Source organism: Anas platyrhynchos, chromosome 7, assembly GCF_047663525.1.
Source record: "Anas platyrhynchos isolate ZD024472 breed Pekin duck chromosome 7, IASCAAS_PekinDuck_T2T, whole genome shotgun sequence".
Classification (NCBI taxonomy): Eukaryota; Metazoa; Chordata; class Aves; order Anseriformes; family Anatidae; genus Anas; species Anas platyrhynchos.
The window spans coordinates 24,777,445-24,835,878 of record NC_092593.1 but is presented as its reverse complement, the minus strand read 5'-3'; the positions used below and the strand labels follow the sequence as shown (position 1 = coordinate 24,835,878).

Sequence of the window (58,434 nt, the reverse complement as noted above, 5' to 3'; positions counted from 1 at the left end):
AATTAAGTCCTAGTTACAAAGGTATGCCTCTGCACTAAGTGGGCAAAGACAGCATAGAAGAGAATAAAGGGGATTTGTCTGAATTTATTTTTTACATTTTTTTTTGTCTGTAAGTGTGGACCTTGTTTTTTTTATTTTCTTTTTCCATTTCCAGCTTGGATTTCTTGAATGCTTCTCACGTTCAGCTATGGGGGATAAGCAAAACACAGCTACTGAAAAGCATATTTGCACTAAGATTTAGGATTTGTCTCTCCTGTCTTAAGTTGAGGTTCATAACCACCTATTTTAGGTTTAGTGCCTTTAGGTTCTCATCCTCAGGCATATATCTTAGGAGTGCATGGCATAGGTCTGATGCATGCCACTGTACCAGTGCCTTATTTCTCTCTGATAAATATAGACTCTAAAAGTCTCTGTAGATGTTTAAAATGAAGTTGCCGTTTACAAAGAGGGGTTTATATCGACTTGATTGCAATTAAGACTACGGCTGGTCCATTTGCACCTGCCTCCAACTGGACATCTAGCTTATAGATAGCTCTTTTTTTTTAATTTCAAGGAAAAATGGATGGGTAATTAGATGATAGTATCGAGGCAGTACTATTCCACATACCTACAGGCAACTTGGGAACTTGGGTTTTTTAAGGTTTCTGTCATGTGACCATGGATAACACATGGGCCCGAGTCCTCCAGGGCCCGAGTCCTCCAGGGCCCGAGTCCTCCAGGGCCCGAGTCCTCCAGGGCCCGAGTCCTCCAGGGCCCGAGTCCTCCAGGGCCCGAGTCCTCCAGGGCCCGAGTCCTCCAGGGCCCGAGTCCTCCAGGGCCCGAGTCCTCCAGGGCCCGAGTCCTCCAGGGCCCGAGTCCTCCAGGGCCCGAGTCCTCCAGGGCCCGAGTCCTCCAGGGCCCGAGTCCTCCAGGGCCCGAGTCCTCCAGGGCCCGAGTCCTCCAGGGCCCGAGTCCTCCAGGGCCCGAGTCCTCCAGGGCCCGAGTCCTCCAGGGCCCGAGTCCTCCAGGGCCCGAGTCCTCCAGGGCCCGAGTCCTCCAGGGCCCGAGTCCTCCAGGGCCCGAGTCCTCCAGGGCCCGAGTCCTCCAGGGCCCGAGTCCTCCAGGGCCCGAGTCCTCCAGGGCCCGAGTCCTCCAGGGCCCGAGTCCTCCAGGGCCCGAGTCCTCCAGGGCCCGAGTCCTCCAGGGCCCGAGTCCTCCAGGGCCCGAGTCCTCCAGGGCCCGAGTCCTCCAGGGCCCGAGTCCTCCAGGGCCCGAGTCCTCCAGGGCCCGAGTCCTCCAGGGCCCGAGTCCTCCAGGGCCCGAGTCCTCCAGGGCCCGAGTCCTCCAGGGCCCGAGTCCTCCAGGGCCCGAGTCCTCCAGGGCCCGAGTCCTCCAGGGCCCGAGTCCTCCAGGGCCCGAGTCCTCCAGGGCCCGAGTCCTCCAGGGCCCGAGTCCTCCAGGGCCCGAGTCCTCCAGGGCCCGAGTCCTCCAGGGCCCGAGTCCTCCAGGGCCCGAGTCCTCCAGGGCCCGAGTCCTCCAGGGCCCGAGTCCTCCAGGGCCCGAGTCCTCCAGGGCCCGAGTCCTCCAGGGCCCGAGTCCTCCAGGGCCCGAGTCCTCCAGGGCCCGAGTCCTCCAGGGCCCGAGTCCTCCAGGGCCCGAGTCCTCCAGGGCCCGAGTCCTCCAGGGCCCGAGTCCTCCAGGGCCCGAGTCCTCCAGGGCCCGAGTCCTCCAGGGCCCGAGTCCTCCAGGGCCCGAGTCCTCCAGGGCCCGAGTCCTCCAGGGCCCGAGTCCTCCAGGGCCCGAGTCCTCCAGGGCCCGAGTCCTCCAGGGCCCGAGTCCTCCAGGGCCCGAGTCCTCCAGGGCCCGAGTCCTCCAGGGCCCGAGTCCTCCAGGGCCCGAGTCCTCCAGGGCCCGAGTCCTCCAGGGCCCGAGTCCTCCAGGGCCCGAGTCCTCCAGGGCCCGAGTCCTCCAGGGCCCGAGTCCTCCAGGGCCCGAGTCCTCCAGGGCCCGAGTCCTCCAGGGCCCGAGTCCTCCAGGGCCCGAGTCCTCCAGGGCCCGAGTCCTCCAGGGCCCGAGTCCTCCAGGGCCCGAGTCCTCCAGGGCCCGAGTCCTCCAGGGCCCGAGTCCTCCAGGGCCCGAGTCCTCCAGGGCCCGAGTCCTCCAGGGCCCGAGTCCTCCAGGGCCCGAGTCCTCCAGGGCCCGAGTCCTCCAGGGCCCGAGTCCTCCAGGGCCCGAGTCCTCCAGGGCCCGAGTCCTCCAGGGCCCGAGTCCTCCAGGGCCCGAGTCCTCCAGGGCCCGAGTCCTCCAGGGCCCGAGTCCTCCAGGGCCCGAGTCCTCCAGGGCCCGAGTCCTCCAGGGCCCGAGTCCTCCAGGGCCCGAGTCCTCCAGGGCCCGAGTCCTCCAGGGCCCGAGTCCTCCAGGGCCCGAGTCCTCCAGGGCCCGAGTCCTCCAGGGCCCGAGTCCTCCAGGGCCCGAGTCCTCCAGGGCCCGAGTCCTCCAGGGCCCGAGTCCTCCAGGGCCCGAGTCCTCCAGGGCCCGAGTCCTCCAGGGCCCGAGTCCTCCAGGGCCCGAGTCCTCCAGGGCCCGAGTCCTCCAGGGCCCGAGTCCTCCAGGGCCCGAGTCCTCCAGGGCCCGAGTCCTCCAGGGCCCGAGTCCTCCAGGGCCCGAGTCCTCCAGGGCCCGAGTCCTCCAGGGCCCGAGTCCTCCAGGGCCCGAGTCCTCCAGGGCCCGAGTCCTCCAGGGCCCGAGTCCTCCAGGGCCCGAGTCCTCCAGGGCCCGAGTCCTCCAGGGCCCGAGTCCTCCAGGGCCCGAGTCCTCCAGGGCCCGAGTCCTCCAGGGCCCGAGTCCTCCAGGGCCCGAGTCCTCCAGGGCCCGAGTCCTCCAGGGCCCGAGTCCTCCAGGGCCCGAGTCCTCCAGGGCCCGAGTCCTCCAGGGCCCGAGTCCTCCAGGGCCCGAGTCCTCCAGGGCCCGAGTCCTCCAGGGCCCGAGTCCTCCAGGGCCCGAGTCCTCCAGGGCCCGAGTCCTCCAGGGCCCGAGTCCTCCAGGGCCCGAGTCCTCCAGGGCCCGAGTCCTCCAGGGCCCGAGTCCTCCAGGGCCCGAGTCCTCCAGGGCCCGAGTCCTCCAGGGCCCGAGTCCTCCAGGGCCCGAGTCCTCCAGGGCCCGAGTCCTCCAGGGCCCGAGTCCTCCAGGGCCCGAGTCCTCCAGGGCCCGAGTCCTCCAGGGCCCGAGTCCTCCAGGGCCCGAGTCCTCCAGGGCCCGAGTCCTCCAGGGCCCGAGTCCTCCAGGGCCCGAGTCCTCCAGGGCCCGAGTCCTCCAGGGCCCGAGTCCTCCAGGGCCCGAGTCCTCCAGGGCCCGAGTCCTCCAGGGCCCGAGTCCTCCAGGGCCCGAGTCCTCCAGGGCCCGAGTCCTCCAGGGCCCGAGTCCTCCAGGGCCCGAGTCCTCCAGGGCCCGAGTCCTCCAGGGCCCGAGTCCTCCAGGGCCCGAGTCCTCCAGGGCCCGAGTCCTCCAGGGCCCGAGTCCTCCAGGGCCCGAGTCCTCCAGGGCCCGAGTCCTCCAGGGCCCGAGTCCTCCAGGGCCCGAGTCCTCCAGGGCCCGAGTCCTCCAGGGCCCGAGTCCTCCAGGGCCCGAGTCCTCCAGGGCCCGAGTCCTCCAGGGCCCGAGTCCTCCAGGGCCCGAGTCCTCCAGGGCCCGAGTCCTCCAGGGCCCGAGTCCTCCAGGGCCCGAGTCCTCCAGGGCCCGAGTCCTCCAGGGCCCGAGTCCTCCAGGGCCCGAGTCCTCCAGGGCCCGAGTCCTCCAGGGCCCGAGTCCTCCAGGGCCCGAGTCCTCCAGGGCCCGAGTCCTCCAGGGCCCGAGTCCTCCAGGGCCCGAGTCCTCCAGGGCCCGAGTCCTCCAGGGCCCGAGTCCTCCAGGGCCCGAGTCCTCCAGGGCCCGAGTCCTCCAGGGCCCGAGTCCTCCAGGGCCCGAGTCCTCCAGGGCCCGAGTCCTCCAGGGCCCGAGTCCTCCAGGGCCCGAGTCCTCCAGGGCCCGAGTCCTCCAGGGCCCGAGTCCTCCAGGGCCCGAGTCCTCCAGGGCCCGAGTCCTCCAGGGCCCGAGTCCTCCAGGGCCCGAGTCCTCCAGGGCCCGAGTCCTCCAGGGCCCGAGTCCTCCAGGGCCCGAGTCCTCCAGGGCCCGAGTCCTCCAGGGCCCGAGTCCTCCAGGGCCCGAGTCCTCCAGGGCCCGAGTCCTCCAGGGCCCGAGTCCTCCAGGGCCCGAGTCCTCCAGGGCCCGAGTCCTCCAGGGCCCGAGTCCTCCAGGGCCCGAGTCCTCCAGGGCCCGAGTCCTCCAGGGCCCGAGTCCTCCAGGGCCCGAGTCCTCCAGGGCCCGAGTCCTCCAGGGCCCGAGTCCTCCAGGGCCCGAGTCCTCCAGGGCCCGAGTCCTCCAGGGCCCGAGTCCTCCAGGGCCCGAGTCCTCCAGGGCCCGAGTCCTCCAGGGCCCGAGTCCTCCAGGGCCCGAGTCCTCCAGGGCCCGAGTCCTCCAGGGCCCGAGTCCTCCAGGGCCCGAGTCCTCCAGGGCCCGAGTCCTCCAGGGCCCGAGTCCTCCAGGGCCCGAGTCCTCCAGGGCCCGAGTCCTCCAGGGCCCGAGTCCTCCAGGGCCCGAGTCCTCCAGGGCCCGAGTCCTCCAGGGCCCGAGTCCTCCAGGGCCCGAGTCCTCCAGGGCCCGAGTCCTCCAGGGCCCGAGTCCTCCAGGGCCCGAGTCCTCCAGGGCCCGAGTCCTCCAGGGCCCGAGTCCTCCAGGGCCCGAGTCCTCCAGGGCCCGAGTCCTCCAGGGCCCGAGTCCTCCAGGGCCCGAGTCCTCCAGGGCCCGAGTCCTCCAGGGCCCGAGTCCTCCAGGGCCCGAGTCCTCCAGGGCCCGAGTCCTCCAGGGCCCGAGTCCTCCAGGGCCCGAGTCCTCCAGGGCCCGAGTCCTCCAGGGCCCGAGTCCTCCAGGGCCCGAGTCCTCCAGGGCCCGAGTCCTCCAGGGCCCGAGTCCTCCAGGGCCCGAGTCCTCCAGGGCCCGAGTCCTCCAGGGCCCGAGTCCTCCAGGGCCCGAGTCCTCCAGGGCCCGAGTCCTCCAGGGCCCGAGTCCTCCAGGGCCCGAGTCCTCCAGGGCCCGAGTCCTCCAGGGCCCGAGTCCTCCAGGGCCCGAGTCCTCCAGGGCCCGAGTCCTCCAGGGCCCGAGTCCTCCAGGGCCCGAGTCCTCCAGGGCCCGAGTCCTCCAGGGCCCGAGTCCTCCAGGGCCCGAGTCCTCCAGGGCCCGAGTCCTCCAGGGCCCGAGTCCTCCAGGGCCCGAGTCCTCCAGGGCCCGAGTCCTCCAGGGCCCGAGTCCTCCAGGGCCCGAGTCCTCCAGGGCCCGAGTCCTCCAGGGCCCGAGTCCTCCAGGGCCCGAGTCCTCCAGGGCCCGAGTCCTCCAGGGCCCGAGTCCTCCAGGGCCCGAGTCCTCCAGGGCCCGAGTCCTCCAGGGCCCGAGTCCTCCAGGGCCCGAGTCCTCCAGGGCCCGAGTCCTCCAGGGCCCGAGTCCTCCAGGGCCCGAGTCCTCCAGGGCCCGAGTCCTCCAGGGCCCGAGTCCTCCAGGGCCCGAGTCCTCCAGGGCCCGAGTCCTCCAGGGCCCGAGTCCTCCAGGGCCCGAGTCCTCCAGGGCCCGAGTCCTCCAGGGCCCGAGTCCTCCAGGGCCCGAGTCCTCCAGGGCCCGAGTCCTCCAGGGCCCGAGTCCTCCAGGGCCCGAGTCCTCCAGGGCCCGAGTCCTCCAGGGCCCGAGTCCTCCAGGGCCCGAGTCCTCCAGGGCCCGAGTCCTCCAGGGCCCGAGTCCTCCAGGGCCCGAGTCCTCCAGGGCCCGAGTCCTCCAGGGCCCGAGTCCTCCAGGGCCCGAGTCCTCCAGGGCCCGAGTCCTCCAGGGCCCGAGTCCTCCAGGGCCCGAGTCCTCCAGGGCCCGAGTCCTCCAGGGCCCGAGTCCTCCAGGGCCCGAGTCCTCCAGGGCCCGAGTCCTCCAGGGCCCGAGTCCTCCAGGGCCCGAGTCCTCCAGGGCCCGAGTCCTCCAGGGCCCGAGTCCTCCAGGGCCCGAGTCCTCCAGGGCCCGAGTCCTCCAGGGCCCGAGTCCTCCAGGGCCCGAGTCCTCCAGGGCCCGAGTCCTCCAGGGCCCGAGTCCTCCAGGGCCCGAGTCCTCCAGGGCCCGAGTCCTCCAGGGCCCGAGTCCTCCAGGGCCCGAGTCCTCCAGGGCCCGAGTCCTCCAGGGCCCGAGTCCTCCAGGGCCCGAGTCCTCCAGGGCCCGAGTCCTCCAGGGCCCGAGTCCTCCAGGGCCCGAGTCCTCCAGGGCCCGAGTCCTCCAGGGCCCGAGTCCTCCAGGGCCCGAGTCCTCCAGGGCCCGAGTCCTCCAGGGCCCGAGTCCTCCAGGGCCCGAGTCCTCCAGGGCCCGAGTCCTCCAGGGCCCGAGTCCTCCAGGGCCCGAGTCCTCCAGGGCCCGAGTCCTCCAGGGCCCGAGTCCTCCAGGGCCCGAGTCCTCCAGGGCCCGAGTCCTCCAGGGCCCGAGTCCTCCAGGGCCCGAGTCCTCCAGGGCCCGAGTCCTCCAGGGCCCGAGTCCTCCAGGGCCCGAGTCCTCCAGGGCCCGAGTCCTCCAGGGCCCGAGTCCTCCAGGGCCCGAGTCCTCCAGGGCCCGAGTCCTCCAGGGCCCGAGTCCTCCAGGGCCCGAGTCCTCCAGGGCCCGAGTCCTCCAGGGCCCGAGTCCTCCAGGGCCCGAGTCCTCCAGGGCCCGAGTCCTCCAGGGCCCGAGTCCTCCAGGGCCCGAGTCCTCCAGGGCCCGAGTCCTCCAGGGCCCGAGTCCTCCAGGGCCCGAGTCCTCCAGGGCCCGAGTCCTCCAGGGCCCGAGTCCTCCAGGGCCCGAGTCCTCCAGGGCCCGAGTCCTCCAGGGCCCGAGTCCTCCAGGGCCCGAGTCCTCCAGGGCCCGAGTCCTCCAGGGCCCGAGTCCTCCAGGGCCCGAGTCCTCCAGGGCCCGAGTCCTCCAGGGCCCGAGTCCTCCAGGGCCCGAGTCCTCCAGGGCCCGAGTCCTCCAGGGCCCGAGTCCTCCAGGGCCCGAGTCCTCCAGGGCCCGAGTCCTCCAGGGCCCGAGTCCTCCAGGGCCCGAGTCCTCCAGGGCCCGAGTCCTCCAGGGCCCGAGTCCTCCAGGGCCCGAGTCCTCCAGGGCCCGAGTCCTCCAGGGCCCGAGTCCTCCAGGGCCCGAGTCCTCCAGGGCCCGAGTCCTCCAGGGCCCGAGTCCTCCAGGGCCCGAGTCCTCCAGGGCCCGAGTCCTCCAGGGCCCGAGTCCTCCAGGGCCCGAGTCCTCCAGGGCCCGAGTCCTCCAGGGCCCGAGTCCTCCAGGGCCCGAGTCCTCCAGGGCCCGAGTCCTCCAGGGCCCGAGTCCTCCAGGGCCCGAGTCCTCCAGGGCCCGAGTCCTCCAGGGCCCGAGTCCTCCAGGGCCCGAGTCCTCCAGGGCCCGAGTCCTCCAGGGCCCGAGTCCTCCAGGGCCCGAGTCCTCCAGGGCCCGAGTCCTCCAGGGCCCGAGTCCTCCAGGGCCCGAGTCCTCCAGGGCCCGAGTCCTCCAGGGCCCGAGTCCTCCAGGGCCCGAGTCCTCCAGGGCCCGAGTCCTCCAGGGCCCGAGTCCTCCAGGGCCCGAGTCCTCCAGGGCCCGAGTCCTCCAGGGCCCGAGTCCTCCAGGGCCCGAGTCCTCCAGGGCCCGAGTCCTCCAGGGCCCGAGTCCTCCAGGGCCCGAGTCCTCCAGGGCCCGAGTCCTCCAGGGCCCGAGTCCTCCAGGGCCCGAGTCCTCCAGGGCCCGAGTCCTCCAGGGCCCGAGTCCTCCAGGGCCCGAGTCCTCCAGGGCCCGAGTCCTCCAGGGCCCGAGTCCTCCAGGGCCCGAGTCCTCCAGGGCCCGAGTCCTCCAGGGCCCGAGTCCTCCAGGGCCCGAGTCCTCCAGGGCCCGAGTCCTCCAGGGCCCGAGTCCTCCAGGGCCCGAGTCCTCCAGGGCCCGAGTCCTCCAGGGCCCGAGTCCTCCAGGGCCCGAGTCCTCCAGGGCCCGAGTCCTCCAGGGCCCGAGTCCTCCAGGGCCCGAGTCCTCCAGGGCCCGAGTCCTCCAGGGCCCGAGTCCTCCAGGGCCCGAGTCCTCCAGGGCCCGAGTCCTCCAGGGCCCGAGTCCTCCAGGGCCCGAGTCCTCCAGGGCCCGAGTCCTCCAGGGCCCGAGTCCTCCAGGGCCCGAGTCCTCCAGGGCCCGAGTCCTCCAGGGCCCGAGTCCTCCAGGGCCCGAGTCCTCCAGGGCCCGAGTCCTCCAGGGCCCGAGTCCTCCAGGGCCCGAGTCCTCCAGGGCCCGAGTCCTCCAGGGCCCGAGTCCTCCAGGGCCCGAGTCCTCCAGGGCCCGAGTCCTCCAGGGCCCGAGTCCTCCAGGGCCCGAGTCCTCCAGGGCCCGAGTCCTCCAGGGCCCGAGTCCTCCAGGGCCCGAGTCCTCCAGGGCCCGAGTCCTCCAGGGCCCGAGTCCTCCAGGGCCCGAGTCCTCCAGGGCCCGAGTCCTCCAGGGCCCGAGTCCTCCAGGGCCCGAGTCCTCCAGGGCCCGAGTCCTCCAGGGCCCGAGTCCTCCAGGGCCCGAGTCCTCCAGGGCCCGAGTCCTCCAGGGCCCGAGTCCTCCAGGGCCCGAGTCCTCCAGGGCCCGAGTCCTCCAGGGCCCGAGTCCTCCAGGGCCCGAGTCCTCCAGGGCCCGAGTCCTCCAGGGCCCGAGTCCTCCAGGGCCCGAGTCCTCCAGGGCCCGAGTCCTCCAGGGCCCGAGTCCTCCAGGGCCCGAGTCCTCCAGGGCCCGAGTCCTCCAGGGCCCGAGTCCTCCAGGGCCCGAGTCCTCCAGGGCCCGAGTCCTCCAGGGCCCGAGTCCTCCAGGGCCCGAGTCCTCCAGGGCCCGAGTCCTCCAGGGCCCGAGTCCTCCAGGGCCCGAGTCCTCCAGGGCCCGAGTCCTCCAGGGCCCGAGTCCTCCAGGGCCCGAGTCCTCCAGGGCCCGAGTCCTCCAGGGCCCGAGTCCTCCAGGGCCCGAGTCCTCCAGGGCCCGAGTCCTCCAGGGCCCGAGTCCTCCAGGGCCCGAGTCCTCCAGGGCCCGAGTCCTCCAGGGCCCGAGTCCTCCAGGGCCCGAGTCCTCCAGGGCCCGAGTCCTCCAGGGCCCGAGTCCTCCAGGGCCCGAGTCCTCCAGGGCCCGAGTCCTCCAGGGCCCGAGTCCTCCAGGGCCCGAGTCCTCCAGGGCCCGAGTCCTCCAGGGCCCGAGTCCTCCAGGGCCCGAGTCCTCCAGGGCCCGAGTCCTCCAGGGCCCGAGTCCTCCAGGGCCCGAGTCCTCCAGGGCCCGAGTCCTCCAGGGCCCGAGTCCTCCAGGGCCCGAGTCCTCCAGGGCCCGAGTCCTCCAGGGCCCGAGTCCTCCAGGGCCCGAGTCCTCCAGGGCCCGAGTCCTCCAGGGCCCGAGTCCTCCAGGGCCCGAGTCCTCCAGGGCCCGAGTCCTCCAGGGCCCGAGTCCTCCAGGGCCCGAGTCCTCCAGGGCCCGAGTCCTCCAGGGCCCGAGTCCTCCAGGGCCCGAGTCCTCCAGGGCCCGAGTCCTCCAGGGCCCGAGTCCTCCAGGGCCCGAGTCCTCCAGGGCCCGAGTCCTCCAGGGCCCGAGTCCTCCAGGGCCCGAGTCCTCCAGGGCCCGAGTCCTCCAGGGCCCGAGTCCTCCAGGGCCCGAGTCCTCCAGGGCCCGAGTCCTCCAGGGCCCGAGTCCTCCAGGGCCCGAGTCCTCCAGGGCCCGAGTCCTCCAGGGCCCGAGTCCTCCAGGGCCCGAGTCCTCCAGGGCCCGAGTCCTCCAGGGCCCGAGTCCTCCAGGGCCCGAGTCCTCCAGGGCCCGAGTCCTCCAGGGCCCGAGTCCTCCAGGGCCCGAGTCCTCCAGGGCCCGAGTCCTCCAGGGCCCGAGTCCTCCAGGGCCCGAGTCCTCCAGGGCCCGAGTCCTCCAGGGCCCGAGTCCTCCAGGGCCCGAGTCCTCCAGGGCCCGAGTCCTCCAGGGCCCGAGTCCTCCAGGGCCCGAGTCCTCCAGGGCCCGAGTCCTCCAGGGCCCGAGTCCTCCAGGGCCCGAGTCCTCCAGGGCCCGAGTCCTCCAGGGCCCGAGTCCTCCAGGGCCCGAGTCCTCCAGGGCCCGAGTCCTCCAGGGCCCGAGTCCTCCAGGGCCCGAGTCCTCCAGGGCCCGAGTCCTCCAGGGCCCGAGTCCTCCAGGGCCCGAGTCCTCCAGGGCCCGAGTCCTCCAGGGCCCGAGTCCTCCAGGGCCCGAGTCCTCCAGGGCCCGAGTCCTCCAGGGCCCGAGTCCTCCAGGGCCCGAGTCCTCCAGGGCCCGAGTCCTCCAGGGCCCGAGTCCTCCAGGGCCCGAGTCCTCCAGGGCCCGAGTCCTCCAGGGCCCGAGTCCTCCAGGGCCCGAGTCCTCCAGGGCCCGAGTCCTCCAGGGCCCGAGTCCTCCAGGGCCCGAGTCCTCCAGGGCCCGAGTCCTCCAGGGCCCGAGTCCTCCAGGGCCCGAGTCCTCCAGGGCCCGAGTCCTCCAGGGCCCGAGTCCTCCAGGGCCCGAGTCCTCCAGGGCCCGAGTCCTCCAGGGCCCGAGTCCTCCAGGGCCCGAGTCCTCCAGGGCCCGAGTCCTCCAGGGCCCGAGTCCTCCAGGGCCCGAGTCCTCCAGGGCCCGAGTCCTCCAGGGCCCGAGTCCTCCAGGGCCCGAGTCCTCCAGGGCCCGAGTCCTCCAGGGCCCGAGTCCTCCAGGGCCCGAGTCCTCCAGGGCCCGAGTCCTCCAGGGCCCGAGTCCTCCAGGGCCCGAGTCCTCCAGGGCCCGAGTCCTCCAGGGCCCGAGTCCTCCAGGGCCCGAGTCCTCCAGGGCCCGAGTCCTCCAGGGCCCGAGTCCTCCAGGGCCCGAGTCCTCCAGGGCCCGAGTCCTCCAGGGCCCGAGTCCTCCAGGGCCCGAGTCCTCCAGGGCCCGAGTCCTCCAGGGCCCGAGTCCTCCAGGGCCCGAGTCCTCCAGGGCCCGAGTCCTCCAGGGCCCGAGTCCTCCAGGGCCCGAGTCCTCCAGGGCCCGAGTCCTCCAGGGCCCGAGTCCTCCAGGGCCCGAGTCCTCCAGGGCCCGAGTCCTCCAGGGCCCGAGTCCTCCAGGGCCCGAGTCCTCCAGGGCCCGAGTCCTCCAGGGCCCGAGTCCTCCAGGGCCCGAGTCCTCCAGGGCCCGAGTCCTCCAGGGCCCGAGTCCTCCAGGGCCCGAGTCCTCCAGGGCCCGAGTCCTCCAGGGCCCGAGTCCTCCAGGGCCCGAGTCCTCCAGGGCCCGAGTCCTCCAGGGCCCGAGTCCTCCAGGGCCCGAGTCCTCCAGGGCCCGAGTCCTCCAGGGCCCGAGTCCTCCAGGGCCCGAGTCCTCCAGGGCCCGAGTCCTCCAGGGCCCGAGTCCTCCAGGGCCCGAGTCCTCCAGGGCCCGAGTCCTCCAGGGCCCGAGTCCTCCAGGGCCCGAGTCCTCCAGGGCCCGAGTCCTCCAGGGCCCGAGTCCTCCAGGGCCCGAGTCCTCCAGGGCCCGAGTCCTCCAGGGCCCGAGTCCTCCAGGGCCCGAGTCCTCCAGGGCCCGAGTCCTCCAGGGCCCGAGTCCTCCAGGGCCCGAGTCCTCCAGGGCCCGAGTCCTCCAGGGCCCGAGTCCTCCAGGGCCCGAGTCCTCCAGGGCCCGAGTCCTCCAGGGCCCGAGTCCTCCAGGGCCCGAGTCCTCCAGGGCCCGAGTCCTCCAGGGCCCGAGTCCTCCAGGGCCCGAGTCCTCCAGGGCCCGAGTCCTCCAGGGCCCGAGTCCTCCAGGGCCCGAGTCCTCCAGGGCCCGAGTCCTCCAGGGCCCGAGTCCTCCAGGGCCCGAGTCCTCCAGGGCCCGAGTCCTCCAGGGCCCGAGTCCTCCAGGGCCCGAGTCCTCCAGGGCCCGAGTCCTCCAGGGCCCGAGTCCTCCAGGGCCCGAGTCCTCCAGGGCCCGAGTCCTCCAGGGCCCGAGTCCTCCAGGGCCCGAGTCCTCCAGGGCCCGAGTCCTCCAGGGCCCGAGTCCTCCAGGGCCCGAGTCCTCCAGGGCCCGAGTCCTCCAGGGCCCGAGTCCTCCAGGGCCCGAGTCCTCCAGGGCCCGAGTCCTCCAGGGCCCGAGTCCTCCAGGGCCCGAGTCCTCCAGGGCCCGAGTCCTCCAGGGCCCGAGTCCTCCAGGGCCCGAGTCCTCCAGGGCCCGAGTCCTCCAGGGCCCGAGTCCTCCAGGGCCCGAGTCCTCCAGGGCCCGAGTCCTCCAGGGCCCGAGTCCTCCAGGGCCCGAGTCCTCCAGGGCCCGAGTCCTCCAGGGCCCGAGTCCTCCAGGGCCCGAGTCCTCCAGGGCCCGAGTCCTCCAGGGCCCGAGTCCTCCAGGGCCCGAGTCCTCCAGGGCCCGAGTCCTCCAGGGCCCGAGTCCTCCAGGGCCCGAGTCCTCCAGGGCCCGAGTCCTCCAGGGCCCGAGTCCTCCAGGGCCCGAGTCCTCCAGGGCCCGAGTCCTCCAGGGCCCGAGTCCTCCAGGGCCCGAGTCCTCCAGGGCCCGAGTCCTCCAGGGCCCGAGTCCTCCAGGGCCCGAGTCCTCCAGGGCCCGAGTCCTCCAGGGCCCGAGTCCTCCAGGGCCCGAGTCCTCCAGGGCCCGAGTCCTCCAGGGCCCGAGTCCTCCAGGGCCCGAGTCCTCCAGGGCCCGAGTCCTCCAGGGCCCGAGTCCTCCAGGGCCCGAGTCCTCCAGGGCCCGAGTCCTCCAGGGCCCGAGTCCTCCAGGGCCCGAGTCCTCCAGGGCCCGAGTCCTCCAGGGCCCGAGTCCTCCAGGGCCCGAGTCCTCCAGGGCCCGAGTCCTCCAGGGCCCGAGTCCTCCAGGGCCCGAGTCCTCCAGGGCCCGAGTCCTCCAGGGCCCGAGTCCTCCAGGGCCCGAGTCCTCCAGGGCCCGAGTCCTCCAGGGCCCGAGTCCTCCAGGGCCCGAGTCCTCCAGGGCCCGAGTCCTCCAGGGCCCGAGTCCTCCAGGGCCCGAGTCCTCCAGGGCCCGAGTCCTCCAGGGCCCGAGTCCTCCAGGGCCCGAGTCCTCCAGGGCCCGAGTCCTCCAGGGCCCGAGTCCTCCAGGGCCCGAGTCCTCCAGGGCCCGAGTCCTCCAGGGCCCGAGTCCTCCAGGGCCCGAGTCCTCCAGGGCCCGAGTCCTCCAGGGCCCGAGTCCTCCAGGGCCCGAGTCCTCCAGGGCCCGAGTCCTCCAGGGCCCGAGTCCTCCAGGGCCCGAGTCCTCCAGGGCCCGAGTCCTCCAGGGCCCGAGTCCTCCAGGGCCCGAGTCCTCCAGGGCCCGAGTCCTCCAGGGCCCGAGTCCTCCAGGGCCCGAGTCCTCCAGGGCCCGAGTCCTCCAGGGCCCGAGTCCTCCAGGGCCCGAGTCCTCCAGGGCCCGAGTCCTCCAGGGCCCGAGTCCTCCAGGGCCCGAGTCCTCCAGGGCCCGAGTCCTCCAGGGCCCGAGTCCTCCAGGGCCCGAGTCCTCCAGGGCCCGAGTCCTCCAGGGCCCGAGTCCTCCAGGGCCCGAGTCCTCCAGGGCCCGAGTCCTCCAGGGCCCGAGTCCTCCAGGGCCCGAGTCCTCCAGGGCCCGAGTCCTCCAGGGCCCGAGTCCTCCAGGGCCCGAGTCCTCCAGGGCCCGAGTCCTCCAGGGCCCGAGTCCTCCAGGGCCCGAGTCCTCCAGGGCCCGAGTCCTCCAGGGCCCGAGTCCTCCAGGGCCCGAGTCCTCCAGGGCCCGAGTCCTCCAGGGCCCGAGTCCTCCAGGGCCCGAGTCCTCCAGGGCCCGAGTCCTCCAGGGCCCGAGTCCTCCAGGGCCCGAGTCCTCCAGGGCCCGAGTCCTCCAGGGCCCGAGTCCTCCAGGGCCCGAGTCCTCCAGGGCCCGAGTCCTCCAGGGCCCGAGTCCTCCAGGGCCCGAGTCCTCCAGGGCCCGAGTCCTCCAGGGCCCGAGTCCTCCAGGGCCCGAGTCCTCCAGGGCCCGAGTCCTCCAGGGCCCGAGTCCTCCAGGGCCCGAGTCCTCCAGGGCCCGAGTCCTCCAGGGCCCGAGTCCTCCAGGGCCCGAGTCCTCCAGGGCCCGAGTCCTCCAGGGCCCGAGTCCTCCAGGGCCCGAGTCCTCCAGGGCCCGAGTCCTCCAGGGCCCGAGTCCTCCAGGGCCCGAGTCCTCCAGGGCCCGAGTCCTCCAGGGCCCGAGTCCTCCAGGGCCCGAGTCCTCCAGGGCCCGAGTCCTCCAGGGCCCGAGTCCTCCAGGGCCCGAGTCCTCCAGGGCCCGAGTCCTCCAGGGCCCGAGTCCTCCAGGGCCCGAGTCCTCCAGGGCCCGAGTCCTCCAGGGCCCGAGTCCTCCAGGGCCCGAGTCCTCCAGGGCCCGAGTCCTCCAGGGCCCGAGTCCTCCAGGGCCCGAGTCCTCCAGGGCCCGAGTCCTCCAGGGCCCGAGTCCTCCAGGGCCCGAGTCCTCCAGGGCCCGAGTCCTCCAGGGCCCGAGTCCTCCAGGGCCCGAGTCCTCCAGGGCCCGAGTCCTCCAGGGCCCGAGTCCTCCAGGGCCCGAGTCCTCCAGGGCCCGAGTCCTCCAGGGCCCGAGTCCTCCAGGGCCCGAGTCCTCCAGGGCCCGAGTCCTCCAGGGCCCGAGTCCTCCAGGGCCCGAGTCCTCCAGGGCCCGAGTCCTCCAGGGCCCGAGTCCTCCAGGGCCCGAGTCCTCCAGGGCCCGAGTCCTCCAGGGCCCGAGTCCTCCAGGGCCCGAGTCCTCCAGGGCCCGAGTCCTCCAGGGCCCGAGTCCTCCAGGGCCCGAGTCCTCCAGGGCCCGAGTCCTCCAGGGCCCGAGTCCTCCAGGGCCCGAGTCCTCCAGGGCCCGAGTCCTCCAGGGCCCGAGTCCTCCAGGGCCCGAGTCCTCCAGGGCCCGAGTCCTCCAGGGCCCGAGTCCTCCAGGGCCCGAGTCCTCCAGGGCCCGAGTCCTCCAGGGCCCGAGTCCTCCAGGGCCCGAGTCCTCCAGGGCCCGAGTCCTCCAGGGCCCGAGTCCTCCAGGGCCCGAGTCCTCCAGGGCCCGAGTCCTCCAGGGCCCGAGTCCTCCAGGGCCCGAGTCCTCCAGGGCCCGAGTCCTCCAGGGCCCGAGTCCTCCAGGGCCCGAGTCCTCCAGGGCCCGAGTCCTCCAGGGCCCGAGTCCTCCAGGGCCCGAGTCCTCCAGGGCCCGAGTCCTCCAGGGCCCGAGTCCTCCAGGGCCCGAGTCCTCCAGGGCCCGAGTCCTCCAGGGCCCGAGTCCTCCAGGGCCCGAGTCCTCCAGGGCCCGAGTCCTCCAGGGCCCGAGTCCTCCAGGGCCCGAGTCCTCCAGGGCCCGAGTCCTCCAGGGCCCGAGTCCTCCAGGGCCCGAGTCCTCCAGGGCCCGAGTCCTCCAGGGCCCGAGTCCTCCAGGGCCCGAGTCCTCCAGGGCCCGAGTCCTCCAGGGCCCGAGTCCTCCAGGGCCCGAGTCCTCCAGGGCCCGAGTCCTCCAGGGCCCGAGTCCTCCAGGGCCCGAGTCCTCCAGGGCCCGAGTCCTCCAGGGCCCGAGTCCTCCAGGGCCCGAGTCCTCCAGGGCCCGAGTCCTCCAGGGCCCGAGTCCTCCAGGGCCCGAGTCCTCCAGGGCCCGAGTCCTCCAGGGCCCGAGTCCTCCAGGGCCCGAGTCCTCCAGGGCCCGAGTCCTCCAGGGCCCGAGTCCTCCAGGGCCCGAGTCCTCCAGGGCCCGAGTCCTCCAGGGCCCGAGTCCTCCAGGGCCCGAGTCCTCCAGGGCCCGAGTCCTCCAGGGCCCGAGTCCTCCAGGGCCCGAGTCCTCCAGGGCCCGAGTCCTCCAGGGCCCGAGTCCTCCAGGGCCCGAGTCCTCCAGGGCCCGAGTCCTCCAGGGCCCGAGTCCTCCAGGGCCCGAGTCCTCCAGGGCCCGAGTCCTCCAGGGCCCGAGTCCTCCAGGGCCCGAGTCCTCCAGGGCCCGAGTCCTCCAGGGCCCGAGTCCTCCAGGGCCCGAGTCCTCCAGGGCCCGAGTCCTCCAGGGCCCGAGTCCTCCAGGGCCCGAGTCCTCCAGGGCCCGAGTCCTCCAGGGCCCGAGTCCTCCAGGGCCCGAGTCCTCCAGGGCCCGAGTCCTCCAGGGCCCGAGTCCTCCAGGGCCCGAGTCCTCCAGGGCCCGAGTCCTCCAGGGCCCGAGTCCTCCAGGGCCCGAGTCCTCCAGGGCCCGAGTCCTCCAGGGCCCGAGTCCTCCAGGGCCCGAGTCCTCCAGGGCCCGAGTCCTCCAGGGCCCGAGTCCTCCAGGGCCCGAGTCCTCCAGGGCCCGAGTCCTCCAGGGCCCGAGTCCTCCAGGGCCCGAGTCCTCCAGGGCCCGAGTCCTCCAGGGCCCGAGTCCTCCAGGGCCCGAGTCCTCCAGGGCCCGAGTCCTCCAGGGCCCGAGTCCTCCAGGGCCCGAGTCCTCCAGGGCCCGAGTCCTCCAGGGCCCGAGTCCTCCAGGGCCCGAGTCCTCCAGGGCCCGAGTCCTCCAGGGCCCGAGTCCTCCAGGGCCCGAGTCCTCCAGGGCCCGAGTCCTCCAGGGCCCGAGTCCTCCAGGGCCCGAGTCCTCCAGGGCCCGAGTCCTCCAGGGCCCGAGTCCTCCAGGGCCCGAGTCCTCCAGGGCCCGAGTCCTCCAGGGCCCGAGTCCTCCAGGGCCCGAGTCCTCCAGGGCCCGAGTCCTCCAGGGCCCGAGTCCTCCAGGGCCCGAGTCCTCCAGGGCCCGAGTCCTCCAGGGCCCGAGTCCTCCAGGGCCCGAGTCCTCCAGGGCCCGAGTCCTCCAGGGCCCGAGTCCTCCAGGGCCCGAGTCCTCCAGGGCCCGAGTCCTCCAGGGCCCGAGTCCTCCAGGGCCCGAGTCCTCCAGGGCCCGAGTCCTCCAGGGCCCGAGTCCTCCAGGGCCCGAGTCCTCCAGGGCCCGAGTCCTCCAGGGCCCGAGTCCTCCAGGGCCCGAGTCCTCCAGGGCCCGAGTCCTCCAGGGCCCGAGTCCTCCAGGGCCCGAGTCCTCCAGGGCCCGAGTCCTCCAGGGCCCGAGTCCTCCAGGGCCCGAGTCCTCCAGGGCCCGAGTCCTCCAGGGCCCGAGTCCTCCAGGGCCCGAGTCCTCCAGGGCCCGAGTCCTCCAGGGCCCGAGTCCTCCAGGGCCCGAGTCCTCCAGGGCCCGAGTCCTCCAGGGCCCGAGTCCTCCAGGGCCCGAGTCCTCCAGGGCCCGAGTCCTCCAGGGCCCGAGTCCTCCAGGGCCCGAGTCCTCCAGGGCCCGAGTCCTCCAGGGCCCGAGTCCTCCAGGGCCCGAGTCCTCCAGGGCCCGAGTCCTCCAGGGCCCGAGTCCTCCAGGGCCCGAGTCCTCCAGGGCCCGAGTCCTCCAGGGCCCGAGTCCTCCAGGGCCCGAGTCCTCCAGGGCCCGAGTCCTCCAGGGCCCGAGTCCTCCAGGGCCCGAGTCCTCCAGGGCCCGAGTCCTCCAGGGCCCGAGTCCTCCAGGGCCCGAGTCCTCCAGGGCCCGAGTCCTCCAGGGCCCGAGTCCTCCAGGGCCCGAGTCCTCCAGGGCCCGAGTCCTCCAGGGCCCGAGTCCTCCAGGGCCCGAGTCCTCCAGGGCCCGAGTCCTCCAGGGCCCGAGTCCTCCAGGGCCCGAGTCCTCCAGGGCCCGAGTCCTCCAGGGCCCGAGTCCTCCAGGGCCCGAGTCCTCCAGGGCCCGAGTCCTCCAGGGCCCGAGTCCTCCAGGGCCCGAGTCCTCCAGGGCCCGAGTCCTCCAGGGCCCGAGTCCTCCAGGGCCCGAGTCCTCCAGGGCCCGAGTCCTCCAGGGCCCGAGTCCTCCAGGGCCCGAGTCCTCCAGGGCCCGAGTCCTCCAGGGCCCGAGTCCTCCAGGGCCCGAGTCCTCCAGGGCCCGAGTCCTCCAGGGCCCGAGTCCTCCAGGGCCCGAGTCCTCCAGGGCCCGAGTCCTCCAGGGCCCGAGTCCTCCAGGGCCCGAGTCCTCCAGGGCCCGAGTCCTCCAGGGCCCGAGTCCTCCAGGGCCCGAGTCCTCCAGGGCCCGAGTCCTCCAGGGCCCGAGTCCTCCAGGGCCCGAGTCCTCCAGGGCCCGAGTCCTCCAGGGCCCGAGTCCTCCAGGGCCCGAGTCCTCCAGGGCCCGAGTCCTCCAGGGCCCGAGTCCTCCAGGGCCCGAGTCCTCCAGGGCCCGAGTCCTCCAGGGCCCGAGTCCTCCAGGGCCCGAGTCCTCCAGGGCCCGAGTCCTCCAGGGCCCGAGTCCTCCAGGGCCCGAGTCCTCCAGGGCCCGAGTCCTCCAGGGCCCGAGTCCTCCAGGGCCCGAGTCCTCCAGGGCCCGAGTCCTCCAGGGCCCGAGTCCTCCAGGGCCCGAGTCCTCCAGGGCCCGAGTCCTCCAGGGCCCGAGTCCTCCAGGGCCCGAGTCCTCCAGGGCCCGAGTCCTCCAGGGCCCGAGTCCTCCAGGGCCCGAGTCCTCCAGGGCCCGAGTCCTCCAGGGCCCGAGTCCTCCAGGGCCCGAGTCCTCCAGGGCCCGAGTCCTCCAGGGCCCGAGTCCTCCAGGGCCCGAGTCCTCCAGGGCCCGAGTCCTCCAGGGCCCGAGTCCTCCAGGGCCCGAGTCCTCCAGGGCCCGAGTCCTCCAGGGCCCGAGTCCTCCAGGGCCCGAGTCCTCCAGGGCCCGAGTCCTCCAGGGCCCGAGTCCTCCAGGGCCCGAGTCCTCCAGGGCCCGAGTCCTCCAGGGCCCGAGTCCTCCAGGGCCCGAGTCCTCCAGGGCCCGAGTCCTCCAGGGCCCGAGTCCTCCAGGGCCCGAGTCCTCCAGGGCCCGAGTCCTCCAGGGCCCGAGTCCTCCAGGGCCCGAGTCCTCCAGGGCCCGAGTCCTCCAGGGCCCGAGTCCTCCAGGGCCCGAGTCCTCCAGGGCCCGAGTCCTCCAGGGCCCGAGTCCTCCAGGGCCCGAGTCCTCCAGGGCCCGAGTCCTCCAGGGCCCGAGTCCTCCAGGGCCCGAGTCCTCCAGGGCCCGAGTCCTCCAGGGCCCGAGTCCTCCAGGGCCCGAGTCCTCCAGGGCCCGAGTCCTCCAGGGCCCGAGTCCTCCAGGGCCCGAGTCCTCCAGGGCCCGAGTCCTCCAGGGCCCGAGTCCTCCAGGGCCCGAGTCCTCCAGGGCCCGAGTCCTCCAGGGCCCGAGTCCTCCAGGGCCCGAGTCCTCCAGGGCCCGAGTCCTCCAGGGCCCGAGTCCTCCAGGGCCCGAGTCCTCCAGGGCCCGAGTCCTCCAGGGCCCGAGTCCTCCAGGGCCCGAGTCCTCCAGGGCCCGAGTCCTCCAGGGCCCGAGTCCTCCAGGGCCCGAGTCCTCCAGGGCCCGAGTCCTCCAGGGCCCGAGTCCTCCAGGGCCCGAGTCCTCCAGGGCCCGAGTCCTCCAGGGCCCGAGTCCTCCAGGGCCCGAGTCCTCCAGGGCCCGAGTCCTCCAGGGCCCGAGTCCTCCAGGGCCCGAGTCCTCCAGGGCCCGAGTCCTCCAGGGCCCGAGTCCTCCAGGGCCCGAGTCCTCCAGGGCCCGAGTCCTCCAGGGCCCGAGTCCTCCAGGGCCCGAGTCCTCCAGGGCCCGAGTCCTCCAGGGCCCGAGTCCTCCAGGGCCCGAGTCCTCCAGGGCCCGAGTCCTCCAGGGCCCGAGTCCTCCAGGGCCCGAGTCCTCCAGGGCCCGAGTCCTCCAGGGCCCGAGTCCTCCAGGGCCCGAGTCCTCCAGGGCCCGAGTCCTCCAGGGCCCGAGTCCTCCAGGGCCCGAGTCCTCCAGGGCCCGAGTCCTCCAGGGCCCGAGTCCTCCAGGGCCCGAGTCCTCCAGGGCCCGAGTCCTCCAGGGCCCGAGTCCTCCAGGGCCCGAGTCCTCCAGGGCCCGAGTCCTCCAGGGCCCGAGTCCTCCAGGGCCCGAGTCCTCCAGGGCCCGAGTCCTCCAGGGCCCGAGTCCTCCAGGGCCCGAGTCCTCCAGGGCCCGAGTCCTCCAGGGCCCGAGTCCTCCAGGGCCCGAGTCCTCCAGGGCCCGAGTCCTCCAGGGCCCGAGTCCTCCAGGGCCCGAGTCCTCCAGGGCCCGAGTCCTCCAGGGCCCGAGTCCTCCAGGGCCCGAGTCCTCCAGGGCCCGAGTCCTCCAGGGCCCGAGTCCTCCAGGGCCCGAGTCCTCCAGGGCCCGAGTCCTCCAGGGCCCGAGTCCTCCAGGGCCCGAGTCCTCCAGGGCCCGAGTCCTCCAGGGCCCGAGTCCTCCAGGGCCCGAGTCCTCCAGGGCCCGAGTCCTCCAGGGCCCGAGTCCTCCAGGGCCCGAGTCCTCCAGGGCCCGAGTCCTCCAGGGCCCGAGTCCTCCAGGGCCCGAGTCCTCCAGGGCCCGAGTCCTCCAGGGCCCGAGTCCTCCAGGGCCCGAGTCCTCCAGGGCCCGAGTCCTCCAGGGCCCGAGTCCTCCAGGGCCCGAGTCCTCCAGGGCCCGAGTCCTCCAGGGCCCGAGTCCTCCAGGGCCCGAGTCCTCCAGGGCCCGAGTCCTCCAGGGCCCGAGTCCTCCAGGGCCCGAGTCCTCCAGGGCCCGAGTCCTCCAGGGCCCGAGTCCTCCAGGGCCCGAGTCCTCCAGGGCCCGAGTCCTCCAGGGCCCGAGTCCTCCAGGGCCCGAGTCCTCCAGGGCCCGAGTCCTCCAGGGCCCGAGTCCTCCAGGGCCCGAGTCCTCCAGGGCCCGAGTCCTCCAGGGCCCGAGTCCTCCAGGGCCCGAGTCCTCCAGGGCCCGAGTCCTCCAGGGCCCGAGTCCTCCAGGGCCCGAGTCCTCCAGGGCCCGAGTCCTCCAGGGCCCGAGTCCTCCAGGGCCCGAGTCCTCCAGGGCCCGAGTCCTCCAGGGCCCGAGTCCTCCAGGGCCCGAGTCCTCCAGGGCCCGAGTCCTCCAGGGCCCGAGTCCTCCAGGGCCCGAGTCCTCCAGGGCCCGAGTCCTCCAGGGCCCGAGTCCTCCAGGGCCCGAGTCCTCCAGGGCCCGAGTCCTCCAGGGCCCGAGTCCTCCAGGGCCCGAGTCCTCCAGGGCCCGAGTCCTCCAGGGCCCGAGTCCTCCAGGGCCCGAGTCCTCCAGGGCCCGAGTCCTCCAGGGCCCGAGTCCTCCAGGGCCCGAGTCCTCCAGGGCCCGAGTCCTCCAGGGCCCGAGTCCTCCAGGGCCCGAGTCCTCCAGGGCCCGAGTCCTCCAGGGCCCGAGTCCTCCAGGGCCCGAGTCCTCCAGGGCCCGAGTCCTCCAGGGCCCGAGTCCTCCAGGGCCCGAGTCCTCCAGGGCCCGAGTCCTCCAGGGCCCGAGTCCTCCAGGGCCCGAGTCCTCCAGGGCCCGAGTCCTCCAGGGCCCGAGTCCTCCAGGGCCCGAGTCCTCCAGGGCCCGAGTCCTCCAGGGCCCGAGTCCTCCAGGGCCCGAGTCCTCCAGGGCCCGAGTCCTCCAGGGCCCGAGTCCTCCAGGGCCCGAGTCCTCCAGGGCCCGAGTCCTCCAGGGCCCGAGTCCTCCAGGGCCCGAGTCCTCCAGGGCCCGAGTCCTCCAGGGCCCGAGTCCTCCAGGGCCCGAGTCCTCCAGGGCCCGAGTCCTCCAGGGCCCGAGTCCTCCAGGGCCCGAGTCCTCCAGGGCCCGAGTCCTCCAGGGCCCGAGTCCTCCAGGGCCCGAGTCCTCCAGGGCCCGAGTCCTCCAGGGCCCGAGTCCTCCAGGGCCCGAGTCCTCCAGGGCCCGAGTCCTCCAGGGCCCGAGTCCTCCAGGGCCCGAGTCCTCCAGGGCCCGAGTCCTCCAGGGCCCGAGTCCTCCAGGGCCCGAGTCCTCCAGGGCCCGAGTCCTCCAGGGCCCGAGTCCTCCAGGGCCCGAGTCCTCCAGGGCCCGAGTCCTCCAGGGCCCGAGTCCTCCAGGGCCCGAGTCCTCCAGGGCCCGAGTCCTCCAGGGCCCGAGTCCTCCAGGGCCCGAGTCCTCCAGGGCCCGAGTCCTCCAGGGCCCGAGTCCTCCAGGGCCCGAGTCCTCCAGGGCCCGAGTCCTCCAGGGCCCGAGTCCTCCAGGGCCCGAGTCCTCCAGGGCCCGAGTCCTCCAGGGCCCGAGTCCTCCAGGGCCCGAGTCCTCCAGGGCCCGAGTCCTCCAGGGCCCGAGTCCTCCAGGGCCCGAGTCCTCCAGGGCCCGAGTCCTCCAGGGCCCGAGTCCTCCAGGGCCCGAGTCCTCCAGGGCCCGAGTCCTCCAGGGCCCGAGTCCTCCAGGGCCCGAGTCCTCCAGGGCCCGAGTCCTCCAGGGCCCGAGTCCTCCAGGGCCCGAGTCCTCCAGGGCCCGAGTCCTCCAGGGCCCGAGTCCTCCAGGGCCCGAGTCCTCCAGGGCCCGAGTCCTCCAGGGCCCGAGTCCTCCAGGGCCCGAGTCCTCCAGGGCCCGAGTCCTCCAGGGCCCGAGTCCTCCAGGGCCCGAGTCCTCCAGGGCCCGAGTCCTCCAGGGCCCGAGTCCTCCAGGGCCCGAGTCCTCCAGGGCCCGAGTCCTCCAGGGCCCGAGTCCTCCAGGGCCCGAGTCCTCCAGGGCCCGAGTCCTCCAGGGCCCGAGTCCTCCAGGGCCCGAGTCCTCCAGGGCCCGAGTCCTCCAGGGCCCGAGTCCTCCAGGGCCCGAGTCCTCCAGGGCCCGAGTCCTCCAGGGCCCGAGTCCTCCAGGGCCCGAGTCCTCCAGGGCCCGAGTCCTCCAGGGCCCGAGTCCTCCAGGGCCCGAGTCCTCCAGGGCCCGAGTCCTCCAGGGCCCGAGTCCTCCAGGGCCCGGTGGTTTTTTTTTAGAAGCAGTAATGAATATGTGTTAGCCTAGGAGCATAAAAATCAGCTGCTTGATGTAACTGGTGTGCATCTTGGTGGAGCAGAGATTCCCGGCGAACCCAGCGCATTTTGCTTACCTCTATTCCTTTAATAAATTGTAAACTTTGATTATAGTCCTATTTTGAAGACTGAGCCATTTATAACAGTAGTGAGGACTTCCCCCAGCCCTTCTCTGTCACCTTTAGCTCCCCTCCCTTCCCCCATCAAACCTGGTTTAAAGCCCTGGTAATCAGCCCTGAGAGCTTGCTCCCCAGCACACTTGTGCCCCACTTGCCCAGTCCTGGTCCCCAGATTTTTGTGCCAGGAACATGATTCCACAGAGCCTTCAAGCCTTTCTGTAGCTTTAAAGATGCTGAAACGGTCCCTGGCTTAAGAAGAACTAGTTCCCCGCCTGGCACTACGAATCGTTGTTTAGGGCTAAAAGCTGAGGCTCTTGTCTGTTACGTGAACAGCCAGGGAGACTCGGCCTCCCTTCTCTGTTGAGTTCGGTGCTGCCTACCCTTAACATTTTCAGTACTCAGTAGCGTCCCCCAGGCTCTTGTATTTTGAGAGGGATTGCACTCCCCTTACATCATATGGGAATCCCAGTTTTCTGTCTCAAGGGTGAATGGTGTAAGGCACATGTAAATCATTGCAGGTTGTCCTTGTTGTCCATTGCCATGTAAATTAAGGCCATGCAAGTACCTTCTACTGTTTCTTCTTCCCTTTCATTTGTTGTCTGGTTTCTACCAAATATTACATATTTGGTGAAATACCTTAAAACATTACTTTTTAATTAACAACTGTTTGTTTTTTTTTTCTCTCTAGGTCTGCCAGTAGCTGACAGAGTAGAAAGGTGTGCTTCTCTTTCTTTCTTGTATTGAGTTAGAGGCAATGCCTGACATCCAGCTAAGATGTACAAAAGAGAAGGAGAAGGACAAAGCCTGGAAGGAAGACTATGAGCCTTCAGCATGAGAGACCCCCAGAGGGACCACTGGGGACTGATACGCATGAGCCAGTGGGAGGGTTCGGAATCCGGGAACTAATTATAATAACCCTGCCTTTTCTAGAAGTAGTAACGAACATGTATTAGCCTAGGAGCAGAAAAAGCTGCCGCCTGATGTAACGTGTGTGCGTGTTGGAGGAGCCCAGACTCCCCGCGGTCAACTCTTAACCACTAAGTCCCTTGTCAGGTTATTTCTATTAGCAATAAGGAGCAATGGAACCTTAAATATTGAAACCAGGTTGATGAGCCTATTCCACAAGGTCTCATGACTCCACACATGTGAAGTGAAATCTGCCAGGTAGGGATCATTTGACCTTTGCTATAAAGGAAGCATGAGGAGTTATGGGAAGAATTGCCACTCCAGGGGAGTTTGAGGTTCAGGTTACTTAGGGTGCTTTTCTACTGTCCTGGTGAAATGGACTCAGTGTTCCCAAGTAGGCTGCTTTTTCTTTGTGTTTTCTACAATCTCTGTGAAATAGTTTTGGAGACTCTATGAGCTAGTAACATCAGTGGTGACTACTCAGAAAATGGAAAACTCTGGTGGTGCTACTTCCCTGTGAAGTTGTTCGGCAGTGAGTCAAGTTCAGAAGCTGGCAGGTAAGTGTTCCTGGGTTAAAAATTTGATTTGGGTTGGGGAGATTGAGGACTTCTTTCACCTTGTCTGTTTCCAGTGAACTTAGATGGATTCTCAGCTGGTCTCCAGTCCTGGTCCCCGCTCCTGGTCCCCCCCAAGAATTTGCTCCAATACCTTCCCAGGGACAGAGGTGAGACTTACTTGCCTGTAGTTTCCCAGCTCCTCCTTCTTGCCCTTCTTGAAGACCAGAGTGACATTGGCTATCCTCCAGTCTTCAGGCACGTCTCCTGTTCTCCAGGACCTTTCAAAGATGATAGAGTGGTTTGGCGATCACCTCGGCCAGTTCCCTCAGCACACATGGATGCATCCCATCGGGGCCCATGGATTTGTGTGTGTTAAAATGTTCAAGTGTTCTTCAAGTACGTTAAAGTGTTCAAGTTCTTCAAGTCTTCAAGAGCAACGACTGTTTAAATTAAAGTGGTTTGAGTTAAATGCTGCATACATGCTGTGCCATCTCAGGCATGGCCTGATGTTCCATTTCCCTGACTCTTGTGTGGGATTGTATTCTTTGGCAGGACAGACAGCTTATACTTTGGGGGCTAAGTCTTAAACTGCTGCAGTAAATTAACTAGACTTTGACTAGTATAATTATTATTTAATGAGTGTCCCCGACTCACTACGTCACGATTTTGTGTGTTGAATTCTGAGGTCTGAAGCCTGTAATGTCTGTTAAAATGAAAGCAGAATAGCAGGTGTTCCGCATCATATACAGTATCTGTATGAATCAGATGTTTGACAAACTACTCAATGCTGGTCATAAAGTTTGTAAGTCTGGCCCAACAGGTGCCTCACTGGTATAAGTAGATTTTCTGACTGAGATTACACCTGATAATTCATTATCTGATCAGTTTTCTTTTCTGAGTTACTTCACAATTTTGATAATTAAGAAATGGGAATTACCAGTTCTATGTGTCTGACGATATAACATTTGCTACAGATGCGTGTTTTCATCAAAACGTCTTGGAATCTGTCTTTGAATTGAGCACAGGGCATGGGCATGAATGCGTCTTTCCTGCTTTCAGCTGTAATTGCATATTATAGCTGTATCAGCATACATTTTTAAAATTGGACTTGAATAAGGACTTAGCTAATTTTTGAGGGATGTCTGCTGGTAAAGCAGACCTCTTCTAGCAATACTGTGAGATATGGTACACCACACTGCAGGTTTCAGATAATGAAGTTGCAGCCAATTATGTCCAAAATGGAAATTCTCATTTCCATAAAGTAATACCTATTTAAAAAGTAGCCTTCATTCCTGCTATTGGCCTTTTACTTGTCTTTTAACTACAGGGTGCAACTATATGAAAGTTGGCATGACTAAAACATTTTCCTATACTTGAATCAAAAGATAGCTGCTTCATATTTTTTGTGTGTATGTATACTCAATGTGACCATAAATACCACTCATGAATGGTTCTTCCAAATTACATCATTTCAGAATATTTTTTGATGTGATATAATGTCCTAATATCAGTGGCAATCATCTGACATGACAGAACCTGGTAGTAGAATCAAGGCTTATCTAAAGTGAATCATAATTATGGTCACATTTGCTAGTTATATAACTAAACACATTATTTATTTTTAGAAAATATGCAAGACAATCATTAAAAATAAATAAAATATGCAATTAAGGCTCCACTCAAAGTCATCATCCCAAGCCCATGCTGTTCACAAATTCACAACTATTTGGCCCCAGCTCTGCAAACTCACCAGCTCTACACCATACTTCAAGTAGGAGAACACCCCTGTTGGATGTAGAGCATGTTGCAGTCATGATTTTGCAAAGCAGTCCTCAGGGCACAATGAGGAGGTTGTGTTCATCACTGGGATTTAAAAAGTATTTTTGTTTTTAGCACAAATAGCTTTGTCTCGAGAGAATTCTCAAAAAATAAATACTATATTTCCATATTAATGAGAATGTGCTTACATATTTAACACTTCACGTTTTATTCAATTTTTAATACTCTTATCCAGTGGTCTGTACGCATGTACTTAAGCAATGACAAATATAACAGAGCATGCACAAATTAAGAATGCTTTGTTATTAAGAGCAACAAACATCCCCATCTTTTCAGTAACTATCTTTTCTTAATCAATGTCCCATTCTTGAAAAGCGGATGCCTTGCACCATTCCCACAAGGAGCCAAGTACTGAATTACATGTGTTAACGGAAGAATAAGGCTGCCAAATAACAAAAGAAGCAAATGAATGTCATGAAAGGTCATTTAAAAAAAAAAAAAAGTTAGATATTCCAGCAATCAGACCTCTCGTGAACATGAAAAAATTCTGGGATTCCTGAGGGTAAATTAGTTTTAGAAACTAGCAAAAAAATAAAGAGAAATACACATTCAAAAAAAAAAAAAAAAGTAGGGAGCTTTGAATTTGCTACCTACACTATAAATACTAGGATGTCAAACTATCTATTAAAGGGATTTTAATTAGAAATAAGCACCAAGTGGTACTTCTAAAAGTGTTTTTCTTTCAGGATTTTTTTTTTTTAATTAAACTTCTATTTTTCTTTAGTTAACCATTTTGATTTCAGTGTTTATTTGGTACTTTGGAGCACTTTTAATTAGCTGGCTTTCTGCACCATTTCAGTAACATTTCCCAAATCTTTCAGGAAGTAATGCGTCTCTACTTTCTTTCCCCATGCATGCTGTTTACCCATACTGTTGCTGTCTGGTGTGTAAGACTTCCCAGCATCATGTAACAAAGTGGAAATGAAGCACTGAGCTGCCCCTGAGTGTTTGGGACAGAACAAGGACCTTACAGTACAGGGGAGGACACAGTCTTCTTAACAACTACCCAGACACAAGAGAGTGATCCTTGTCCTGCAGCCTCAACCACCGTGTGTGACCGTGGGCACAATTCTAACAGGAGGAAAGGGGGAATGTGAATAAGGCATGTAAAATGACATGCTTTCCCAACGCATCACAGGGATATTGCATGCTAATATCTGCAGCTCTTGTAGATTGGTCTATGGATATTATGATCAAACAAATTTCAGCTGGAACAATGCGCTAGCAGAGAGTACCATTGCTATTCTTGGCTGTAACCGTGAGGCCAAAGTACACAAATGATCACCAGAATTACTCTGTTGTTATGTTTCTTCATTTTGTTTGAAGGAGGAAATCATGTGCTTTGCCAACATGACTCCCACCTCATTGCCACTGTCTCCACCTTACAAAATACTGCACCCCACCAGGTGTGCACACAGAGGGGCACACACACCAGAGCTGGCAGGCTGCACGTAGGCAGTGCTGCTGCAGAGCTCCTGCCCTGCTGGCTCCCGGCACGCTGCTCACTTCCAGATGTCCCTACAGAAACCATCTGGCTCTGCTGAATTAATGCCTTTCTGACCCTGATCTGCTGTGTCCTCTAAGAGTTTGTTTTCATTATCTCACATGAGCTGAAAATGAACTGTAAGCATTTTAAGACCTTACATAGCATTTTCCTATTTTTCACCCCTATACCTTTAATTGCTTTTTACAGTCCAAACAAACTTGGGCCTATAATGAGCCAGACTCCCCTTTAGTGTCAATCAGTGGTGCTCTGCTACTTCAAACTTTCAGCGGCCAAAAAAACCCTCTAATCAACAGCACACAAAAGCACTCAAAATGGTATAATGTATTACGTAGTGCACGTCCATGACGTATTTCAGGTAATGTTTCACCCACAGCTCCTACTGAAGTGACAGACATGCATGCTGCAGGTACAGGTTTTATTGAAAGGATGGATGTACCACACTGCCGCACATTTCACAGTGATGATGAAACATTTTGGAGCGATTCTCTTCCCCTTAGGGGAAGGTGGTTTTTTTTTTTGTTGTTGTTGTTGGTTGTTGTTTTTTTTTTTGTTTGTTTTTGCTTGTTTCTTTTCTTTTTAATTTATTTTAATTTATTTTTTTTTTACTTGTACTTTATTTGTACAGACAGGTATCCTGTAAATTTCTTTGACTCTTGTTCCCCAGCGGTCAGTATTGGGGCCTACCCTTTTTAGTATATGTATTGATGATTTGGATGAGGGAGTTGAGTGTACCCTCATGAAGTTTGCAGACAACACCAAGTTAGGGGGAAGTGGTGATCTGCCAGAGGGTAGGAAGGCCCTGCAGAGGGACCTGGACAGCTTGGATCGATGGGCAGAGGCCAATGCGATGAGGTTCAACATGGCGAAGGGCCGGGCCCTGCACTTTGGCTGCAACAACCCCAGATAACGCTACAGGCTTGGGGCAGAGTGACTGGAAGCTCTGCAGAGGAAAAGAATCTGCGGGTGTTGGTTAATGCTTGCCTGAACATGAGACAGCAGGGTGCCCAGGTGGCCAAGATGGCCTACGGCATCCTGGCTTGTATCAGGAATAGTGTGGCCAGCAGGACCAGGGAGGTGATCATTCCCCTGTACTCTGCTGTGGTTAGGCCGCACCTTGAGTACTGTGCTCAGTTTTGGGTGCCTCACTACAAGAAGAACATCGAGGCCCTGGAGCGTGCCCAGAGAAGGGCTGCGAAGCTGGGGAAGGGCCTGGAGCACAAGTCCTGTGAGGAGCGGCTGAGGGCACTGGGGTTGTTTAGTCTGGAGGAGAGAAGGCTCAGGGGAGACCTTACTGCTCTCTACAGCTACCTGAAAGGAAGGTGTGTGGAGCTGGGGGTTGGCCTCTTCTCACAGATAACCAGTGATAGGACTAGAGGGAATGGCCTCCAGTTGTGCCAGGGGAGGTTTAGGTTGGAAATGAGGAGACATTTCTTCTCAGGAAGACTGGATAGGCATTAGAATGGTTTGCCCAGGAAGGTGGTCAAGTCTCAGCCTCCTGACCTGGAAGTCTGAGATGGGGAGCAGAAGAAACCCCCCACACTTCAGGTGGAAAGTTAGAGACCTGCTGCTCCACCTGGACTGTCACAAGTCTATGGAGCCAATGGGATCCAACCCAAGTGTGCTGAAGGAGTTGGCAGATGTGATTGCTGGGCTCCTTTCCATCATCTATCAGCAGTCACGGTCATCCAGGGAGGTCCCAGATGACTGGAGACTTGCTAATGTGATGGACGTCTATAAGAAGGGTCGTAAGGAGGACACAGGGAACTATAGGCATATCAGCCTGACCTTGGTGCCAGGAAAAGTGATAGAATAGGTCATCTCAAATGCAATCACGTAACGTTTGTGGGACAACCGTGGGATCAGGCCCAGTCAGCATGGGTTCATGAAAGGCAAGTCCTGCCTGACCAACCTCATCTCTTTCTACGACTGGGTGACCCTCCTGGTGGATGAGAGAAAAGGCCTATACTTCAGCAAGGCCTTTGACACGGTTCCCCACAGTATTGTCCTGGATAACCTGGCAGCCCATGGCTTGGACAGGTACACTCTTTGCTGGGTTAAAAACTGGCTGGATGGCCAGGCCCAGAGAGTAGTAGTGAACAGAGTGAAATCCAGTTGACAACCGATCACCAGTGGTGTTTCCCAGGGGTCAGTGTTGTGGCCCATCCTTTTTAATATTTGTATTGATCAGTTAGATGAGGAAATTGAGCACAACCTCAGGAAGTTTGCAGACAACACGAAGTTGGGGGGAAGCATTGATCTGCCAGACGGTAGGAAGGCCCTGCACAGGGACCTGATGAGGTTGGATCAATGGTCAGAGAGCAATGGGATGACGTTCAAAATGGCAAGGGGCTGGCTCCTCCACTTCGGCCACAACAAACCCAGGCAATGCTACAGGCTTGGGGCAGAGTGGCTCGAAAGCTGTGCAGAGTAAAAAGATCTGGGGGTACTGGTTGATGCTCGCAGCAACGTGCCCAGTTGGCCAAGGCCAACTGCATCCTGGATTGTATCAGGAATAGTGTGGCCACCAGAAGGTCCAGGGAGGTGATTGTCCCCCTGTACTCTTAGGTTTGTCCTGGTCTTTTCAACCTTAATGATTTTATGGTTTTATTTTATGTTTTTTTTTTTTTTTTTTGTTTGTTTGTTTGTTTGTCTTTGTTTTTATTTTTATTTTTTCTTTTCTTTTTTTCTGTGACTCATTCACATCAGCACTGCCGAAGACTCAGCTGGGCTGACATGAGCAACAGGCCTGCTATGGAGGAATGAACTCAGGAAGTGCTGGATCAAGTTTACTTCCCGTTTTGCTATTGATGTTTCTTCCCGTAACACTCCCTACCACCGCTTTTTATTCAAAAGAACAGCCTCAACAACAAGCGCACGGCGCTAGCCCCCTCAGCCACCCTCCGCCCTGCTCGCAGCCCGCCCGCCCGCCCGGCCCTCAAGATGGCGGCCGCGCCGCGTGGCCGCAGGACTACTTTTCCCGTGGCGCCGCGCTGCCCGGAACATGGCGCGGGCCCAGCGGGGCGGTGCCGAGCCCGGCGCCTTCATTGCGCGTCGCGTTCCGCCGGAACTGCCGCGGCGGAGGGCGGTAGGTACGGGCCCAGGCGCTGTGGGCGGCTCGGGGGGGGGGGCGGCCGGAGGGGAGCGGGGTGGCCCTGCCCCGCACACAGCCCCGGGAGTGGGGCAGCCCCCGCTGGGTCTCCTGGCCGCTGGGGTGCGGTGGTCGCGGCCTCCGCCGCGGGCCGTGGGCGGTGGCGCAGCGCTGAGGCGGTTCGGGGCCGTGTGGCCGGGCCCGGTCCGGCTGTGGCGGGGCGCTGGCCAAGTCCAGCTGCTGTTTGTGTGCCCCGCACGGCCTTGTGCCTGTATTGTGCAGCCCTAGAAGGGGGTTGGGTGCGTACCTGTGGTGGGGCTGTTTGTTTGGGTTTAACATTCGAGCGTATGAAAACAGCAAACTAGAAATTCGGGTTCCTCCATTTCACGCGGTAGAAAAATACTGATTGCGTTTTATGTGTTATAGATGAAATGTTATTGATGCATTGATCTCCACTTTGCTGCGTGTTCAGAGCTTCATAAAATAGAAGTCGAGATGAAGAGCAGGGTGACGCAAATAAATGTAAGTATTCTTAAGCCTGAATTGTGGGGGTTGGTTATTCTGTTACTGGTGGTTAGAACCCCCCATGGGCTTCCTTGCTCTTAGGTTTGTCCTGACCTTTCTGATTGATGTGGCTTTTGATAGGGGTGCTTGAGGGATAGGTTGATATCTTCTTGTATCTTTCCAGTCATGTGATTATAGTAGTGCTCCCTCATCTACCAAATAAGCCAGTTAGGAGAGGTGTGCCGTTTGGAAATTGATTAGGAAGGAGGCTGGTGGCTGTGGCAGGAAGCCTGGCCAAGAGCTGCAGGTGACTTCAACAAATATCGCTGGCTTTTGCATGGAGACATGGGAACTTGCAGTTTCAGCAGCATCCACAGTATTGTTTTACTCCTGCGAACGTTCGCTTATCTGTTAGGGTCTGCTTGTGCGAAGGCACATGCTGTGTGTGCCTAGAACTTGAGAATGGAGTCCTAAAAAGACCTGGCTCTACCCATGTGTTAAATACATATTGTATTTATGATATCTATATGATTTATGAAGTTGGAAATGATTTAGTAAGAAAACAAATTATGATTAGGAAAAAAAAGAGGAAGGTGTAACAAAAAACATGTAATAAAGAGGATTCTTAGAAGAGGGAAAAGACACCAAAGTGGTAGAAATCTGTTAATAGTATTGGATATGATGTGACAAAGTGTACAGTAATGTGTGGAGGAAGAAAGCAGTAAAGGATCAAAGGGAGACTGAAGATCAGCCTACCGTAGTCTCTGGTACTAATCAACAGTAGATGCCTCGGGAAGGTACTTTAATGGCTGCCCTGCTCTTCACAAGTGCGTTCCCAGTCTCCGCCTACTTGCAGTTTCCTGAGCCAGATAGTTTCTTTGGTAACCTGTGTGATTTTTGGTTTTCTGTGTTCAGTCTGAGAGTCATGAACCCATGCCCAAACTTAAAATCTGGGTCATCCTGTAGCAGGGAATTCAGCTGCTTAAGCAGGCGTTATTTGGATCTAACTCTCCTTGTCATGAGTCTGACTGCTATAAGCTTTATTTGATGGCCTTTGCTTCTTGTAAGGGAGTAGGAGACTAAAGCCATGATATGCCTTGATGTCAAAATACATATGTTCACACTGAGTATATTATAACATTGGGGCTTGATTTTTTTTTCCCTGTTTTCTTTAAAGCATGGCTCCAGTCACGAAAGGAAAGAGGAATACAGTTCACGCCACAGAAGTTTGTCTCCAGAGGACAGGTAGAAATGACTGATTTATATAACCTATTATTTCATTGATGTACCTCCCATAGAGAGATGAGTCCAAAACAAAAAAAACTCCGTGCTTTTTATCTTTTTACTTATTACCATAACTGAGCAGTGAAAAATAACTGCAGGTTTAATAAAATACTTGCATGCCAAGAAAACGGTAATTAAATAGACTTCTTGTTATAACTAATTATTTAAAAATTCCTCACTCATTTAGTTAAAATCTCAAGGGTCTCAAAAATGGAAATCAGATGCCAGCTTCTTTCTTTGACTCATTGCTGATACTACAACTGTTGCTTTAGAGCAAGCTTATGAAAGCCAGCAGAAATATCATTTGAAGGGCAGTCTACTGAGGCAGGAGATGAACTGCTAGCAATTTAATTTCATGTTTTAATTGGTATAAAACATCTTGTACCAAACAGAATGTCATTTTCAATAGTGTGTTTTCTGTTTCACGCAACACCAGTAAAAGTAGGCGAAACGAATGCATACATCTTAAGAAATACCACATGCAGCATTTGCCTTTGGTATTTGATGCTATTACTGTTTGGCACATACTTCTAAGTTGTAGGAGGTGCTTCCTTTTACAGTGCTTTTCTTGATTAAGAAATATAAATATGTGAAACATATAAAATTATTCCCTGGCTGTCAACATGTTGTTATAAAGGGAGCATCTTCTATTTGAGTGATGCGTGTATTAAGACCCAGAGTGCACAGGTGGACTTGTTGGCATATATGTAAAAGATTGTTTTCAAGTAGATATTAATAGAATCACAGAATTTCTAGGTTGGAAGAGACCTCAAGATCATCAAGTCCAACCTCTAACCTAACACTAACAGTCCCCACTAAACCATATCCCTAAGCTCTACATCTAAACGTCTTTTGAAGACTTCCAGGGATGGTGATTCCACCACCTCCCTGGGCAGCCTGTTCCAGTGCCTAACAACCCTTTCAGTAAAGAAGTTCTTCCTAACATCTAACCTAAAACTCCCCTGGGGCAACTTCAGCCCATTCCCCCTCGTCCTGTCACCAGGCACATGGGAGAACAGGCCAACCCCCACCTCACTACAGCCTCAGTATCACTACAGTATCACTACAGATACTTTAAGGTATCTGTAGAGAGCGATAAGGTTGCCCCTGAGCCTCCTCTTCTCCAGGCTGAACAAGCCCAGCTCCTTCAGCCACTCCTCGTAGGACTTGTTCTCCAGGCCCCTCACCAGCTTCGTTGCCCTTCTCTGGACAAAGAGAATAGCATAGCCTTTTACTGAGAACTTTTTTTTTTTTGGGTTGTGAATAGGCATATAGAGCGGGACAGGTCTCCATCTCCCAGAAGAAGAAGAAGATACTCTGATGACAGCAGGTATGATCAGGAATATTCAAGAAGGGACTACTACGATGACAGAACTTCAGAAGGAAGGTGAATACCAATCCATGTTTTTTAATCAGTATGGAAGTACTGATTTTTAAAGAATAAAAGACAAAAACTTCTCACAAACATTTTCATTGCCTTTTTTCTGTCTCCTTAGAAGGACGGAAAGAGGGAGAGACAGACATTATGAGAAGTGGGAGGAAAGAGAATCTGATCGAAGGAAGCAGAGAAGACTCTCTTCCCCTGATCGTAGAAGTCCAGAGAGATCAACAGTTCAGAGCTCTCTTGCTCATGATGAGGCCACATCAAAGAAAAAGAAAGAAGAAGTGGATCCAATCCTTACTCGCACAGGTGGTGCATATATTCCACCTGCCAAGCTCAGGATGATGCAAGAACAAATCACTGATAAAAATAGGTGAGTTGATGGTAAAGGATTTTAGGAAATGTTGGTGAAAACGGGATACCTTTTGTGGGCTGTAATGATTCTTCTGAAGGTACAGTTTTCTCAGAAAAACAGCTGTGAGCTGTCTCCTTGTAGTCTTCTTCCTTCTTGTCTCTTGGGAAAACAGTGTAACACCAACCAGTCAAACAAGACAAAGAAAAAAAAAAAAGCAAACAATAACAACAAAAAAAAACCAACAACCAGATTATGATTATATGCACTTCTGCTATTAATGGAGAAGTAGAATACAGAGCATAAACAGGGATTTTTTTTTCTTTTTTTCGTAATACCGCAGAAAACCAAACATGCTGGGTTAATACCATATCTGTGGAGAACTACATTTTCGTATATCATGTTGGTTTTGTAGGTTCCTGGTAGTTAAATATATAACTGTGAACTGACCTTCACATTTATGCAGTGAATGTTTTCTTTGCTATGTTATTTAATACAGCTTGCCTTCATGCTTTTATATAACACTCTACAACAATACTGCCTTAAACTTACATATTAATCATTTGTGATACCTTTGTAATAGCTTGGCATATCAGAGAATGAGTTGGGAAGCCTTGAAGAAGTCGATCAATGGTCTTGTCAATAAAGTGAATGTTTCTAATATAGAAAATATCATTCATGAGCTCCTTCAGGAAAATATTGTTCGGGGAAGGTAAGCGATAAAATATTTTAAAGCATCTCTCTTGTCTTTGTGTTAATAGGTATATTGTTCACTTGTGCATCACTCTGTGTGCTTAGTATATGGATACTGGTCTGATTTTAAAATTCCTTAAATACCTTAGGCTGTATCATCCAGTGTAGAGGAGCTCCCTACTTGGGAAAAGGGACTGGGAGTGGGGGAGGTAGAGGAATGTACTGTATGCTTGGAAGAATAAGACAGTACAACAGATGATAGCTTTCCTTTTCACAGTAGTTTTACCTGCTCATTTTTCTTGAATGTTTTGAAACTTACATGTCTGTGTCTATTTACTTCTGTATTCACAGATTTTATCTGGAGCTAAATATTGTCTGAAAATACACTTTTTACTACAGCTGTTCGACTAGATTGTTTTCCACCTTTATCTTTGCCATTGTAATGTGGAGAAATGATTACTGTGCTCCTGGAGATCACTACTAAGTCATGGCAACCGCATAAGTAAATGCGGTCTGAACTAGACTATTTTCACTTGCGTCTGAGAGCATCTAAGTTTCAAAACAAAATATTCTGTTCCTGTACACCAGTATAAAGTGATTATTTCCAACTGATGACTTCTGATTTAAGTACAAATAAGCTGATGCAGTTTGAATTTAGATCTGTGTAGGGAATTCAGTCGAATTTCAATTGACCATAGACAAGACAGTTGTTTTTCAAGTATGTACTTTAAAGATTTATGTTGTGAGGGTTTTTTTCTTGTCTCCCTTTTGTTATAGAATTTGCATGTTGTTGCATTAGCTTATCTACTACTGCACTAGAAAAAGTATATCTGAGAGGTCTCAGAAGATTCTTTTCAGACTTCATTATTGAAATATACATAGGATGATGTAATAACTTATAAGCCAAGCCCGCTGCTTTTATTTATTTCGGTTCTAAAAAGGTGATCTTGTGTTTCAAAACATAGTTACGATGCTGAAGAATGCAGGTTCATCTGAGAAAAGCATTGAAAAGTATTATTTTGCCTATTCTGGTTTTGCTAAGCATTCAATTTTATTATTCCTAGGTAGATCTTTTAAGGATCTTTCATGAAAATATAATTTTGATTTCCCATCTAGTTTTGCTTGCTTACGTTATTCAGTATTTTGGATCATAATTCTTCATTGTAAATAGTTTCAGAGCAGATGTTTTTTCTGTCACAAAGGGATTTTTGCTATTTCCAATGAGGGGGCTGTGGAAGAAACAGCACAGTCATACAAATTTAAAAGCTTAAGAGCCTGCAGTGTAGTTAAAAATAGGATAATTGCAGGTTACAAGATAGAGACTTTTTAAGTGCTTACCACTTAAAAAAATACCTTTTAATAGGCATAATATTTGAATGATATGGTGCTAGTTTAAGAGTTTCTGGGTTCAGTCATGTTTGGGAAACTTGATTTTTGCAGAACTCCATTTGTTGCACAATAAACAACTGATAGAAGGATACCAGACTGTCATTTTCAAACTGTTCTAACAATGCAATCCTATTTTATGATACGTACTGCATAAAAGTTTTTTCTTGTAATAAAACATTTATGTATTTTTACAGGGGGTTGCTGTCTAGATCCATTCTGCAAGCTCAAGGTGCCTCTCCAATTTTTACCCATGTTTATGCAGCTCTTGTGGCAATTATCAATTCCAAGTTTCCAAATATTGGTGAATTGATTCTCAAGAGGTTGATACTAAATTTTCGCAAAGGATATCGCAGAAATGATAAGGTATGTAAAATGTCAAGAAGCAGCATTCTGATATATAGTTCTTCTGTGCTGAACTTCTACCGTGTACATTCAAATGATGTACTTGGAAGGAACACAGCTGAGACGTGTGGGTTGGGACCCATCATTATATTTGACTTAACATGTTGACTTAACATAAGTACATGAAGCACAGTAGTATTAGAGTATCACGAAAGCTTGACAACCTATTTCATGTTGGAACTGTGATGTTTTTTATTTGAAAATATGTAGTCCTAATTGTAGAACATACCAAAATATTTATTTTCATGACTTAATTTGACTGATATGCACAAATCTTTAGTAAGAGTGTCTGACTTTTAAGTTTTTCTTCTGTATAAGATGCATTGTAATTTCCTGACACATTGTAATTTCCTGCTCTATTTTTTTGCAGCAACTCTGTCTAACATCTTCAAAGTTTGTTGCACATCTGATGAATCAGAATGTGGTATGTTACTATTTGATCCATACTTTGTATGGCTATTCTTGTATTTATTTTTTAGTTTCAAGACAATGGTAGCCCAAGTGAAGATGTTTTCTCTATTCTAAAGGTTACAGTATTTGCTGTAAGTGCTTAGGACCTTTTTTTAGAAAAGACGTTCTATCTGGTAATTTGGCTATGATGTTTTCACTTGCCATTGCAGTTATGCTTCAGAGTTTCCCAAAACTTCATGTATGTGTGTAGGCTAGTATTCCAATAGTTTGCTTTTTTTCAAAGGCTGAGTCTGGGGCTCTGTCCCACAGATCTTAAACAGAATTTTCTCACAATGCTGTAATCTCACGCAGTCTTAAGCATCTTTGTAGGCAGAATTAGATTCAGTTGTATTTAAATCAAATTTGAATCTATTTGTATGCCACTATCTTCTGTGTTATAAATACCAGGATTTCTACCTCAGTTAAATGGGATACCCCAGTTTAAAACATTAGTTTCTTCTTTAATAAAATTATGTATATTCCCAATGGTTTTCTAAAAGACTGAAAGAAACAATCTCATATATGCCATTTGCTTACATACATGAGCCTGGAAGATTGGCTTGATTATAGACACGATTCACTTCCAAAACTAGTATTTTACATCCAGCTAGTTTTAGTAATGTGTTATTTTATTTGCTTGTTGGAAATACATTCTGTTTTTCTTAGTGGCAAAATGTTTTTCATTGCTTGCTCACCAGAGTGTAGCCACATTTCGGTAGTATTGTCATTGACTATGGAGATGGTGTACGTACAGATAGCAAAATTTTATTTGAAATGTTGACTACATCTTAATTAGCTTTGTCCAGCGTGTTGTCTTGTGTATGCATGATTAAACAAGAGTCATGTGACATCCTCAAAGGCTAGACTTCTCAGTCAAGTAAATCACTACTAATTGTGGAACATTGTAAACTCATGTTATTTACTGATATTCTTTTTACAGGCTCATGAGGTTTTATGTTTGGAAATGCTCACCTTGCTTCTTGAAAGGCCTACTGATGACAGTATTGAAGTAGCAATTGGGTTTCTTAAGGAGAGTGGGCTCAAATTAACTGAAGTTTCTCCTAGAGGTATTAATGGTAAGTATAATTAGCAATAACATTAGGGTTTGTTTTTGTTTGTATTAGAAAGTCCTTTTTCATATTAACGTTTCTGTCTATTTTGAAAGCAATCTTTGACCGTCTTCGACACATCCTGCATGAGTCTAAAATTGACATGCGTGTCCAGTACATGATAGAAGTCATGTTTGCTGTACGGAAAGATGGCTTCAAGGATCATCCAATCATTCCAGAGGGATTAGATCTAGTGGAAGAGGAGGATCAGTTTACTCATATGTTGCCATTAGAGGATGAATACAACCCAGAGGATATTCTTAGTAAGTTAGAAATGGGAGATACTTCTGTGATTGTATTCCCCAAGAATATAAACTGGAGATGTAATTTGCAGTATTTTTCTTCACTGATGTATTTTAAAGATTCTCTTTTTATTTTAAAGATGTTTTCAAGATGGATCCAAACTTTATAGAAAATGAAGAGAAATATAAAATGCTCAAGAAAGGTAGGTGTGTATACACATTTCATATATAACAGAGGTATTAAGTATTTTACATGTATAATGTGTGCATATTTATGTCTATAGATACTTATATATGTTTATAAATGTAAACTATTTAATTTATTTAATTATTCATTTAATAATTAATAATTAATTTAGTTATTCAACTGTTACCAATTTTATTATTTAACAGCAGGTGGTATCTGTATCCCAAATAACTGTCTTTTAGTTTATTAAAGACAAATAACTGTCTTTACAGTGTATTCCTGCTGTCTTCTTCAGTGTTGTTTCTGCAACTATGTATCATTCGGTTATGACATACCTTGTCCACCTGAGACACTCCTTCGCTCTTAGGTGTTGGAACAGGTGTTCATTAATGGTGAAACTACTGTGATACTACATTTCTTTAATCTGGGATACTGCTCTTTCAGAAATCCTTGATGAAGGTGACAGTGAATCTGAACCAGATCAAGAAGCTGGAAGTAGTGAGGAAGATGAAGAGGAAGATGAAGAGGAGGATGAAGATGGTAAGTGTGTGACTGGCAGCTTGGAGACCTACTGTGCGTGTGTTTTTTTTGTAGGTGAAACAGGAAAGGAGACCTTAACTTCTGTTACACGCTTTCCAAAACTAAGAATGTTGCAATATTGAGGGAGGTTTTAATCCAAACTTATTCCTAGATCTAAGTATTTAATACTAGCAAGTAGTATTCCGTTCCATCCAGTATTCCTTCCGTTTAAAAGGAAGCATTCAGCATAGACAAAACGAGAGAGATCTTTGCTTGATTTTTCTTGACCTTATCAATTTAATTCAAGAAGATCCTTGCAGACCTAAAATGTTAAAAATAACTTACATGAAAATGCTAACTTAAACAAACAAACAAACAAAAACTTTATGGTCATGTCTAGTGTTATATCTTGTTATTAACTTGCTTTTGAAATCAGATTAGGTTTTCTTAAAAATGTATGTACATCTTTTGTTTATATCTCAGTTCTGTTCAGCCCCCTTGCTTGATCTGTGCCAGTCCTCTATTCATGTGTTTTCATATACTGTTGTATATACGTTGTTTCAGTTCGGTTGTATTATATACATTAGTGTAGAGTCTGTAACTGAAAAGCAAGCAAAGTGCTATTCTTGTAGAGTACTTAGAATGAAATTTCCTCACTACTTTAGCAGAGTATTTTACAGTAGAGCAGAACTTCCACAGAACCTCTGGCTGACTGGAGGGGTCAAGGAAGGGAAGAGCATGAGAATTCACAGGATGTTTATGCTATTGCTAAACTTTAAAGACTGAAGGAATAGTGAATAGAGGTGTTTCTGGAATGGTTGTGGTTTGGAATAATAGATTTTTCGGCTCTTGATTCAGGAGAAAAAAGGACTTTGCAGAATGTATTCTACATGTAGTGGAAATAAAAATTCTCTTGTAAAATACAGGAAGACCTATATAAAGCATTGTATAGTTACATTATTCAGAAAATACCTTGTTAATAACGTAAGCAAAGAATGTTAAACCCAGTGGTGCAATTGCTAAATCAGGTTTTAGGATTTCAAAGGAATCAAACTCTTAAAATTTTATCTAAATATTTACCTGTTGGTCAATAATCATACAAACACTGCTTTTTTATTTTCCCTCCTGTAAAAGAAAAAAAAAAAAAATATATATATATATCACACACAAAGTTGCTAATTACAAATATTTAAGACTATAAAAAGTATTGCATGGTGTGTTACAGACCTAATAAAAACAGATGTGTTATAAGAGGTTACTTAGACCTGCCTTGATGTTTTGCTATTTCAAACTGCTTTTCTTTTCCCAGGCCAGAAAGTTACAGTCCATGACAAAACAGAAATTAACCTGGTCTCCTTCCGTCGTACAATTTATCTTGCTATTCAGTCAAGGTAAAGGTTTATATAATTTATATTCAAGTGCGTTTCTTTTGACGTGGTTGAAATTGAATATTCTTTTTTCTTTAAATTGTATGCTAAATCAGGATTTAAGAAGTTCAATACAGAGCCTGATCTGATAGTGTAAAGCAGACTATTGTTTGACAAATGGGTAGATGAGTTATCATCCTAAGATAAATTCATTTTGTTTAAAGTGTTTATGAAATTAGTGTGCTGGGACTTTTCTATTAATATTGCTGTAATCAGAATTGTTTTAGTGAACAAAGGTCAGTGGTTTTTATTGTAGTTACATTGCACGGATAAGAATTTTTTTTATCTTATTATAGCTTAGACTTTGAAGAATGTGCTCACAAATTGCTGAAGATGGACTTCCCCGAAAGTCAAACTGTAAGCCTTGCTTTTTATTCTTTTTTGTTATTAACATGATTATAAAGTAGTCCTGTGGTAGTATATAGAATACTTCCTTGTCCTGAGACCCAGTCGCTATAAAGAGCGGATGAACAGGCAGTCTCCTTACAGGTGTTTCTCATAATGTCTTTAAACTGTTAGAGCAAATAGGCTGATACCTGTTTCTTAAAATGCTTTTTTTTTTTTTTTCACACAGTTTCTACTTTCTATCAAGCAGCTTAAATGTTTAAGGCCTATTTGAAAATGCTGGTTGGTTGGACTGTTGGAAGAGTTAAGCTCTAACAAAAGTACTGTAGCATGGCAGACATTCTCAGTATTTTGTCCCTGAAAGAGGAGTTGGAGACAATACTTGAAGGCAGCTGTGAACATTGTCAGTGGAGCTAGGAATATAGGCTAGTACTAAAAGAATGAATTGTGGTTTTGCTTCTACAGTGTTCTGAATAATAGTGTGTATTGATTTAAAACAACTTGGGTATGGATGATTTATTGCCATCTTCTCAGAAAGAAATTGTTTGCAGACACTGTTTAAGATCAATTGGTATGTTTTCAAGTAAAGGAAATTGTTCCTCAGTCAGTAAGTAATTTACATGAAAGCATATGAAGAATTCAGATGACTGCTGTGTATTTTCTTATTTAATTCTGTGCATGGAGTATTTCAAGTCTACCTAAATGAAATACTAAGCACACATAGGATTATGGCTTCCCATGAAGCCATAACCTGAAGGATTCTAAGTAGAGGAAAGAAATCCTGTTTTGCAGCAAATCAGTTCAGCTATAGGGAGAACAATCTAGAATATATATGCTACATCATACAATGAAGGTATAAATTGGGTAATGCTGCTTATTGAGTAATTGCTTTGCAAAATACTTCTCAAATGTTGGTGTTTAATACCACTGCAGTCTATCAACTACCAGCTATTCTGTGATCAAGATCTACAAAGTAAATGTATTTAAAAAGAAAACAAAAACAAAACAAAACCACCACAACATAAGTCAGAATCTTAGGTATGTAAATCAGACTCTTTTTTTACCACTTAATTTGGGAAGACTAGGTGTTTTTGAGATTTAATATTTGCTGCCAGGATACTTGCTTTTACTTTCTGTGAATGCCTTACTTGCTGAAAATAAAATATCCCAAGATGCACAAATGCAATGAAGGTGTTACTTTCCATGTAGGACTAATCTATAGGGTACTAATTTACTGAATGTGAATCTTTTTACGTTACATAATTGTATGAATTGTATGTGCTTTATAGAAATAAAAACGGAAGTTTGGGCTTTGAGAAACTTGGTATTTCCCCTACTAATCAAAATTTAAAATACAAGAACAACAGAATAATCCTGGGTACTGCAGTGTACTACAGGATAGTGATGAGAATGTCAACATTTTTTTTTTGTTTTTATTTAGTAAGCTGTTTTTCTCTGACTTGAGGTGGAGACACTTGTTATTTTTGCTATGAAATGCTGCTTTTTCAGAAATAAATGATGCTGTTAAACAGAAGCATCAGTCTTCTATTTCCTATCTGATTTGCATGCATTTAATTTGTAGTCTTCTTCAGCTGTATATTCTCCTTCCTGAGACTACTCACCTAAACCTCATCTTTTTTTATTTTTAATGCTCCTTTTTTTTGGATGCAAAGTTTCTATGCCTCAGTGTCTATTATTCTTTACCTAAACCACCCTTTCTTTCTACAATTTTGTATTGCAAGTTTACAGGCAGTTTTTCCTTTTTTGATCTTTAACATAGGGTTTTAGTTTTTTTTTTTTGTTGATTTGATGCATTTTGGTATGCTCTGCTCTGCACCGTTTAGCAGTAGCACTGAAGTACTTAGTATGTAAAATATTCAGAATTTTATTTTTTTCTTTTTTGTTTGGCTTGTAAGGAAAAAAAAAACATTACTGATATTCTTTACAGTAAATTTAATAAGAGACTTGCTTTTCTTAAGTGCTAAGGGACCAACTGCTGTCTGCAGATCAGAAGTTGAAGAGCTTTGTTGTAGTCTCTTCTAGAGCCTGTGACAAGCTGTTCTAAACAAGCCTTTCAGTTAGTTCTTAAGCATATGTTTGTTGGGCTATTTCTGTTCTTAAAAAGTACTGTTATTATCTGTGTTAAAACTGCATTAATGTAATGCATTGCCAAAGAAAAATAAATTAAAACTAGTAGAGGAATATGATATTACCAGTTTTCTGGCTTCTGAACTACAACGAAAGCAAAAAGGAAGCCTGTTTAAAATGTCAGAAATAGGCTTTTCAGTTTGCTTTCCCTTAACAGATTTTTGTTGCCTCTGCTCTTGGACGAGCATGTTTCAGTTTCTGGTGGTTTTAGTTAAAAGGATTTGAGAATCTTCATGGTAGTACAGATCTAGACAGAAAGAAAGAAGCGCTTAACTAGAGAATCATTCCTTCTTTAGTGCATGAGGAATGCAGAGCTTTTTCTGGAAGATCTTACTGCATACAAACTACTTAATTTCAAAAGGATTTAAGCATTGTTCAAGCTGAGAGCATAAAGTGTTCTTCCCTTGTTGCTCAGCCCACAGCGGTGGGGAAAAAATACACCTTGTTCTTGCTCTTTAGAAGTTTGGCTAAAATAGGTTTGGCTTCTATTTGTTCTTTTCAGTGGTTGTGATGTGATGTGAACATTGGTTTACAGCAAAGTTTGAAACTTCAGTAAATTAGCCTCATCTGTAAGAGTATCGTCTTCAATACAGCTATCTCAAAAACAATGTGTCACAAGATTTTTATTTATTCATCTATTTTTTACTTGAAAGGAGAAAACTTGTTCTAGGCACAGCCTTCTTGAAAGAATTATGCATGCTTTTGACACATTTTCATTTTTACGGAATGGTGTCACACTTCCTCAAATCAGTCCTACTTTGGGGTGGAGGGAGTTATGAGTGTCTCTGTTGTGCTATTTCTGCATTTAGTGTTTGAAGACAACAGGAGTACTAATTTTGACTTGACATTCACTGAAAATGTAGTCCAGGAAGCTGGTATGGAGTGGGATGGTCTAAAGCTGATAATTGTCTTCTGGTCAAGTAGATGATTTCTTAAATGCCTTGCTTTCCTTTCTCACTACAAGGCATTGCAACACTTAGGTTTGGCAACTGCACAGTGATTACTTCACAGACTTGCTGCTGTCTGTAAAACATGATTATCCTCAAGTGGTTCTTCTGTCTTCCGTATGAAGATTTTTTTGTGAGCCCTAGATGCTGAATCAATGTAAACTTTCAGAACTTTTGTTTTAAAAATAGCACAGACCCAAACAGTAAATGAAATGGAGTTTTATATGTTTAATTGGCGTTCTATTAATGCATAAGTGCAGTATAACATACATGTAGTATTTCCCTCGTTCTTTTGTTAATATCAGTGTTGTTAATAGACTTACACTTCCATACATGAATATACTTAATTGTATGAAACATATACTGTATCAGCTTGGACTCGATCATATCATTTAATTCAGGCTCCTAATGAAACTAACTAATTCTTTTTAAATACATTGCCTTAAATCTGCAAGTTTAATCAAAATCAAAGCAATCTTATTCTTGAACCACTCTTCTAGGCATCTGCCTGGGTCAAGGCGTTAGTAGCTCTCTTAGTTTCAAGATATTGTAGTAGGGTGAAGAACAGTAAAATTTAAAAAAAAAAAAAAGCAAACAAAAAAAAAAAACACAAAGCAAAACAAAACTTGCCTTACTTTTAGATTAAAGAATTTGCTATCTGAAGGATAATGTTAGGTTAGTCTGACCATTTTATACTAATTGAAGTTCTTGTAAATTGCATAGTATTTTGATCCATTTTTACATATATAGTAGGAGCCTCAAGACTATAACAGCAAAAAAAAAAAATACTTCTAAACATGGTAGTTAGAATATAAAATCTTAATAGGCAAGGTCTTACTCACTCAGTGGCTTTAATGTGTGTAACATGCAGTATTGTTGACATCAGTATAATCTCTGAAGATAAACTGTAGAATCTGGATCTTGAGTTAAAAATCGGAAAGCCCCTTAGTGGAACCAGTTTACTTTCTTTCGAGTTAATCATATAAGTTACGTATTTAGAAATGAAAACAGTTTCTAAACAGAGTTCATTAGGTGTGAATGAACTGGATGCTTTGTACCAACGTCCATCCAACCCATTATCCTTTTTGGATAAGAACTAGTTCTTTAGGGAGAACTGAAAGAAATGCCGTGTATTTAGAGGGATATCTCCTTATTTGTGTCAGCAGTTTTGGGAAGTGCTATTTTTTGATGGTATAATATTGAATTCAAGACATCTACAAAAGATCATTCACTTCATCTGTATGGAACATCAGATATTTTTAAAGTATTTATTTACCTCGTGATTGGATAGCTCTGCTTTCGGAGCTAAGCTTCATAGTCGTTTGTTCATCATTGTATGAAAGTCTTTAAACAGCACAATATCTTAATTAAAACTGAGAAACAAAACAAGTTCATTGTGTTCTCTAAAGCAAATGAAGGGCTAAGACCCACAGATTCTCCTTGCCATAAACATCATCAGAAGTGTTATCATTGGAAGCAAAGAAATGAGTTAACTAACCTTTTAAAGCTATAAATGAAGCTAGAATTGCAATGTGAACTTGTCACATCTCTCAAAAAACAATTAAATCATTTTAAAGTTTATTAATTTTTAATCTGCAAGATGGTTACTCTAGACCTAACCTTGAGTTGTTGTGATAACACTAGCAAGAATATCTGTGGGCAAGTCTATTTTCATGCATGTGGTTATTTGAGATACCCTCCTAGAAATCATTGTAATATTTAATTAAAATGTTAAAATATTTAATTACTGTAAACCACAGGGGATACCAATGTTGTAATTGCATTTAAGATGAGGAACAGAAGTAATTTGTTTTTTCAAGTCTTGCTACTTTATTAGCAATGGCATCAGCACTTTACCCCTGTTGATTGTTTAAAAACTGATTAACTGCAGCATTACTGTAAAACGGGATAATATAAAAAGTTAATATGCATTTTAATATCGCAAGCTAACACAATGCGACAGTGTTGATAGGAATGCCTTTAAACACACTTGCAAGCTTCTGTTTGATACATTACTGTCTCAGTATTTAGAAGGGATTATTTCTTGTTAAACATAGTTGGCTTTTTGTTTGTCGTGAGTACAGTGTGTGATGAGCAAAATGTTTCTTTTTGGCGTGTGTACTTGGAAGAATGGCACAAGTGGGAGAATATTGAGTCTGGTAGATGTTACATTAAACTGGTTTCGATACAAAGAATAAATATCATGATTGAAATTATGACAGCTCAGGCAAAACTTCATTTTATTTTTTCCTCAGTTAAGCGGTATTTTTATGGGAGTGTTAGTTTAAATATAAATTTATCTGAACTAATAATGAAAAATACATGACTGATAGCCTAAAACCTGTTTGGGAATGCCATAAACTAGTTTATAGTATGAAGTAGGTCACATTAGAAAATACTAAAATAAAGTTAATGGGGGAAATACTGCAGTCCTGTTTTGTGCTATATATTTCATGGCTCTTAATTCACATAAAAACGTTTGCTTCATTTGTCTTAATTACTGTTTCAAATTGTGCCCTGAGCTGTATCACAATCTGCTCGGTTCACATAGCCAGGAAATTAAGTTCTCTATTTATATATATACATGTATATATATGTGTGTGTGTGTATATATATATATATTTATATGTATATATATATTTATATGTATATAAAAAAATCCTATATGTTTATTGCCTAGACCACTGTTTGTCAGCTGGTGAAGTGCTCTGATCCTAGAGGTGACAATCACATTTCCCTCTGGGTTTTGATCCAGAATCCTTGCTGGTGTTGTTGCACACAAAAGAGGGGGGGGGGGGGGAAAGGAGACTGGGGTCAGAGCTGGTTGTTCTAAATAGTTGGTAACAGTGGCAGGAGAGCATCTTCAGTGGGATTGCTGTAATTGATACTTATATACACATGCGCTCAGACAGGAGGAAAGTGTAAGGTAGACTGTCAGTGATAGAGTGTGTGTAAAAGCTTTGAGAGGCTAATCTACCTCTGCTTCCCCTGCTCCTTCCTAGCCATGAATGGGAGATGCTCGTTTAGAGGGTGATTCCAAGCAGGAGCCTGAAGGAGTTTCCTTTAGAAGAGTTTCTCTCCGTTCCTTCAGTATAAAGGAGGAAGTCTAGGCATATCAGCCTCACGAGGCTTAAATTTAGGCTTCCTGAATTATTTCTCATGTATCTGAAATAGCCCAAAGCTTATTTAAAAATAAATAAAAATCCAGAATGGTAAAAGTGCTTTTGTTGGATTGAATTTGTTTTTTGCATTTGTTTGGCTGTTCCTCCCATCCCTCACAAAATTACAGCTTTTTTCTCATTCTTGCCAGCAGTAGGATTTAAAAACCTGACTTTTGCTTGAACTACCAGATGGTCACTTTATGATTTATGTATATATATATATATATACACATATATTATATATGTGTGGGTATATATATATGTATGTATATGAATAATTATAACAATTACATACAGAAATCATGTGGTTTAAAATTGAAATAGTTGTTTTAAGATGTGTATAAATGTATATATGCTTAACATTCCTCCCATTCATGAGCTGCCAGTTCCTGCTCATAAAGATGGGTGTATACATGCAACTTTCTAGTTTCAAAGCCTAGAGTTCTGAAATTAAGGTAACAAATAAGTACTAACCATACTTAGGTATTATTTTTTCTGGGCTTTCCTGTGATATACTTTAGTGTGGATTTTCTTAGCTTCATTTTCTATAGATGCAGGGGATTGGTGCTATTTATTTAAAAAAAAAAAAAAAGTTTTTGTGATAACTCCTTTTCCTCACTGTGGTAAAGACAATTGGTAAAGTAGATTTGACTTTGTTATTGCATTGTATGGTGTGTTAGCTCAAAAACTTTAGCTTAAGCAGAAGAAGAAATACAAATGGCAAAAAGTTAATGTTTAGGCCTCCAATTACCTCAGAAACAAGAAATTCAGAAGAGTGCTGATATTTCTAATGAGTTTTATGTAAATAGTCTTGTTTTAAAGCTATCATCATTGTATGGATTTCTTCAATATTTTGGTACTTTGTAATGATATTTTTACTGCTACAGTGAATTTATCTAGTGAAAATTTTATTTTAAATCAGAAAGAACTCTGCAATATGATACTTGACTGTTGTGCTCAGCAAAGAACGTATGAGAAGTTCTTTGGGTTACTGGCAGGGGTGAGTTCTAATTTCAGATTTTATACTGTATGCTTTACTTTAGTTCTTGTGTCAAACTTAAATTTTAACAGATAAGTAAAACTAATAGTCTTTATTCTGAAAATGTTATGCTAATTGATTGAATTAACATTTTGATCGTAATAAGCATAGTGAATGCAATATAAGAACTCATTCTCTCCTTAGGTTATTACTTTTTGTTTCCCTTTTTTCATTACTGTGGAAAGGTAAATTGTAGGCCAAGGCATGGTACTAAAAGTTAAATGTACTATGAGTTACTAGAAGAATCGTTTCCATGGCGCTAAAGATTGACTTTAGAGACTCCTCTTTTCCAGATACTTCAGATCGTCTTTAGAGGACAAAACAGTCATTTCAGTCCTGTTCTTTTGTTTTGTCTTTCAGTAAACTGCTAGCTCCTTGTTGGCTTTTTTTTTTTGTATGTGTAAGTAATTAATAGTTGCAGTTATTTCTTAGTTCAAGCTTTCCCTGTCTTATATTGACAGAGCTGACTAGTTAAGTTCAAAAAGTTGCCCTAAGGGAGTGAGCAGTTACACTGAAAGGGCTTGTTTTTTTCCATTTCTACTTTTTTATCCAATATTTCTGCTGGCATTCTGTTCTGAAGCACTAACCATATAAATCTGCATATTCAAAAGCAGTAGAATATAATTGTCGATTTCCATCTTCCTTGAAATGTTTATGTCCAAAATGTCTTACCTCTGGCTGTGTTCCCTGCTGCCTCTCTAGTTTTGAATACCCATTCAGTGATGTCATGTAAAAGTTATATTTGAGGGGTTACATCCAGTGAGAATACTAGATGTATGGAAGTAAAATAAATTGCTGGATAATTTGCTGGAGGTCAAAATCAATTATTACTACTTCTGCAATGCAGATGAGTTTCTTGCTCTGACAAACTGCCAAAAGCAATAAAATATATCAATTTGAAGGTGTTTACTTCTCCTTTAAGTATTAGTTTAAAGGAAAATCTTGCAGTAAATATTAGCACCATTACATTTACATTGCACAGGTCACTTATATGTAGGTTATGTGCATGTTTAATATTTTGTTTAATCTGTTTAAATTATAAAATACTGTTTCAGCGTTTCTGCATGCTAAAAAAAGAGTATATGGAATCATTTGAAGCTATTTTCAAAGAACAGTATGATACTATCCATCGTTTGGAAACAAACAAATTGAGGAATGTTGCCAAGATGTTTGCTCATCTACTGTACACTGATTCAATTCCCTGGAGTGTAAGTAGAACAGTATATTGTCATATCCTTTTTATTTAATTATTAATGCCTAGTATTTTGAAATGGTAGGTTAAGCGTCAGTTTTACTGTTTTTCTGCACTTTGGAGCTATTATTATTTTAAATAATATAATTAATTTAAATATATTCTCAAGCAAACTGTTGAACAATTGTGTTGATCATCTCTTCTTCCTAACCTATCCCTGTCCCCTGCAGTTCTTAATTAGTTGATTCGCGCTATTATTTTACAGAGCTCAGCTGGAATTGATTGATTAAAATGTACTTTTCTAGCTAATCCGCAGTGTAAGTAGTAGAACTGTCTCTTGAAAATAAGTCTAAAAAAATGAAAAATTATGCTTATAATTACATAAAGCTTTTCATTTTAATGTATAATAAATTTAAAAATGCTGCATTTTTGTTATTTAAGATTTCTTTTAGAAAGAATAAAGGCAATCTTGCATTCTGCTATATAACAATACAACATTAAAAAAAAATATATAAGGTAACTTTTCATGCACTTTTATTCCTAGTACGCAACCTAATCTAATTGTCATTCACAAGCCAGTTGTGAATTGTCACACACAGTTCAAATATTTCATCTGTTTAGAACTGAAGTTTCAAATCTTTAACTTTCCAGAAGTTCACACATCTGACTTTTTTTTTCTTTCACGGAATTTTCTTAAAATAAATTGTAAAACAATTACTAGCATAGAAGTGATCAGAAACTTTCTGCAGGTTGTAGAACAGAATTCTCAAGGTCAAAAAAGTCTCGACCAAGATTTTTGTGAACAAAAATAAATAAAAATCAGGCTGTTAGTTATTTCAGGTCAATGGGTTTTAAGAGAAATGAAAGAATGTATGTCTTAGTGTGTTTTGTTTTTTTTTTCCCCCTCTAAACATTTTCAGGTCCTTGAGTGTATAATACTGAGTGAAGAAACCACCACATCCTCCAGTAGGATTTTTGTCAAAATATTCTTTCAGGAGCTTAGTGAATATATGGGACTTCCAAATCTAAATGCAAGATTAAAAGATGAGTAAGTTGAAATCTATTTCAAAACTGTACATTGAATTAATATAAAAAAATAAAAACAAGAACTCTATTTTCAAATTCAAACAAGACCATAGTTTTGTAGCTGCAGTATTCAAGAGTAAGTACGTGTATAACTTCATGTATTTCAAGAGTCCTGTTAAATTGAGTGCTACCTACCATTTACTTGGGTTCAAGTATGTGCATTTATATATATTTTAGTGAAGGACTTGTTAGTGTTAGATCAGAGGTTGGACTCGATGATCTTGAGGTCTCTTCCAACCTAGAAATTCTGTGATTCTGTGATATTGTCAGCTATATGGCAATGTAATAAAAGTTGCTGTGACTTCTCTTTCTGGCAATACTTAGAAAAAAGCATCTAATTCTAGTTTTTCTTGGATTAGTTGCTTGCCCTTCAATCTGATGTGAATAACACATCCTTTTAAGTATGTATGTTTTTAATACACTGTATTCTGGCAACACTGATCTTTGTTACTAGAAGAAATCCCAATTAACAGGAATTAACTCTGTGTATTAACAGCACTTAGTAGATGTTTATACTTAGGGCCTTGTTTGATGGAACTTTGTCATAGGTGCCTAGATCTTTGACCTTCTTGGTCATCAAGTAATATCCATTGCTATCACAAGCTAGATTTCAGAGATCTCTTCAGGTCTTCACAAAATTAGGCTCTTGATTTTGTCAAAACCTGACAGTATTTTTTTTATATAGACCAACAGAAGAATTTTGTTAATATATGCCACAGATATAATGGAAGTACTGAAAAATGCACGAAGAGAAAACTTTTGCCGTGCTATGAAGTTGTGTGCAGTTCCTTTTTCAGTTTATTAATGTCAGTGAGAATTAGTGCTAAACTGGCATAGCGCTTGATTTAGATATTTGTTTTCAACAGAACATTGCAGCCTTTCTTTGAAGGATTATTGCCTCGGGATAACCCAAGAAACACTCGCTTTGCCATCAACTTCTTCACTTCTATTGGCCTTGGAGGACTAACGTGAGGAACATGTTTTTTTGTTTCCATTTGATTCTTGTTTTCTTTTCCTGTGCCTCCCCCTGAGAAGGGGGAAAAAGTTAACTTTTTTCCTTTTGTAAATTAGGGATGAATTACGAGAACATCTGAAAAATGCACCAAAGATGATAATGACACAAAAACAAGATGTTGAGTCATCAGATTCCTCTTCATCTTCAGAAACAGACTCCTCTTCAGATTCTGATTCTGACAGCAGTAGCAGCAGCTCAGAGTCATCCAGCAGCAGTGACTCCTCATCTAGCAGCAGCAACAGCAGTGACTCAGGTATTTAAACAGTAACTATTCATTTCCCTTTTATTTGTTGCTATACTTCTATTTACTGCTCTTGCTACATATGCTTGTTTTGACAAACTAGCTATAGAAGGTGTTACTGTTTTTTGTTTAAAATGTATATAGGAATAAATATATGTAAAATTTCTTTAACTTATGTGTTTCAAAATACTACCTCTTGCTCATGGAAACTTACTTTAGGAATCAGAAAAACTACACTCTATTTTTAGACACTTAAGTATTTGAGGAACACTGCTATCGAGGGCTTTCTTACACAGTTGATACCTGTTACACAGAGTTATCATTTCAGTTCGGTGGAGGAAGGAGGGGTTAGAATAGTTCCCTATTAATACCTCTGTGGGGTGCCTACTGGTGAACTATGTCCTCTGTAAATGCGTCTCTTCATGGATCAGACAAGACATTACTTAGTTCTAGCAGTGTGTTTAATTTTATTCTCCATCTTAATTTTCATTTCCTAATTAGCTTTCCTCAAAAAGAGTTTGTGTGTGTTGATACTGTGAAGGTTCTAGTCTTGAGAGAAATCTCTAAGGAAGAATCAGCTTTCGCTTACAACTTCATATTCTATAGTTTTGTATCATAATCACTATTTAGCATCTCGTATCATCCTGCTCATATATAGCATTCTGTTTGGTATGAAGTGTCATAAATGTTGCTTAATCTGCGAAGTACATGCTAGTATGAATTAGTGTGTACAGTCTCTCCTGTGTAACATGAGCAGATAATAACACAGCATGACTTTCTATAGTTCACAAGCTCGGTGATTCAAAGTTAATTTGATTTATTGTGTGCCTCGGAAACAAAAATATGGATTAATAAAATAAAAGCAGTGTGAGCTGCGCATGCTTTGGAATTGCATTTCTTTCCTCTGTTGCAATGTTACTGTACAAAATCTGATTTGGGTGTCATTATGAAGCTATCACATTAATGACGATAAAGCACTAGAGGAGGGCACAGTTAAACAGGGTCAGAGAAGGCGTTAGTTCAGCAAAGAGCCAGATGGCTCCTGCAAAGACAGCTGCAGCTCTACTGAGCTGCTTGATAGGAACCAAAGAGGTAAGTCCTTAGTGACAAACCAACTGATTCTGCAGTCTGCTAGTACGAACACTTAACTTTTGTAATCTTAGGACCTTCTCTTTTACTACTTGTCCTTCCTCCATGCAGGAACACACATTCATTAAGACTTCTGATACTTTAGCAGCCTGGTTTCACCTTTTTTCTTGTTCTACTTTTTTCTTGTCTACTTAAATACAGTGGTTGGAACAATAATTTGAGATAACTATATTCTGTAATGGTAAGCTTCATTCAGGCTTGCTATAAAGCGAGGGTCCATTACTGGTTATAACTGTGTTTGCAACTTTTTAAATCTAAAATAACTGGGTAGAGATAAAAAGGAATTTTTCGTAAGTGTATTATACAGTATTTAAGTTTTTCAGCAGTACAATGTATGAGAAAACAGAAAAACTGCTGATCAGAAATAGAGCATCCAGCTAAACTGGAGATTGATCCTTACTGACATTTAGTGCGGAACTTCACTGGTGTTGCACTGCTCGGGACAGGCCATTAAAACCAAAACTGGGCTACCAGAGGATGAAATTTGTAGTGAAAGACGCATATTTGTTTTTACTTATTTTCTGGAGTCTTTCTGCATTCTGGTAGATGTAAAATGGTAGGGAAAACACTGTTGGAGAAGAAAATCTTTATCTACAAAAATCTATGTGAAGTGATCCACCTTTGCACATTATCAGAGTACCAGTTAGCCTTAGTTCAAACAGATTAGCCAGCTACTCTAAAACTCAGGTATTTGATGTGCTATTAAATCAATTTATGACTACAGTATTTTCAAAAGGCAATTAGGAACAGTTAAATGATACCATAGTTCATACAATAAGCCATAGTAATGGTTATTCTCTAAATGGCTGTAACTTTGGTGTTCATTATTTACTTACAAGGCTTGTCACATCTGTTGAGTGAAATCTAGTGGTTCTTTATAAAGAGCAAGCAGGAGGAGTAAAATCTCTTCCATAGAGATAACCACTACTGTATATTCAGAAATACAGACTTTAGTTCATAATCTAGATGGTTTCAGAGGTAGTTGTAAATCTTGGTTTTTGAAAAGAAAATATTAGACAAATATAACTTCTAATTGAAAGCAAATCAAGTATTCTTTGCAGGTTTTTAGCAGTTGCACACTTGGATTTCATTCAGAAATTGTAACATACATATATTTAGGACTATTAAAGCTTTTAGCTAAGCATGTACTTTAATGTTTTAAACTTAAAGTTTACAATGTGTACAGTGTTCTTTATGTAGTTCAATAAATCGACTGCAGTTAATTAAAATACAACCTTATTCACATGACTTGTTATAATTTCAGATGCTCCGAAAGCTAAAAGAAAGAGAACACAAAAGAAAAATAGAGAATCTGATAAAGCTTCCAGGAAAAAACAAGGAAGGAAAAGGAAATCCATTGAGAAGAAAATCGGAAGGAGACAGCATGAGGATAGAAGTGATACTGAGAGCAAGTCAGAAAGAAATCACCGAAATCCCAGAGAAGCACATAGGAGGGATGATGTATCAAAATACTATCACAGAGATGAGTCCAATGGCAGAGACAGTTACCATAGTGGCAAGGATAGGAACCATGAAAGAAGTAAGGATCTAGAAAATAAATACAGTGATTCAAAACTGAAGAAAGCAGAGAGAAGAGCTTCTTTATCTGATGATGAAAGTTATAGACACTGGAGCAAAGATAATGGATATCGGAGTAGAAAAAGAGAGAGATCTAAATCTGTAGAGAGACCCTGTAATAATTCAAGTCCAAGAGAGGAAGAACAAGATGACAGATACAGGAATGGTTCAGAGAAACACAGAGAGAAGCACAACCGTTATTCTGACCAGTACAGAGAATCAAGAAAAAATGAGGACAGACGTAGAGAGAATTCCCCACACAGACGAAAATAATACCTAACCATTTTGAAATAAATGTGCATTTCTGGGCTGTTAAAAACTATTTTAAAAATTATGAACTTTCTTAAGAAGAAGACTTTGTACAAAGTGATAGTTTGCATTTGTAAATTTTATCAGACTTTTTCAAATTTTCCATACTGCTTTTTTTTATAGCTATCGCATTGAGTCTTTCTGTTAAAATTCTCCTTTGGAAAGATGAAGTTGTTTATTTTGTGAATAAAACAGTTAATATCTCAGTGAAATGGGTGTTTTTGTCACTTAGTTTCAAGTATTTGACTTTTAACTTTTATAGTATAAAAATGTTGTTTAAATAAACATTAGAAATACTGAGGCTAGTGTGATGAACGTAAAAATCTAGTATTATAATATGAATGTTATAGGAGGATTTTTTAAGAATATTTGAAACATCAGCATGAACACTTCATGATTTCTAGGGTTATGTATTTTTCATCTTCATAAACACGGAAGCAAGTTTGGCCAAAATTTTCATGAAGAACTTCAATTGATTTATTTTTTTCTTAAGGAGTTAAAATTGGAAAACCAATATTGTTGTTTTAAATGTCACATTTGAAAGTGTGTCAACTTGTTCTGTGTTACTTTTCACAGTGTTTTTTAATACTGTAACATCCTGAGCTAGTTATACTTGTGATCTTAAGGGGGGAGGGGGGAATTTCAAGTATGAATTTGATTTCAAGTTACATAGACTTCAACTCTAGCTCTACAAGGGAAGTGTTTAAGGAAAGTAATTCCAAGTGTATATATTTAAAAGAAAAAAAGGAAACAAAAGGTGTTCCAAATCTTATTTTCACTTTGAACTGTGTGGCCTGAAGTGCAAAACTTTATTGGAAGCAACGTTTGCCCCAAAAAATCAGTTGCAGCAGTTTATAACAAAATTGTTCTATCTGGAGTCACTTGAAGCAACTAACATTCATTGAGTAAAGAATCAAAATCATCCAATTAAGACTAGATTTCATCACTAGCTAAGGAAAATTCAGAAAGTCTTTTAGAGTGAAATAGAAAATTGTGTAGACATGGTTAGTAGGAAAGTGATAGTCGTATATTATACAATTGGTGCCATAAGACTGCATTTTTTCACTCAGAAAAATGAACACAATTGCTGGGTGTATGAAAATTTGCACATTTCATGTGTAAATCATTTCATCATAACATCGTAGAAATATATTTGAGCTGTTTAATAACAGAAATCAAAACAATTCCTAAGGAAATAGATTAGTTTGGAGTAAAGCTTGTCACAATGGTTTTTTCTAAGAAAAATGACACTTTTTATTTTATTCTGTATTTAACAGAATTTATTTCTGCCAGTTTTCATGTAGTAAAACATTTCCAGTCAAACAGATTAGCACAGAAAATACATTCATGCTGCAGAGAGAAATCAAAGTTTCCATCATGCTGAATCACATAGCTATAAATGCTTTAGTGGCATCTCTTATTTAAACTGTAGTGCGTTTTTTCTTTTTTTTTGTTTCCTGTTATGCTTCTCATTTTCAAAATGACTTGTGCATTTTTCTAAATGTGTGCAAATTCCAAGGAAAGTTAATATGAGAGAATGCTTTCTAAAAACAAAAGTTATGCTGATAATTGTTTCTCTGATAGTTGTTCAGTAGTGTTATTCAAAATTACCTGTATTTCATAATGTTTTAATAATTGTAGACTCCTAATTTATCTAGACTAATACTTCCCTTACTATATCATGGGTTTAATAGCATAACCTTTATCAAGCCATAGCTTTTTCAAATACTCTGTACAAGTTATAAAAGCTTGTTAATTACATCTGTAATAAATGGAAATGCATTAAAACACTATTTGTGAAAATACAAAACCTCATTTACTTAAAATATACTCATTTGATCTTTGGTATGCTGATCAGGAGATGACAGCTTAAACAACATTTCCATTTTTTTTTTCTGGTTTGTTTCATATAGCTAATAAAGATACTGTGCTCTCTAAGGGAGGAAAAAAAGGGAGAGTGACATTAGGGCTTGAGCTGGGGTCTCTGCTGCATACACAATTTATTGTGTTTTAATTCCCCGAAATATTAATAGATGCTTAATAGAACGAGCTATTGACAATAGCTGTTGTTTTTACCATTGCTCCTATCAGCAGCTTAAAGTTACCTAAAAGCAGTAACAGAGCAGTGTTTCCAACACATGCCTGGTGACAGATGGGTGCTCAGAAGAATGGCTGGGCTGTGGTAAGGCCGCACATGTCCCCAGCCCCACCGTGGTCTTGACGCGGGTCAGTATACAGAAGGCATTCCCACTTTGTAGCGGGCTGCTGTTTCCTGAGCCAGAGGCTCTATGTCCATCTCTGAATAAAACCTCATCTATGAAGTGTCTTAACTTAATGCTTTTGCATCCCTGTGACAGCAGCATCCTGTGACAGACTTACAGTATTTTACCTGTACAGTACAGGTAAAAGTAGGTCTCATTGCTTCTGCTTGATCACTTTTATTTGGTTCCTTCTGATTTGTTTTGTGAATAAGTGTGTAATGGTTTCCTGCTTGCCATCTCACTTGTGATTTTTAAGACCTAAAGCTGTTTATTCTCTGCCGTTTCTTTTCCAGAAGTTAAAAGTAATCTGATTAATCTCTCATGTGGGACTGCTCCATAGGCCTGATCATTCTTTCTACCTTTTTAAAAATTATTATTGTTATTCTACTACATTCTTTACAAAGATAACTCAAAATGCTCTGTGGTATTCAAAATGAGGTGTTCCAGGAGATGCATGGTGATGTAAAAGTTCTGGTTTGGAGGGGGAAGTTGCAATTGGGTTTGCTTGTTTTTAGTCTCTCCTTTCAACTGTTGTAAAGCTGAATGATGCACAGTGATCCTGGGATTCTTTCTTTAGCTAACTAGGCCATTCACAGTGATGAAGTGACTCATGTCTCTAGTCTGTATTAGAGTGCAATGTTGTATTTCAACAGCAATTTTGGCCAAAAGACTTCAAGAAGTATAGATTGTATTGTATTAACTGTTGTGTTCAACCGTTCTATTCCAAGTTACTTAAAAGTGGGATTGAATTAGTTTAGCTGTGGCTTTGTGCAGGTGAATCTGGTTATGACTCTGTATAGAAACCGCGGCTATCAGCAGTCACCTAATTCAAGTACTTCTGGGTCATGTTCTGATAACTGCCTGACTGCCTCACAGGTAACCTGAATGCTGAGCTACTTCAGTCTTACCAAGCCGCAAGGTTCAGTCGCAAGTGCTCTTCACCGAAAGAAGAATGAAAATGCCAGACTGTTTAGATAGTCTTGTTACACAAATCACCAAAATGCAATCTAATAGTACAAGAGCAGTTAGATAGATTTTTGTGACAAAAATATCTGCTGTTTGTTAAAAATATTTTTAGAGGAGTCATTAACGTGTCATGGTTCCTAAAGTGGTTTTAGTTGATATTTAAAGCAGTATTGCCATCTTAAATTGTAGTTAGTTCATCTCCAAAGTACTGCATGAAAATGTGAACTTGACTACAAAGATGTTTTTCTTTTTGCTTTGCTCCTATTAACTGAAGGTCACGTA

General features: G+C 51.5%; 1 protein-coding gene and 1 long non-coding RNA gene across 5 annotated transcripts; both read left to right on the top strand.

Annotated features, from left to right (window-relative positions):
- Positions 1 to 24,200: 24,200 nt before the first annotated feature.
- Positions 24,201 to 24,728, top strand: LOC113842246 (uncharacterized). Its single transcript, XR_003494584.3, has 3 exons — positions 24,201 to 24,342; positions 24,417 to 24,509; positions 24,591 to 24,728. It is a non-coding gene; the product is annotated as an uncharacterized lncRNA (long non-coding RNA).
- A 5,905-nt stretch (positions 24,729 to 30,633) lies between these two features.
- CWC22 (CWC22 spliceosome associated protein homolog) lies at positions 30,634 to 56,718 on the top strand. Of its 4 annotated transcripts, none has more exons than XM_038182194.2 (20): positions 30,634 to 30,773; positions 31,203 to 31,298; positions 32,458 to 32,525; positions 33,832 to 33,951; positions 34,061 to 34,318; positions 34,881 to 35,009; positions 36,574 to 36,742; positions 37,152 to 37,205; positions 38,172 to 38,307; positions 38,397 to 38,603; positions 38,723 to 38,785; positions 39,214 to 39,309; positions 40,598 to 40,679; positions 41,012 to 41,072; positions 48,239 to 48,316; positions 49,411 to 49,563; positions 50,468 to 50,595; positions 51,500 to 51,601; positions 51,705 to 51,901; positions 54,303 to 56,718. In XM_038182194.2, the coding sequence occupies exons 2-20, from the start codon at positions 31,272 to 31,274 to the stop codon at positions 54,887 to 54,889; spliced, it is 2,715 nt and encodes a 904-aa protein (XP_038038122.1). In that variant the 5' UTR covers positions 30,634 to 30,773; positions 31,203 to 31,271; the 3' UTR covers positions 54,890 to 56,718. The 4 variants fall into 4 exon arrangements, with proteins under 4 accessions (XP_038038122.1, XP_038038123.1, XP_038038124.1 ...); XM_038182195.2 differs by having other exon boundaries at positions 30,747 to 30,777; XM_038182196.2 differs by having other exon boundaries at positions 30,747 to 30,777; positions 34,064 to 34,318; positions 54,303 to 55,137.
- The last annotated feature ends 1,716 nt before the right edge of the window (positions 56,719 to 58,434 follow it).

What these genes read in the sequence shown, in the direction of transcription:
- CWC22 (XM_038182194.2), top strand. Translation starts at nt 31,272, where the DNA reads ATGAAGAGCAGGGTGACGCAAATAAAT. An exon ending in ATCTGATGAATCAGAATGTG is followed by an intron (nt 37,206 to 38,171) that starts GTATGTTACTAT and finishes TTCTTTTTACAG; the next exon opens with GCTCATGAGGTTTTATGTTT. An exon ending in CTGATTCAATTCCCTGGAGT is followed by an intron (nt 49,564 to 50,467) that starts GTAAGTAGAACA and finishes AAACATTTTCAG; the next exon opens with GTCCTTGAGTGTATAATACT.